This window comes from Carassius gibelio, chromosome B8 (genome assembly GCF_023724105.1).
Source record: "Carassius gibelio isolate Cgi1373 ecotype wild population from Czech Republic chromosome B8, carGib1.2-hapl.c, whole genome shotgun sequence".
In the NCBI taxonomy this organism is placed as follows: domain Eukaryota; kingdom Metazoa; phylum Chordata; class Actinopteri; order Cypriniformes; family Cyprinidae; genus Carassius; species Carassius gibelio.
The window spans coordinates 24,631,803-24,703,891 of NC_068403.1; the positions used below are offsets into that span (position 1 = coordinate 24,631,803).

The 72,089-nt window shown below is 39.7% G+C and overlaps 2 protein-coding genes and 2 long non-coding RNA genes across 4 annotated transcripts in view; 2 read left to right on the forward strand and 2 right to left on the reverse strand.

The window, feature by feature from the left end:
- Window positions 1-20,029: 20,029 nt before the first annotated feature.
- On the reverse strand, window positions 20,030-24,811 carry LOC127962847 (uncharacterized). The gene is made up of 4 exons (XR_008154676.1): window positions 24,665-24,811; window positions 22,683-22,786; window positions 22,539-22,607; window positions 20,030-20,731 (listed from the first exon to the last, which is right to left on the reverse strand). It is a non-coding gene; the product is annotated as an uncharacterized LOC127962847 (long non-coding RNA).
- LOC127962848 (uncharacterized) lies at window positions 23,832-25,393 on the forward strand. Its single transcript, XR_008154677.1, has 2 exons — window positions 23,832-24,210; window positions 24,632-25,393. It is a non-coding gene; the product is annotated as an uncharacterized LOC127962848 (long non-coding RNA).
- Window positions 25,394-56,291: 30,898 nt separating this feature from the next.
- LOC127962849 (indoleamine 2,3-dioxygenase 2-like) lies at window positions 56,292-62,121 on the reverse strand. The gene is made up of 10 exons (XM_052562442.1): window positions 62,032-62,121; window positions 60,800-60,895; window positions 59,862-59,981; window positions 59,644-59,762; window positions 59,379-59,393; window positions 58,992-59,091; window positions 58,511-58,628; window positions 58,374-58,425; window positions 58,125-58,273; window positions 56,292-57,451 (listed from the first exon to the last, which is right to left on the reverse strand). The coding sequence occupies exons 1-10, from the start codon at window positions 62,119-62,121 to the stop codon at window positions 56,997-56,999; spliced, it is 1,314 nt and encodes a 437-aa protein (XP_052418402.1). The 3' UTR covers window positions 56,292-56,996.
- Window positions 62,122-67,035: 4,914 nt separating this feature from the next.
- Window positions 67,036-72,089, forward strand: part of LOC127962851 (rho-related BTB domain-containing protein 2-like) — a 35,851-nt gene continuing 30,797 nt past the window's right edge. The window contains exon 1 of the mRNA XM_052562443.1: window positions 67,036-67,360. Coding sequence (XP_052418403.1) covers window positions 67,338-67,360 — 23 coding nt within the window. The 5' untranslated portion in view covers window positions 67,036-67,337. The remainder of the gene's footprint in view (window positions 67,361-72,089) is intronic.

Sequence of the window (72,089 nt, forward strand, 5' to 3'; positions counted from 1 at the left end):
AACAGAAGAGACAGCACACAGGCAATGTTTGCTTTTAAAGGCTTTTTAAAGTTTATGTTGTTGTTGTTGTTTTGGTTTAGAATTATTATTATTTTTTTCAAGTTTATGCTTAAATCAAGGAAAAGAATTAGTCAGTGAAATAAGAAAGAAAAATAAATAAATTATATATATGTTTGCTTCAAGATGTTTGCTGGAAACAAGTCTATTAGTGTCTTTCATTTTGTGAACATTAACCCCCTGATTTCACAGACAAGGCCTAAGCCTATGTAAGTCTGAACTGTTTCAACTGAAAGAAACCTTAAAATATAGTAGTGCCTTTGTTTTGTCTCAAGATGTACTCTTAACCTAAATTGACTTAAGCACTATTCGGACGCGACTAGTTTTCTAAACTACGTTTGAGTTTCGATTCTTACCACCTGACGTCTGTGATTTTCATATACCAATTCGGACGAGACTAGTATCTCCGTGTTTATTACAGAGGTGGGAGGGTCTGATTTGTGCATCTGGGCGTCAAAGAGATCACGCGCTCTGTATGCGTGCATTGCATTCATTCAGAATGATTGCCTTAGTATTATTACACAATAAATACTAAATGGCTAGTATAGCAAAACCATGTTAATGTGTGGTTCCTTTAGTTTAACTTGTTTTCCTTTTTTTTATTTATTTTTTATTAAATGTAATTAAAACATTATGTAACTGAGTACATAAATGAACGTGAGTAATCTTACCTGATGCTGATATTACAATAGCCGGTATTAACAGTTTACGCGATCTTGCTCTTGATTTTTGTCAGGGACAGAGGACTACGGAGACAGAACTGCAATACAAATGACAAGTTTATTGAAGTTATGTTTAAAGTAGAGTGAAGGTGAGATGAATGGTAGTAGATCGCTGATATAAGTCCAGTTCACACAATGGATGGTTTGCCAATGGTAGGTTCCTCGAGGAAGATGAAAGTCAAGCGGTTCTGTGTAGACAGAAAGAGATATGGGTCAGGAGAAGTCGCAAGCATTAGAGCATGTTAGTAGAGATGAGACCGGACGGTGACTGAGTGAGAGTGTCTGGTATTTATGGTGCTGTCTTGATTGGGAGTGCCAGGTGTGGTGAATCAGAATTCAGGTGAATGTGATCTTGGGAAATGAGGAGTGTGTGTGGTAGGACCTGGCGGATCCGTGACAGTACCCCCCCACCCCCCCAACGGTCCGCTCCTGAGGACAGTGGGTTCCACTGACGTCGAGGAGGGCGACCTCTGGGCCTCGGAGCAGGTTTATTTGGATGAGTGTGGTGAAACTCTGGTAGGAGTTCGGGATCCAAGATGTCATCTCGAGGTACCCAGGCTCGTTCTTCAGATCCAAATCCCTCCCAATCTATTCTAGTCGCCCACCCCGACGTCTGGAGTCCAGGATTTCTTTGACCGTGTAGATGTTGTTGTCCTCGTCCAGAGGGGCGGCTTCTTCACCAGGTCCTGTGGGGGGAACATAAGAGACAGGTGAGTAATAAGGTTTTAACTGGGATGTGTGAAAAACTGGGTGAATCCTGTATTGAGGTGGGAGATGTAATTGAAAGGCTACCGGATTGACCTCCTTGATGATTTTAAATGGTCCAATGTATTTGGGACTCAGCTTTTTACAAGGTAAACGGAGACGGATGTATCGTGTGGAAAGCCAAACCTTGTCCCCAACCTTGAATTTGGGAGTTGGGGTTCGCCTGACATCAGCCTGTTGTTGGTGGCGTCGGATGGCTGCTTGGAGCTGATGGTGTGCTGAGTCCCAGACCCTCTCGCTCTCTTGGAACCAGTGCTAGATGGAAGGGACTTCACATGGTTCTTCGGTCCATGGAAACATGGGGGGTTGGTAACCGAGTACGCACTGGAAAGGGGTGAGACCTGTGGTTTGTTGTTGTAAGGAATTCCGTGCGTATTCGGCCCATGGTAGAAACTGGCTCCAAGAGTTCTGGTGGTTGTGGCAGAAGGTTCGGAGGAAGCGACTAACCTCTTGGATTTTGCGTTCTGTTTGTCCGTTTGTTTGAGGATGATACCCAGATGATAGACTCACGGTCACATCACCAGAAGCGATGTTTTAGCAGCGAGAGGGTTTGCTGTGTGCCGGGATGACCAGTGCCTAGAGAGGTGTGGGCCTTGATGATGAGAGGTGTGCGGTGTTGTAAGGGTACATACGTCAATCCTGCTGGGCAACCCGGCGGAGTGGTGGCAGTGTCAGGGATGATGTCGTCTTCGTGCCACTCAATAGGACAAACAAAGATTTTCTCAGGAAGGATGGTTTCAGGAGGTGAGGTATCTTCTTCTGGTGAGAAAATTCTGGACAGTGCGTCAGCTTTACAGTTTTTTGACCCCGGACAGTATGAGATGGTAAAATTGAAACGTGTAAAGAAAAGGGCCCACCTGGCTTGTCGAGGGTTCAATCTTTTTGCTTCTCGAAGGTACTGGAGGTTTTTGTGATCCGTTAACACTGTAAAGGGATGGCGAGAACCCTTGAGCCAATGTCGCCATTCTTCTAAGGCCAGTTTGATGGCCAGTAGTTCACGGTCACCGATATTGTAATTTTTCTCAGCGGGTTGAACTTGTGAGAATAGTATGCACAAGGATGGAGACGAGCTGGGGTCCCCTGCCGCTGGGAAAGGATGGCTCCTACCCCTGTAGAAGATGCATCTACCTCCACAGTGAATAGTTTGTTGGGGTCTGGGTTAACAAGTATGGGAGCTTGACAGAAAGCGGATTTGAGTTGAGTGAATGCTTGTTCAGCCTCTTCGCTCCATTTCAGCTGTTTGGGAGCACCCTTTAAAGCAGATGTGAGTGGAGCCACAATCATGCTGTAATTCTGAATGAACCTTCTGTAGAAGTTGGCAAATCCTAGGAATTTTTGTAGCTCTTTGACTGTGGAGGGTTTCGGCCAGGTCTTGATTGCTGCCACCTTCCCCTCGTCCATACTCACTCCGTGGTTGGAGACATCGTATCCAAGGAACTTGATCTCAGATTTGTGGAATTCGCATTTTTCTGCTTTGACAAAGAGTGAGTGTTCTCTTAATCTTTCCAGTACTTCTCGAACCTATAACACATGGGTCTCAAAGTCTTTAGAGTAGATGAGGATATCATCGATGTACACTATCACAGAATCATTTAGCAAGTCTCTAAATATCGTGTGCATGAAATCCTGGAAGACTGAAGGAGCATTGACTAGACCATATGGCATTACAAGGTATTCCCAGTGACCAGTAGGAGTCACAAAAGCAGTTTTCCATTCATCCCCAGCCCTTATTCGGATCAAATTAAATGCATTACGTAAGTCTAGTTTTGTGAAGATACTTGCTCCACGGAGCTGTTCTAGTGCTGAAGGGACGAGAGGAAGGGGATACCGGAACTTGCGGGTGATGTTGTTAAGCTTGCGATAGTCTACACAGGGGCAGAGACCTCCATCCTTCTTCATCACAAAGAAGAATGGAGAAGAAGCAGGGGATGTCGATGGACGTATGTACCCTTGTTCCAAGGCTTCGGCGATGTATTTATTCATGGCTTCTTGTTCTGGGAGAGTGAGGGAATAGATTTTACCTTTAGGCACTGGTTCACCGGAAGGAGGTCAATCGCGCAGTCCCAAGGCCGGTGAGGTGGTAAACGCGAAGCTCTCTTGGGACAGAAGACATCCTTGTAGTCTGTGTACTCCTGAGGGATTTGTACAGAGATAGTTTCTTTAGGACTTTCAATGGTTGTGCTGTGAAGTTTAACACTTACTGGACGTGCATGGGGTTGAGGTCTTTCAGGGAAGCAATGTGGAAAGCAGTTATCACCCCAACGTTTCACCTCTCCAGTGTCCCAAGAGAGCTCCGGGTGATGTTCCATTAACCATGGTCTTCCCAGAATTACGTCGGTGGTGGAATTCTCCAGGACCAGTAGTTTGATGGTTTCCCGATGCAGGACACCCACTGTCAGAGTGAACTCACGAGTTTTATGTTTGATGTATGACCGGTTGAGTGGTGTTCCAGTGATGGATTGTGCTCTTAGTTTCGGTGTGATGGGTTCCTTCTTGATGTTAAACTGTTTGCAGAGTTTTGCGGAGATGAAGTTACCCGCCGAACCAGAGTCAAGGAAGGCCGTTACTATAAACGACATATGGTGAAGAGACAGTTTAACTTTAGTAGACGGGTGTATAAATGTGCTTTTCTGGTTGAATAGTACTCACCGGGGTCGTGATGAACGGACAGGACTGTGGCGAGTGGGGCGGGGCCGAGAGGCGTGGGAACGAGGAGTGAGGCCAGGTGTAGTGATTGGAGATGAGCTACACCTGCGCCCCACCGCCAGTATCGAGTCCCACGTAGGAGATGGAAGGATATAAAACTGGAGTGACGACCGTGAAGGACGAGAGAGGACCAGGCCTGGGACATTATTTTATGTGTTTGCTTTTTGATTGTGCGTTGGTTCCCGCCTCCTTCTTCCCGATGATTACGAAGTTAATATCGTTACAGTGGTGCCGAAACCCGGGAGAAGGAGGGACGCACTGCTGCTCGGCCCTTCACCAGCTGGGTGATCTCCTCGCGGTGCCTGGCGGTGGCACTGGACGGCCCTCGGCGGACGGCACGACACTCCTCCGCCGCCCGGTGGATGGCGACGGCTCCTCCGGTTTTGGGCAGCCGGCAGGAGTCCCCCGTTCCCTGCCCCTCCGGATTCCTTCGCGGTGGCAGCAGGCTCCGGCCCCCTGGCGAACGGCGCCGACTCCTCCGCTCCCTCACAGACGGCAGCCGCCCCTCCTTATCGTGGGCGGCCGGCAGCGAGCTCGCCCGTCCCCGGCAACTCGCTCCAGCCCACCGCCTCGAGCGTCCATGGCGGCACATACCTCGCCAGCTCGAGGGCACCGCGGATTCACCACAGCGGCGAGGGATCTTCAGCAGCGCGTCCCTCCTTCTCCCGGGTTTCGGCACCAATGTAACGATATTAACTTCGTAATCATCGGGAAGAAGGAGGCGGGAACCAGCGCACAATCAAATAAAGACTTTAATATTCAAAAATAAACAAAACGGCGCGTCAGCCCCTCACGGAGACTGACGCGCACAAATAAAAAGCAAACACATAAAATAATGTCCCAGGCCTGGTCCTCTCTCGTCCTTCACGGTCGTCACTCCAGTTTTATATCCTTCCATCTCCTACGTGGGACTCGATACTGGCGGTGGGGCGCAGGTGTAGCTCATCTCCAATCACTACACCTGGCCTCACTCCTCGTTCCCACGCCTCTCGGCCCCGCCCCACTCGCCACAAGGACATTCAGCAATATGATGTTCATTGCTAGCACAATATAGGCATAGAGTCCCTGTGTGATGCGACGTTGACGCTCTGACAGTGGAATGCGGGTGGAATCCAACTGCATGGGTTCTGGTCCTGGAGACGATGGTTCTGGTGGGCGAGTGAGTGCAGTTTGAGATGTTCGGCAAGACACCATCCTATTTTCAGTGCGAATGGCTCTCTGGATGAATCGTTCTAATCCGATGGTATCATCAAACACTGATAACTGGAGACGAAATTCTGCATTCAAACCATTTCGGTAGGTTGTAATGAGCGCCCGTTCATCCCATTCACTAGCAGCCGCTAGCTTGCGGAATCAAGGTGAGTACTCTGCAGCCAAAGTTTTCCCCTGTTGAATATTATACAGCTCATCACAGACTGAATTATCACTTTCGGAATATCCAAATACCTCTTGAAAATGTTCATGAAAAGCGCGATAGGAGAGGAGAACTGGTCCATTCTGTTCCCGGATTGAAACAGCCCACTGTAGCGCCTTTCCGGTAAGTAAAGAAAGCATAAATGCTATTTTGCTGCGGTCTGTAGGGAAACGACTAGGTTGCATCTCAAAAATAAATTCACATTGCAAAAGGAATCCTTTGCACTCATTCGCCTCACCAGAATACGGTTTAGGATTGGCCATTGGGACTGCGGTAGCGGTAGCCTGGTTGGTAGTTGATGTGGACGGTGTTTGTAGCAGTTCTGCCCGTAGCGTGTCCACAAGTTGCTGAAATGTGTCTTGTTGAGACATCTTCGGTGTCGGTCCGGTCTTCTATCAGGGACAGAGGACTACGGAGACAGAACTGCAATACAAATGACAAGTTTATTGAAGTTATGTTTAAAGTAGAGTGAAGGTGAGATGAATGGTAGTAGATCGCTGATATATGTCCAGTGCACACAATGGATGGTTTGCCAATGGTAGGTTCCTCGAGGAAGATGAAAGTCAAACCGGTTCTGTGTAGACAGAAAGAGATATGGGTCAGGAGAAGTCGCAAGCATGTTTCTTCTCTAGCGAAGAACGGTTTATGCAATGTATAATCAAGTTGCTCGCTTGTTACGGGATGTTCCTTTTTCTCGGCAATGCAATTCAGTTCACCAGGCGACCTCCCAGTTTTAGCTGCATTCTCAAGACTTCATAGGCAACTCGAGATGCCTTTGTTCTGCACAATGAGATTGCAGTCCTACTTGCGAAGGACACAATCGAGCCTGTCCCTCCACCCAAGATGAAGTCAGGGTTTTAAAGTCCTTACTTTCATAGTGCCCAAGAAAGCCAGTGGCCTTCAGCCAATCCTGGATCTACGTGTCTTGAATCAGGCTATTTGCAAGCTCCCATTCAAGATATTGACACAGAAGCACATCATCAGATGCATTCAGCCCCAGGATTGGTTTGCAGCTGTCGACCTGAAGGATGCTTACTGTTACATTCCTATGGTTCACGTTCGAGGGTTTTGGGCATGGGAGTACAGGGTCCTCCCCTTCGGGCTATCCCTGTTCCCCCGTGTCTTTATGAAGGTTGGGGAGGGTGCCCTTGCCCCATTATGGGAAGTGGGCAAATGGATCCTCAACTGCCTCGATGGCTGGCTCATGGGCCATTCATGAGAGCAATTGTGCGATCACAGGGACCTTGTGCTCCGGCAGCTCAGAAATTTGGGGCTTCAGATCAACTGGGAATAAAGCTAAATCTCACCCTTGCAGAAGATCTCTTTTCTCAGTATGGACTCGGTGAGTATGACAGCGCGTCTCACCAACTATCGTGCCCAGACAGTGCTGAATTGCCTGAGTTCCTTCAGAGGCAGGAATGTGGTAACTATGAAACACTTTCAGAGGCTCCTGGGGCATATTGTATATGCAGCCACAGTCACGCTGCTCAAATTGCTTCATATGAGACCACTTCTGCACTGGTTACACTCCCAAGTCCCGAGATGGGCATGGCATCGCGGTACACTAAGTGTAACACCATGATCAGTGTTAGCTTGCCTGGGTTCCTGGTCAGCCCCTTTATTGGGCTAGGTGTCCATATTGCTTGATTCCCCGTGGGTTATCCCATATGTGTATTATTCCATGGTAAGGTTTCCCTCTCTGTGAACCCAAGTCTTCCCTTGGACAGACAACACAGTCAGTCTCTGCTGGCAGCCCTTCCTCACTACTCCTAGGTAGGATATGCCTCAGAGACCCATTCCATATGTAGTACTGCCCCAGGCCTGGGTCAGTCCATGTCTGTATCCCCACATGATACCCCCATATGGGTAGGATGTGCTCTCCATAGCTCCCTTCTCTGGAAGACTCGCTTAACCTTCATTGCTGCCAAGCTGTAAACAACAAACAGGAAAGGCGTGAAGCACATTTCATGAAAGTCTAAACCCCTTTTCTTAAGAAAAATATTCAGTCATAGGAAAAGCGGCTTGGCTATCTCCAGCAGCAATGTTCTCCCCTTTGGTCCCTGTGGGCACCAAGGTTGGCAAATTTGTGCTGGGGCGTTGCAAAGGTTGCGACCTTTGCATAGCATTTGTCTGACACGTGTCTGCTTGTCAACATTTGCAGTGCTGCAGGGTTGTGGTGGCGATTCAGGTTGTGGAGCTTTCCATGGACTATGGGATTAGAATCCCGCCAAATGTATTGAAGTCACAGATCGAAAAATAATAAGCATGAATAAAATATTTAAAAACACGTGTAAAATAATAATTCACAAAACTGAAAAAACTAATGCAATTTTTTAAATAACAAACAGGGCAGTCATGGATTACACAAAACTGAAACATGAATTCAAAATTTTCCAAATTGCAAACAAAATCAGGTTTCCTGCTCATATGTTATTTTTTTGTGTGCTTGTGGTTTTGTCCCCTTTGCTCTTGTTTCCACGTTCTACGCTTGCGTTTCTAAAAGTTGCAGTTTGAGTTTCATGTAAATCAGGGGAGGCTTCAGCGTCACCATTGGCCGCAAGTTCTAGTTGACAGCTGCGCCTCTAGCCAATCAGTTCTCAATAAGTCTAGCCAGGGAGTTGACGTCACTCCAATGCGACTCGTGGCTGCTGTGGCAGGTGTGTGAAGATGGATAACCAGCGTCAGCAGACAAATCTCGGATGATCTCAGGTGATTAGCCATAAATATTTTGTTAGTGGGTGACAGAAACATTCCCTTTGTGTATTATGATATTTTCTGCAAGCACTATGTAGTCCAAGTAGGCCAATATCCTGTTAACACGTGTCTTGTTAGTTTGGTTTATTTACCAATACTCTATATTTTAGGCAGGGTTGCCAACTCTCATGCATCTGGCGTGACACTCATGCTTGGACTTCAGCGTGAGATTGAAGTCAGATTCGTGAGAGTTGGCAACCCTGCAGTGATCATTCTGTGCAGCTGCTTCAAGTCGAACGTTAATGATGCTCCTTGTGAAAGCGTGCAGGTGATGGAGATTTGCCGCTGATTACACAACCGGCTTTACTGACAAGATGCACATTAAATATCACACGAAGGGAATGTTTCTGTCACCCACTAACAAAATATTTAAGACCAATTACCTGAGATCGTCCGGGATTTGCCTGCTGACGCTGGTTATCCATCTTCACACTAGAGACTGACATTGATTGTAAACAAAATCACTATCACGGGATTGGGACAGGACGGGAAAAAATGTTGGTGGGACCTGGAATCGTAATAACACTTTGATCCGCAACTTTCTACACAAATATAGCCTACCTTTTAAATAAATAAAGTATAAACTATAGGCTTATATTTTAATTTTTAACTCAATTGTACTCGCCCTGTGTCTTTATGCTGTCCTCCTGTTTGCTTTAATGTGGCTGATAAAGGAGAGATCGGTAATGGCTGGTCTATGTGGTAATACAATTGCCTACATCGGGCAGTACATCCAAAAGCCCACTTATCATTCATAGTCCTCAAATATAGCTTTTCATCGAAAAGATGTATGTAGTAATAACTTTATATGGCCGCTCAATCTAATGTTGACCTACAGAAATGTGCGCTATTGAAGTGTGTGTGGACACTGAACAGCAGGACAGATGGAGGCACCAGTGCTCTCACTTGCTCTTAAAATGTGAACTTGAGCAAGAAACTCCATGTATGAAAAATAAATCTATAGAGAGTGCCACTCTCAGAGAGCAATGTCTATGCTCAAATGAAAAATAATAAAATAGAAAACGTGTGTGAAATGCACAATGTGCATTGTTTAAGACTGCTTTCAGTTCAATAAAATAAAAAATTATTTAACTAAAGTGGGCATGCTGTGATCTGTGTTGTATTTTTTCACTGTAACTGACATATTCCGGCAGAAAAAAAATAAATAAATACAACATGGGAGAGATCCTGTGTCATTCCGGGAAATGGGACGGGATTTCCCCCCAGTTTTTTTCGTGGGATTGGGACGGGAAGGGACCTTTTTTTGCGGGAGGGGGACGGGAGAGATTTGAAAATCCACTCCTGTGTCACCATCACCCTCTACTTTACACACACACACCTTCCACAGCAGCCACGAGTCGCATTGGAGTGACGTCAACTCCCCCTTGAACTGATTGGCTAGAGGCGCAGCTGTCAATCTAGAACTTGTGGCCAATGGTGACGCTGAAGCCTCCCCTGATTTACATGAAACTCAAACTGCAACTTTTAGAAACGCAAGCGCAGAACGTGGAAACAAAAGCAAAGGGGAAAAAACCACAAGCACACAAAAAAATAAAAAAATAACATTTGGAAGATGTTGAATTCATGTTTCAGTTTTGTGCAATATAATTTTAGATGCGTTTACATTTTTGATTAAGCTTATTATTTTTCGATCCATGACTGTGCTTTTTGTTATTTAAAAAAAATTGCATTTGTTTTCCGGTTTTGTGCGTTATTATTTTACACGTGTTTTTAAATATTTTATTTATGCTTATTATTTTTCGATCTGTGACTGCAATACATTTGGCGGGAAAATGATCCCATAATGGACCGCCATGTCGTCACAACATAACTCGTAGTAACCAACGGATAGGGAACATCTCGGTTATGTACATAACCCTCATTCCCTGAAGGAAGGAGTGGCGATGCCATGTCCCCATGCCTCAACCTTGAACCATTGCTGAGTGCCAGGGACATGTTCTCGGCTCCTCAGCATCAAACTTGAATGAGAAGATGCACCTGTCACCTATTTATTGTCGGCTCAGCTATGCAAAATCCACTAGCCAAAATTCATTAGTGTTTTCTCTGAAAGTCAAAGCGGATTGGGGCTTTCAAGTAAACCCCCTATGTTGTCATAGCATATCGACTCCATTCCCTCCATCAGGGAACGAGGGTTATGTATGTAAGGTTAAACTAAACAGCCTTAGTTGAATTGACAAAGAAGTTTATGCAGTAGACAAATCAAATTAACATTAATATTTTTTTACTCAAAATCATTATTTTACTTCATTAATTATTGTTTGGAGTATAAGTTATGTTAAATAACTATTTTGAGTTACAACTACAAAAATATATATTAGCAAATAGCATTAACAAACATTTTTAATCAATGATAAATGTTATATTTATGTAATGCCATGTAATTAGGCATTCATTTAGAGGGTTAATGTATTATTGTATTCTGTTTTAAATAAATTGGAAAAAACTACGTTTAGCAACTTTTGACAAATGACTCAGAGGATAAAAAGGCACACAATTTTTAATCTACAGTAAAATACTCAAAAATAACTAAAGATACCTCAATTAAATAATAATAATAATAATAATAATAATAATAATAATAATAATAATAATAATGGTTAATTATTTTTACACCTTGTTAGTAGCTTGTACCTGCGATTGTTGATCAGTTAGTACACTAAAGAAAAATATGTGGAAAAATGCAGAAGTTGATAGTAATTTTACAGCACATATTCATTTTTGATTATCAGTTGTAACTCTGTAACCTGAAAGCACAAAATCAAATGTATACATTGCAGGTTAAAAAACCTTTCAAAAATCAATACAGAAAATATATTTTTGTAAACCTAGTAGATTGTGCACTATTTTCACAGATTTGTCTTAGAGTGAAGCATACTAACTAACTAATACACAGCTTCAAACTATAAATGCTCAGAATGTGTAGTTTTAATAGTTTTCTAGCTTATACTAATAATAATAATAATAATAATAATAAAAACTTAAATTGTTCACAAATGTGTGTTTAATTATTAAACATTCAATATTAACAACTTCCCCTAAAAATTAGTTGGCAACACTGCTCTCTACTTAAAAATCATAGTTAGACGATGACTATGTTGGTCAGTGGTTTCATTTTACATAAACTTAACACACTAAGTGTTATGAGTCTGGTTCTTCTCTCTGGTCTTTCTTTCCTTTTTCCTCTCTCCGCTGATCACTTCCTCATTTCTTCCCTTTCCCTTTTCAGCTGTGCCTCATTAGTTATTGTCTCACTGATCCGTTTCACCTGCCCCCCCCCCCCCCCCCCCAACCCGCTTGCTACTTAATGTCCTCTGCTTTCTTGCCAGTTGCCGGATTATTTCGTCTGAGTGTGATGCTGGTGGCTGTCTACAAACCCTGTTGTATTCCTCTTGTCGTGTCACAGTCCTGTCTCTGTCTGGTTCAGGTCAGCTACACCACATCATTGCCTATTAACCTCTCTCCTACTGTGTCCAGCCCTTCTTCTGTCGTATATCTCCCTGAGCAGAGCTCTGTGCATGCCAGCCACACGGTACGTGGGGATGAGCAGTCAAGCTTCCGCTAACCGGTTTCCCTGACTACCTGTTGCATACCCGCTACTCACAAGAGTCACGAGAGAGCCACTGACCCGTTGAAAAGGGGACCCTCTTCTGAGACCGCCCTGTAACCTTTCCTTTGCCCTTTTGCTATCAGCCTGTGTTAAAGTTAAGAGACTGTTTATTTTGCATAACCTGCAACTTCCTGAGTTCCCATTTTGAAGACACTCGTGTCTCCGCTCTCTCAATAAACTCTTTTTCTTTGCATTTTTGGATCCGATCTCATCCTTATCACAGAATAATCCGGCCAAAATATGGATCCAGCAAAGGAGAGAACCATACACATGGCTGTGGAACTGCAGGGTGCAATGTTAGGAAGACATGATGAGGAACTTACCGCTACTCGACGAGCGGTCAAGACGCTGGCTGCTCAGCTATCTGATTTGTCCACCCAGGTTCAGCTGCTCCGGAGAGATCAACCGCGCCCTCCAGGGAGGCCTGACACACCGGAGCCGCGGGTGAATAATCCCCCGTACTATAGTGGAGAGCCCACTCAATGTCGCCCGTTCCTTACTCAGTGTGAGGTAGTTTTTTCCCTCCAGCCAATCACCTATGCCCATGATCGAGCCCGGGTTGCATATGTCATTTCTCTTCTGTCTGGGCGTGCCCGCAATTGGGGAGCAGCTGCGTGGGAAGCAAGGGCTGAATATACCATGCGCTTCGAGACTTTCAAGGAGGAGATGTTACGGGTATTCGACCGTTCGGTCCATGGTGAGGAGGCTTCCCGTCTGCTTTCCTCACTCCGCCAGGGAGGGCGATCCGTGGTGGATTACTCGATAGAGTTCCGTACTCTCTCGACCACCTGCGGCTGGAACGAGACCGCCCTTGCGGCACGCTTTCTGGAGGGACTTAGCGCTCATGTCAAGGATGAAGTCATAGCCCGCGAGCTGCCAACGAGTCTCGGCCCACTCATTGATCTCGCTATCCGTGTGGAGAAGAGATTTGAACTACGTCGCCGCGTCAGAGGCGCTGACTCCACCTCCTCAGCTACGGCGGCAGCGTCGTCTCCTTCCACCTCCAGCCCCGTGCCAGAGCCTATGCAGCTGGGCGGTCTGCGTCTATCTGCCAAGGAGAGAGAACGGCGCCTAGTCCATCGACTCTGCCTGTACTGCGGAGCGGCCAACCACTTTGTTTTGTACTGCCCGGTAAAAGCCAACGCTTGCCAGTAGGAGAGGGGGTTACTGGCGAGCGCAACCTCCTTGACCTCCTCATCTATGTCCTGCACAACCATTTCTATCACCTTAAGCTGGGCTGGTACCACCGTTGCATGCAAGGCTTTAATAGACTCAGGGGCAGAGGAGAATTTCCTTGACGAAGCCTGGGCCCATAGACAAGGTATTCCTTTGAGGAGCCGTAAACAGACCACACCCCTTTTTGCCTTAGATGGCAGTCCCCTGCCCAGTATCGGTCTTCAGTCCATCACGTTAGCTTTAACTGTTTCAGGTAACCATCAAGAGACTCTTTCCTTCTTAGTTTTTCACTCCCCTTACTCCCCGATAGTTCTAGGTCACCCCTGGCTAGTCAGACACAATCCCCACTTCGATTGGTCTAGTAATAGTATTCTGTCATGGAGCCTGTCTTGTCATGTCAATTGTCTGTTATCCGCTAACCCTTCTGTCTCCCCTGTCTCTGTTTCTCAGGAGGAGCCAGCCGATTTGACTGGGGTTCCGGAGGAGTATCATGATCTGAGGGCGGTCTTTAGTCAGTCCCGGGCCGCTTCTCTCCCTCCACACCGTCCCTATGATTGCAGTATAGATCTGTTGCCCGGTACTTCGCCCCCTCTTGGCAGTTTGTATTCTTTATCTGGTCCTGAGCGCATAGCACTTGAAAGTTGTCTGTCAGATTCTTTAGCCGCTGGTACCATTGTCGCCTCTTCTTCGCCTGCCGGTGCGGGGTTTTTCTTTGTGAAGAAGAAGGGCGGCTCACTACGACCCTGCATCGATTACCGGGGGCTTAACAAGATAACCGTTAAGAATCGTTATCCACTGCCGCTTATGGCATCCGCTTTCGAGCTTTTACAGGGAGCGAGGGTCTTCACTAAGTTAGATTTACGTAACGCATATCATCTTATCCGCATTAAGGAGGGGGACGAATGGAAGACCGCTTTCAATACCCCACTTGTGCACCTTGAATATCGGGTTCTCCCGTTCGGCCTTGTAAACGCACCTGCAGTCTTTCAGGCGTTAGTCAACGACGTACTGAGAGATATGCTTAACGTTTTCGTCTTCGTTTATTTAGACGATATTCTTATTTTCTCACCGTCTCTCCAGGTTCATGTCCAACATGTTCGCCGTGTTCTCCAGCGCCTCCTGGAGAACCGTCTTTTCGTTAAAGCCGAGAAATGCACGTTTCATGCTCACTCCGTTACCTTTCTTGGTTCCGTAATCTCGGCAGAGGGAATAAGCATGGATCCCGTTAAGGTACAAGCCGTTACCGAGTGGCCCATTCCTGAGTCTCGAGTCGCGTTGCAGCGTTTTCTGGGGTTCGCTAATTTCTATAGACGCTTTATACGCAATTTCAGCCAAATAGCCACGCCTCTCACAGCTCTCACTTCGGTCAAGTCAAGTTTTAGGTGGACAGAGGCAGCTCAGCAGGCTTTTGATCGTTTAAAACATCTATTTACATCCGCGCCTATTCTCATGACTCCTGGTGTATCCAAACAGTTCATTGTCGAGGTTGATGTGTCGGAGACGGGCGTTGGGCCGTCCTCTACCATGCGTTCAGACTCAGATAATAGAATTCATCCGTGCGCGTATTTTTCTCGCCGCCTCTCCCCTGCGGAATGTAATTATGATGTGGGGGATCGTGAACTCCTTGCCATCCGTTTGGCTCTTGGCCAGTGGAGACAATGGTTAGAGGGCTCTACCGTTCCGTTTATAGTCTGGACCGATCATAGAAATTTAGAATACATACGTTCTGCCAAAAGACTTAATGCGCGTCAGGCACGTTGGTCATTGTTCTTCGCGCGTTTCGATTTTACTATCTCTTATCGACCTGGCTCTAAAAACGTAAAACCTGACTCCTTGTCTCGTTTGTTTGACCCCTCAGACGCCATCCCCACACCCCGGGAGATAATCCCTCCGGGGCGAGTAATTGGTACCGCAGTCTGGGGAATTGAGAGGCTCATAAAGCGCGCTCTGTCCCAATCGACCGCTCCGCGTAACGTGCCTAAAGACCTCCTATTTGTCCCGGTTTCTGTTCGCTCGGCAGTCATTCAGTGGGCCCACTCTAACAAGCTGACTGCCCATCCCGGCGTTAGGGGCACGTTAGCTACAGTCCGTCAGCGTTTTTGGTGGCCCACTTTGGAGCCCGATGTACGTCGCTTCGTAGCCTCTTGCGCTGTTTGCGCTCAGACTAAGACTGGTCACTCTCCACTGGCCGGTCTCCTTAGACCACTTCCCATTCCATCGCGTCCTTGGTCCCACATTGGTCTTGATTTTATTACCGGCCTCCCCCCCGGCTGGTAATACTGTAATTCTCACTGTAGTAGACCGTTTCTCCAAGTCCGCTCACTTTATACCACTTCCTAAGCTCCCCTCTGCAAAGGAGACCGCCCAAGTACTAGTATCTCACGTTTTCAAGAATCACAGGCTTCCCTCTGATGTAGTTTCCGATAGGGGTCCGCAATTCACGTCTCAGTTCTGGAAGGAATTCTGTCGTCTGATTGGTGCGTCGGTCAGCCTCTCATCTGGTTTCCACCCCCAAACTAACGGGCAAGCGAAACGCACCAACCAGATAATCGGTCGACTTTTACGCAGCCTGGCGTTTCAGAATCCCTCTTCGTGGGCCGAACAGTTACCTTGGGCTGAACATGCTCACAATTCGCTCCCGTCCTCCGCTACCGGTCTGTCGCCGTTTCACTGTTGTCTGGGATACCAACCCCCCCATTCTCCTCGCAAGAGACCGAGTCCAATGTTCCTTCCGTTCAAGCTTTTATTAGACGCTGTAAACGCACTTGGAGACGGGTGAAAGCATCTCTGGGTCGTTCAAGGATCCGCGTTCTAAGAAATGCTAATAAACGGCGTGTCAAGAGTCCTAGGTACGTGTGTGGTCAAAGAGTGTGGCTTTCCACTACCAACTTGCCTCTTCAGGCACCGTCTCGTAAATTAGCTCCCCGCTTTATCGGACCATTTCAGATTACCAAGGTCATCAATCCTGTCACGGTAAAGTTGAGGCTACCACCTAAGCTTCGGCGGATTCACCCGGTTTTTCACGTCTCCTGCATAAAGTCAGTTGTACGCGTTCCTTCTCGCATTTCCGTTCCTCCTATTCAGGCCGTAGACACGTCGGTCTACACTGTACGCAAGATTCTTGATATGCGTCGTCGCGGTCGTGGCCATCAATTTCTTGTGGATTGGGAGGGTTACGGCCCTTGGGAGAGAAGCTGGGTTCCATCCCGGGACGTCCTGGATCGCTCTCTCATTGATGATTTCCTTCGGAGCCGCCAGGGGGTGCTCGCTGAGGGGGGGGGGGGCACTGTTATGAGTCTGGATCTTCTCTCTGGTCTTTCTTTCCTTTTTCCTCTCTCCGCTGATCACTTCCTCATTTCTTCCCTTTCCCTTTTCAGCTGTGCCTCATTAGTTATTGTCCCATTGATCCGTTTCACCTGCTCCCCCCCCCCAACCCGCTTGCTACTTAATGTCCTCTGCTTTCTTGCCAGTTGCCGGATTATTTCGTCTGAGTGTGATGCTGGTGGCTGTCTACAAACCCTGTTGTATTCCTCTTGTCGTGTCACAGTCCTGTCTCTGTCTGGTTCAGGTCAGCTACACCACATCATTGCCTATTAACCTCTCTCCTACTGTGTCCAGCCCTTCTTCTGTCGTCGATCTCCCTGAGCAGAGCTCTGTGCATGCCAGCCACACGGTACGTGGGGATGAGCAGTCAAGCTTCCGCTAACCGGTTTCCCTGACTACCTGTTGCATACCCGCTACTCACAAGAGTCACGAGAGAGCCACTGACCCGATGAAAAGGGGACCCTCTTCTGAGACCGCCCTGTAACCTTTCCTTTGCCCTTTTGCTATCAGCCTGTGTTAAAGTTAAGAGACTGTTTATTTTGCATAACCTGCAACTTCCTGAGTTCCCATTTTGAAGACACTCGTGTCTCCGCTCTCTCAATAAACTCTTTTTCTTTGCATTTTTGGATCCGATCTCATCCTTATCACACTAAGCTATCTCTGCTTAACATAATCATTGCATTCAATATTTCGACTGAATACTTCAAACAGCTAATTATATTTATGGTGATGTTTTTTTATAAAAACAAGAAAGAATAATTAATGAAAACTAAAAACGTTTATTTAAAACAAAATTTGTGTTTAAAGTGACACCAGTTATCTTATATATATATAATATACACATTTGTTAAAAATTACTTAAATGTCCTAATTAAACTAAGGCCTTGTCCTGGCTTAGTCTAAGCCCTGTCTCTGAAACCAGGCCTATGTATATTTACTCTACATAATAAAAAAAATCCACGTATTTCAATAAAAAGAAAATAAATAAATAAATAAAAAAAACTTAAGATTAGTTGCTGCTTTAAGCATAATTAACTTAATTGTCTAAGTCATTTAAACACATTATATTAAACTGACTCAAAAATCTTAATCTCATATAAAATAAAGGAAAATAATGTTTTCAGTAAACACACATAACATGAACATGAATTTATTTTCCCCGGGAACCATCGTTCTTTATGTGTTTTATGGCCTTATTCAAGTGATTTAACATTTTTAGTTTTGTACTAACTACGCATAACATTTTTTTCTCAAAAATACAATCATGTACATGCATGCATTTCACATAGAATTATAGCCCAGTTTGTGCTGATTACAGTGTGATTAGACTTTATCCATTTAGATATTTATAAGAAACTGAAAAGAGCACAAATGTCAAGGCATGACAAAATTTCTCCAGGCCCCAAAAATACCCTTAGACTACAGAGGGTTAAGTGGGTCTTGGCCAGAATAAGCTGCAATGTAGACCGTTAGTCATAATTTAGTCCAGAACACAGTCTCATTCCCAAAGAATAAATATAAAAAATGACTATATTAGCATCCACACCAAAGGACAATAACATTATGTTTATTATAAATGCACTTTAATGCTGATTCTTTCTTGAAATTTAAAGACAGGATCCTAATTGGCTTAAGAGAAATTGCAACAATATCGTTCATCTGTGCTGTTATCATTATAGATATGGACTTCTTCTCACAGAATTAAATTTTTCTCATGCCATCCCCTCCCTTCCATACCTCAACGAACCCGCTGAACCCTTTAAAGGTGAAGTGTCCTGACATTTGCTCAAGCAATGTTATTAAGCAGTGAAGCAGTTTTCAAATATTTATATTAAGTATTAAACCAAGAAATAATAATTAAAAAAAATTACAGTAAGGCTGAAAAATGGCATGTGGTGTGGTGATGAAATGAATAACTCCTGATATAATAATAACGTTATTAAATAGTTAGACCACATGAGTCATTAAACCTTCAAATCATGAAACCAACATGAACACAAAGAGCACGTCTCTAAGAACTTATAAATGTAGACATATTATCGTGGACACTGTGCTAGGTACCCTATAGTAGTCACGAACAGAATTTTCCTCTGGCATTTGTCATGTAACATAATAAAACTCATTTTCAGCCTTGAATATTGTGTTGCAACAAACCAACACTAATGCAGCAGAAGAGCCCTCAGACTACAGTACTAAGAAAAGTTCGACGATCAGTGGAAATACACAGATGGACCATTTGTTCCCTTTTAAAACATCCCACAAAATCTATTGGCACAGAAACGACGACTCCACAAAGCGATGGCATGTACACATCATTCTCTCTGCTGGAGTACTTGCACATGTGGATATGCATCACTGCTCAGGATGCTAAAAGAGAACAACACTGGGATATTTTTAGCTCAGCCAACTGTAAAGTCAATAAAGTACAGTCAATAGTTTGTTGATAATGATGCAAGTTATGTTTTTTCACTAATTGTGTGAGGCTAACGTCTTTCAAGCGAGCTCAGAATAAAAAAGAACAGTCAGTCCCTAGTTTGGGTGACGTCCAGATTGCTTGTAGTATTACAAAGAGCATCTGCGGATTGTTTAAATGTAGCCTTTATGGAAGATCAGCAGGAGTCTGTCCTAGTGAGCCATTACAAACGCAACACTTTATCAAACTGATGCTTTCCTGGAGTTGGTAGTTATGACTAACACTTTTCTGCAACATTAAGGCACATGTCCGGCTGAGGCCAGCCGCTGGGAATATGAGAGCCACCCACACTTTCTGCTCTAAGGCCCTGAGACTGTATGATGGCTGGCAAGAGTTTGGAGCTTTTCATATCCCCACTGCTGTGAGACACTAATGACAAAGTTGTAATTCTTAGTGACTCTGTAAAGGTGCCAAAATAATTTTAAGGCCGATTATTTACCCCGAGAGCAAAAGCAAATTATGTTTTCTTGGCAGACGCTTTCTTGCCAATTTAATTGTTTTATACTAAATTGTCAAGGCTCAATTAATGCAGAGCTCCACAATGAAATTCTCATTACAAAATGTGCCAAGGCCCTTTGAATAAAAGTATCATTAATTGAGCTATCACAGAGCTGGAACGCTTATAAACCGCAATTGTTTTGGCTGGAAGGCCTCCAGTGATGGAGTTTGATGGGAAGCAAAGATTTTTGGCATAAGTATTCTCATAATGGTGTAATTCAATGAACAATTTACTTTCATTTATCTAGCAGAGATTACAGTGCACTATGCCAGACAGCGCTGCAGATCTATTGATTTCAGTGGGGCAGGATTATTATCGTTTAACGTGTTCTTAGTTCGTCTTTTTAGTTTATTTTAAATGAGTTTTAATTCTATCATTGTTAGTTTTAGTTTGCCAGTTTCAGTGGATTTAGTCATCAGTTTAGTTTTAATCATTTAGGGCTACAAAAGTTAAGCTCAATGTATATAGTGTGTTTTACGTGTATGCTAGTGTTTTTGTACATCAGTGCATCTTTTGGTCATTTGATTTTTTTAATATTGTAAGTAGAAAAATTGGAAAACGACTCCAAAGAAGAACTCAGCTTAATTAAAAAAGAATAAGAAACTGAGAACCGAGGAGACGAGGAATATACAAACAGTATTCAATCCATGAGACACAGGGTACATCAACACTGGAGAGAATAGGAAACACATCCACGAAACGAGTAGACAGCTATAGAACGCAAAAGCAAAGACTTATGTAAAATAATAATAATTAGTAAACACAGGTGACAGGAATCATAGTCAAACTAAACGAGAAAAGGAACATATAAGGAAGGAACAAAAGAACCAAATAAGGTAACAAAGAACAAAAGAAAGCACATGAGAAGCAAAACACAGAAAAAACACGGACCAGAGTCTGACATAACTCTTCACTCCCGGAAGGTGCATCCAGTGCCGTACTACATCCAATGGTGAGGGGGGGTGGGGGGTGATGTGCCTGGACGGCTACCGTTCCAGGACTCATGGTGGATCCGACAGCTCTGGGCGCCATGGAGGAGCAGCCTCCAACAACCACCCCCATACCCCTAATAATACTTGGGGACGCTTACGGGTTCAAAGGCACTCTGTAGACCATGACAGGGGACTGCAGCCCTCACTGGGCTTAACTGGGGATCTGGAGTCCTCCGCGGGATATACGTGTGAACAGGAATACTCGGGAACAGGAGCCCTCACTGCAGAAAAGAAATGGATGAGACAGAACAACAACAAACTATTGGACACGCAACAGCAAAATGTTGAATTCATTAGAGTTGTGCGAGGGGTTCAGAAATACAACTCAAATTTTAATGAGTAAAAAAAATATATTTATTGCTCATAACTTCTGGAGAGAAATAGCACAGACACTGATCAAGGATGAAACATTCTAGTGTGCATGTGTTGAGCGTGTATGTTCATGCATGCTTTCATGATGATCCGTGTCTCTATCACTAGAAAAAGCATAATGGTCAGCTTGGATATGTTTCTTGATAACCAGTCACATCACAGCATTGTGCGACAATTGAGAATACAATAGAAATTAATGAGAAGTGCCATACACCTGGTGCAATTATTTTAGTATTTTTTAACTCTATAACTCAAAAAATAGAATAGGCTTACTGGTAAACATTTTGAAGATTAACAGATAGGTTGTTGAGTCATTTAATGACTAGATGTTTTCCCTCAAAAGCATTTTATTCAATGTAGTGAAGTCTCTCCTCCATTGAAATCCATAAAAAAAAAGGAACAGCCTCTGGTCTCCTGCATGGTTAAACATTTTGCTAACCTTGGAGACTTTCCTTAATTGACCCTGTTAAAAGGTTGTGCATATGCTAAATGTTTGTGCTGAAACTGAAGCATATTTTTGGGGACAGATCATTCATAAAACTTTGACTTTCTCTGAAAAGCCTCACAATGGTAACAAAAAAGAGAAAAAATTATAAAGTAAAAAAAATAAGAAAAAGTATTATTTCTATAGAAATATGTTTACAAAAAAACAAATAAATAAATAAATAAAATCTTATACTTCTTTTGAATTTCTAGAGCATTCAAATTCATTTGTAATTTAGTAAATAAGCTTACAAAGCTTTGGTGAATCAATGGTTTATGTTTTGCTCTTTAAAATTGCAATTTGATTGAATTACTTAGTGTCATATTTGTTAACAGAGATGAACTGACATGTGAACACCTGTCCTAGAGTGTACAGTAAGTTCATGTTTGTGTTTATGAGTGTTTGAGTGTATGTTTTAACACCAGAGTCATCAGCACTAATCATCCACAGCTTTGTCAGGAAGTTGCTGGACTTCCGCTTCTTTTGACCTCATTTCCTATCCGGGTTGTAGCTATAGCATTGTTTTCCACCCTGTCCTCTGGATGCTTATTCTCTGTTCACACGCATATTTATTCATACTTCAATGAACTGTTGATGCAAAAATGAAAGTTCTGTCATCATTTACTCACCCTTATGTCATTCAAAACCAGAGTGACTTAGGTGGAACAAAAAAGGAGTATTTTAAGCTTTAAAAGAAAACAAGTTAAGTTTTAGTCACATAACATCGGTTAATGTTACATTAATGTTACATCGGTTTCGCAATAATTTTTCACTGACATTTATAAAATATTGCAAATGTTTTGAGTAAATCTGTAAAGGAAATGCAGCTAGTGTGAGTCTAAGAATTGTGAGATAATTAAAGTTCTGAGAAAAAAAGTCAGAACAATGCTGACTTTATAATGAGACACAAGATATAAGCTTGTTAGAATTGTGAGATAAAAAGTTTCAATTACCCGAATTCTGACTTTTCTTATTCTGAAATACAGGACTGTATCCCTTTAAGCATGAGCTAAATATCGGTGCATTTATTGTAGGTCCTTTAACCCCAGCATACTCTTTTACCCTCTCCTCTAATGGGTCTTTTCTGTTTTTGGTCCTCTAATGTTTACACTTCCCTAAATGTGTTCCTGTGTGCTGAAAACAACTCTCTCCTCACTTACTCATATGCTCACCCATTTAGAAGATTCAGAGTTCCTCTGGTTTTCTGGTTGGCTGCTGCCAGTCCTTCCTCTCAACTCATGCTGGAAGTGTAATCAGTAAATTTAGCCTCCTGTTTACGGAGTGCTGAAAACTGAGCCATTATTCAAGGATCTCACCTTGTGTGCGGCAGAGAGAGAGAGAGAGAGAGAGAAGTGTTGACATACAGTGTTCCCTGGTTAGTTTCAAAGAGATTAGCTGTATTGGGATTCCCTTGGCCTGTCTGTGAAGAAAGGAGAAATGTTTGTGTGTTTACTTGTGTTTTTGAACAAGTGTTTTCTTGGAAGAGTTGCTGTACTTGGACACTTACAGAGACGGCTCACATAAAAATTAAAAATCTGTCAACATTTACTCACCCAACATTATGTCATTCCTTTTATGTTTGCTGATCTAAAAAGCGCAATGCAAGATAGAAAATAAATTGCAAAAAAACTTAATTTGTTGATACCTATGCAACACATTCTTTTATAAGAATCTTAAGGACCCCCCCCCCCCCCCATCTAATTTCTGATCACTAGATCAGGACGGTTCTTTTAGATTCAGGAATTCCTGGAGATGATGCTGAGCTAAGAGCCTTAAAAACCTCCCTAAGCTTGTGCCAGGCCTTCAGGAAGCCTGATAGCTTCATGTTTTTATTTCTCTTCTCTTTACTTGTTTAAGCTTTAACCCTTCCCTATGTCCACTGCATGCATGTGTGTGTGTGTGTGTGTGTGTGTGTGTGTGTGTGTGTGTGTGTGTGTGTTTATGTGTGTGTTAGTCTAGTTTAAGTGTTTATGTAGTCAATAAAGTCTTATTTGTATCACATTTGAGGTTGTTCATTGTTTGCTCATAACTGAAGTCCCTAATCATGCAGATTTTTGCTACATGCTCTGAGTAGGATTGTACAGTAAGAAAGTTATTTTCCTCAACCAGGAAGTTAACATTCTTAGAATTGACAGACAGTTAACACAGAGAGCTCAAGTAAAAACTTACAGCTGATCTAAATATTTATTATTACTCATAACTAGTTATGACTGATTAAACATATTTTCCCTTTGAGCTGATTCGCTATAAGGTTTAATTTAAATTATTATTATTATTTTTTTTTTTTTTTGTTATTCCACATCATATTAAGAATCATGGTTTGAGTGGGTAACAGGATCATTGTTTATGCTCTACAAACACTGATGGCGGTCACAGCTCACCATCTGCACTTAGTGTGTAACGATCTGCTGTTTGTGAAGTTTTGCGATTCATGAGGAAATTCAAACTGCGAGATGTCACGCATGTCCCACCCCGACAAGATGTGGGTAGGCAGTGTGTCTGAATTCCTCTCAAAACAATTTTTCCATTTTGCCTTTTGCAAATGTGCTTTGAAGCCATTACCATCACCACAAAACATACAGAAATTCCCACACACTTATAGGCTGACTCCTGGATGGGAACAGGAAAGGACAGAGTCTCTCTTTATCTTGGCACAACATGGCTTCCGAGAGAAGGGTAAGGAGTAATTTGTGAATGGGACTGCATCCAGTAGTTGTCCGTTGCTCCTTTCATCCATTCCCACAACACGGAGGCACAATCATTCACAAGGTGGATGTGGTTAGAGAGCAACATGGATGCTGAACTTCCCGCAGGTCACATGGCCAGGATACAAGACATGCAGAGGTGTGCTGTAGTAACCCTCTACTTAACTGGAGCAGTTTTGCACAGTCACACATATCTCTCAAGAAACAGTTGTTGTGAATGGTTATTTATTTCTAGGGAAATTTTTGTGTTTTGTGTTTGTGTTCCAGAAAAAAATGGATTCGTTAAATGTGTGTTTATCATTCTGCAAATACCGTTATGATTTAACAAACCACTCACCAGGTCACTTAACCGGTGTCGTAAATGTGTTGTTTTATTTATGCTGCTTGTTGCATTGTTCATGCACTTGTTTTCCTGTCTAATTTCCCCAGACTTGGAATGCACTCAAGAATTCCTGTACGCCTAAGAGCTAAATTTGATTCATCTGAGTGCTAAAAATAGCAAAACAACACAAGTAATGATCCAAGATTGTTCATTGTATTGTTGTGCTGTTTATTTCCAGATGATAGTGAATTGACGAATCAGATATACTCACACACATGAGGATGATGATGAATGCGACGTGAGGAATGAGGAGACGCAGTAGATTTTACAGGAAACACTTTTACAGTTTACAGTCTTTAATCCAAGGAATCACAGGGGAATGCACACAATCCAACAAGTATGACATTCAAGGAGCAACAAAGAGTAGCTGACTAGACTGGGGCTTTCAAACTCAGGATAACGAGGGAACTAAGGCGACACACCTGGAATCAAATCAACAATCAAACTTATCAGACTGGGGAGAAACTGGGACACGGACACAACAAAACAGTCCAGGGGCATGACACATTGTCGACATCCAAGTATAATGAACCATTTTGACTGAAAGTTGTATGCCTGGGCTATTTTTAGTTTGGATGGCCCAGTGTTTGGGCAGATCTGTCTCTGTAGAGCTGTTTCAGATGTACCTGATTTGCAATGTTGCCATTATTGCTTGTAATAAAGGCCAGATTCTGGTACAACTGTTGGGTGAAGCAGAGCACAGTGAGTCATGAACTGATGTTTCCACTGAACATGTCTCTTAGTATACATGAGTGTGTGCCTGTAGTTGTAGCACATGTTTGTATTTGTAAACGTATGTAAGCCATCATGAGATGCTTTGCATTAAGTTTTTTTTTGGCTAGAGAAAGCAGATCTCTTATATGGGCATTTCTATGCAGGAATGTTGCTCTGTTTCTATTACTATCATGTTCCTTCAATCCCTCTGTGTTGTCATATATGTTATCATACTTTGATCAGAAAACACTGCAAAAATGTATTTAAATGTTTTCCTCCAGCAAACATGGTTTTTCCTACCAGCGCTATGCTGATGCCATCCAGCTCTACCATTCATTTCAACCAGATGATCCAACGGTACCTGCTCAGATCTCAGCCTGCCTGATGGACAATTCAGCATGGATGAAAGACCATCACCTGCAACTCAACCTGGCTAAGACAGAGCTTCTCATATTTCCAGCCACTCCATCAGTACAGCACCAGTTTACCAACCAACTGGGATCATCAATGATAATCTTGTCAGATTCAGCCATGAATCTTGAGATGATCCTTGGTGATCAGCTGACCTTTAAAGATCATACTGCAAAAACAGCATACTGTATGCAGGTACACTACACACAAGATCAGACCCTTCCTAACAGAACACCTCCAACCTCCACTCTCTTTTAAGGTTCTAGCATGTGGTCAGTAAATGAGCGCTGACTCAAGGTTCCCCTGCAGAGAGTCACAAAATCTCTCTCCAGGATGTTCTCTTTCATCATACCCTGCTGGTGGAATGAACTACAAGACTCCATCCAGACAGCCAAATACCTCACTATCTTCAAGAAACAACTGCAAACTCATATTTTCTATGAGCATTTAACTGCCTCATAAAAAAATAAAATAAAATCACTTCCTTCACTTTTTCGGTTCTCTTACTAAAATTATCCCCTCTTGCCTTAGCTTATTCCTACATTGAATAAAGATTGAAATCTTGTATAATAGGCACTACTCATGTTTATTGCCATCTTAAGGTAAATCACTTTGTCTGTCAATTGAATAAATGTAAATGTAAATCAGTGTGAAGAAAACTTGTCAGTCATTACTGTGTCAAAAAACAAAACCAAAACAAAGGACCTTTGTATCACATATTGAACCTGATATGAAAATAAATAAATCAATAGCACATTACCACTACCGTTTTCTCTCAATAGTTTTGACACATTTTTCCAAACTCAGGTCACTGTTCTCAAAACAGTTTACAGTAATCTGAACCATTTATAATTGTCCTAAACAGATTATAGGCCTCATGTATAAAGTGTTTGTACACATAGATTTGCTCTTGGATTGTGCGTACGTCTAAATCCATGCCAACACTCATATTTGTAAACTGTCTTTGACATAGAAAACTGTAAAAGAATGGTTCACCCAAAAATTTTATCATTAATTATTTACCCTCAAGTCAATTCAAACCCGTAAATACTCCGTTCATCTTCAGAACACAAATTAACATATTTTTGATGCATTCTGACAGCTCTCTGACCCTCCCATAGACAGCAAGGTTAATATTAGGAAGCTACAAAAATACTTTTTACGAAAAAAACAAAACAAGACTTCATTCAACAATTTGTCTACTCCGCATCACCTCTAGCCTGACTATGTCAGACTTCGTACTTCCGCTCAATTTCAGTTTGGAAGTATGCTAAGCGCCAAATTTAGGACTGTAGGCGTTTCTCAATGTCAAGGATACTTCCTTGGTAGGACTGATCCTTCCAAGTCACTTCCTTCAGAGGCTTCGAGACTCCTCTTTAGCATACAGAGAACACGTAAATGGAACAGGCTAGCAAGTGCACGTAATTGCGTCATTATGTCAGTGAAAAGGTCCGTTTGAATAACGCTGTGAATGGTATCATTAAATTACTTTGGACAACTTAACTAGTTATTTATAAAAGAAATGCCGATGACACAACCAACTGTTAAATGACAGGTCCGGTTCAGTTTACCATTTGTATTTGTATAATTTACAATATCAATACGGTAGTAATTTGTACTGGCATTTAAACATCAAACTTTACTTTAATTTATTACAGTTATAACAAATGTTTGGTAACGAAAATAAAAACCGTTAACGCTCTGACTACGTTAACGTTTGACATTTTTGAATTTTGAACTAACGTTATATAGCAATGCTGCGCGCATAGGATTGTGGGTGATTTGAGAGCACGAAGAGCGCGAAGGATACACATATGCATCCTTTCCTGTGTCTGGGATATTCTTCGAACGAAGGACTCAGTCCTTGGTTGAAATTCCGAGGATCCTAGACATTGGAACAGTCCTTCGACGGATGTCGATGACGTAGCATCATCGAAATACTGGCTTCCGAGGATACTTCCTTGACATTGAGAAACACCTTGTAGTTTAGGTTAGGAAAATCGAAAACGACAGCAGACATGGAGAAACGGGATGCTATTCGCAGAGTGTTTCACATTTTGAGGTGATGTTGTGGCCCTATTTGTGACAGGTTTTGGGAAAAGTTTAATTTATCAACTGTTCGTCAGCAAAAAACTGGGGAGGCCAAAGTCCGGCAAGGCGATAATTGGTTGCTCTCATGCAGGATCAGGTTAAAGAGGCAGCGAAACTCGCTCGATGGTTTTCTTTTTGCACCATACCTGTGTTTACAGCGGAAGTGTGAGGTGGCTGAGCCGGCGCATAACACTCATCATAACCAAAAGTTATGTGATTGGCTTATGGGTAACCAATGATTTTAAACTTCAGACAAGCGCTCCCCCACGAGAAAGATAATGCTTGTCAATTATGCCCTTCCAGACTCTGTCTAAGAAGCAAAGTGTAGTAGCAGTGTTTGGTATTACCAGGCTACATCACCTCCGCGATACTCTCCAAAATGGCGCTAGGGTGACGTTTTTTTTTTTAATAAAACATTTTTATTTTTTTATTTTTTCACTTTTTGGGCACAAGAAGTATTCTCGTAGCTTCGTAATAGTACAGTTAAACCCCTGATGTCACATGGATTATTTTACCGATACTCTAGCTACATTTCTGGACCTTGATTGTGTAAGGACCATTGCTGTCTATGGATGGTCAGAGAGCTCTCAGAATGCTTCAAAAAATACCTTAAATTGTGTTCAGAAGATGAACAGAGTTCTTATGGGTTTCACATGACGGTGAGTAATTAATGACAGAATTGTCAGTTTTGGTAGAACTATCCTTTTAAAGACACATCAGGTTCTAAGCAGTTGTATACACACTTTTTCTTGCAGTACTGCAGTTTTTTATTTATTTATTTTATGCTCTGTAAGCTGTTCTTTTAGCCCGCTGTTGTAAATTAAACAATTTGGATGATGACTGGTGATCTTTTACATGTTTAACATTAATTAGGATTAATTCAGTTGCATGAAAGTTCAAGATCCTTTGCGATTCATAGATTTCACTAATGCTTCTAATTATTCACAAAACACTGGAAATGCAGTTTTCCTAATTATTTATGCATTTATCACAATTGCTTTTGAGTGATAAAAGGGAAGTATACAAAGATCAAGAAAGATTGTGAAATATATATATATATATATATATATATATATATATATATATATATATATATATATATATATATATATATATATATATATATATATATATATATATATATATACAGTCATGCCCACAAATATTGGCACCCTTGGCAAATATGATCAAATAAGCCTGTGAAAATTTATCTGCATTGTTAATCCTTTTGATGTTTTATTTTAAAAATGTATCCTTTCATTGGATAATAAGAATTTAAAATGGGGGGAAATATCATTATGAAATAAATGTTTTTCTCTAATACACATTGGCCATAATTAAGGACACCCTTTTATTGAATTATTTTTTAAACCTCCATTTGCCAGTTTAACAGCTCAAAACTGTCTCCTATAATACCTGATGAGGTTAGAGAACACCTGACAAGAGATCAGAGACCATTCCTTCATCCAAAATCACTCCAGACTCTTCAGATTCCCAGCTTCTCCTCTTCAGTTCACTCCCCTCATTTTCTGTAGGGTTCAGGTCAGAGGACTGGAATGACCATAGAAGAAGCTTGGTTTTGAGCTCAGTGACCCATTTCTGTGTTGTTTTTGAGGTTTGTGTTTGGATTATTGTACGGTTGAATGATCCAAACATGGCCCATTATAAGATTTCTAACAGAGTCAGTCACTTTTTGATTGTGTGGGGTACAGATAAAGGTAAGTCTATAAGGTAGTGGAGTGAGTATAGAGAAGGGGTGTAATGAGAGAGAAGATGAAGAGTGCAACAGGTATAAAGAGATGAGAAGATGTAAGAAAAGAGAAGAAGGCAATGGACCTCTGACAACTGTTTGGTCACCAAAACAGCATTGGAATAACTTGAGGGTAAATGATGACAAAATTTAAAAATTTTGGTGAACTAACACTATACACAGCAGATGTGAGTTTCAGAAGCCTCCAAACCAAAATTAAAAATGCTAAAACATCTAGCTATATAGGCATAAGTGGAGACATATACTTTTTGTAGTTGTTAAAGCAGAAGAAACAAACTGTAATTAAGAGGGCAATATTAACAAGCACATTTTTTTTTTTTTACAGTGCTGCCCTAAACATGCCTATTCTTAATATAGATCCCAAATTATTGTTGTCTTCATAAAAAATGCTGCTCATTTTGTGCACTGCTCAGAAATTGTTTGCAATAGTTCTTGTCAGTACAGCTTGATCAAAGACAAGGACAAGTGAACGAGAGACTTTTTTTTGTCTTTCTTCATTCACTTGTAATAACACTACAGTATCTTCTCACTCTCTCATTCATGATGAGCGGAAGAGAGTGACAGTGTCCAGATGCAAGATGAATCTGAAACTGAACAGAAACACATTGAGAGTGTTTGTTGTGAAGCCTTGATCTTTGTTGTGCTCTGGTTCCATGTTACATTTTTTGCAAATAAAAAATTCAAGAAAACAAACAAAATAAAATGGATCATCTGAAGTCCTTGAGTATTTAATAGGCAAGTGCAGACTAGATTTGCCCAGAAATAAGTTTTGTTCAAAAGTGATTAAAGGTGTTTTCCTATTACACCCTAATATGGGGAGACCACTATTATTTATTTTTTGGTTGATTCCATAAAAATACCAGTGACATGACTTTGATACAAGACTGCATGTTTTCGTTTTTTCAGATAGAAGATGCACATAAAAAGAAAGTAAGAAAGAAAGAAAGAAAGAAACGTAAAAATGGTAACATCTGAATTAACTGGTTTCATTCAAGTCAAAATTTAACATCAACCTTTAACATGAACCAACATATACACATTAATTTATACAATCAAAACAAAAAGTAACAACTGCATGCACATTTTTGTTAAGGACTTGAGGAATTATTTTGCAGTTTGGTGCCACTGTTTCTGAATAAATTAATTTCACACTTTACACTGATGAATGCCGCCAAGTACAGGGATATCCTGGACGAAAACCTTCTCCAGAGTGCTTAGGACCTCAGACTGGGCCGAAGGTTCACCTTCCAACAAGACAATGACCTTAAGCACACAGCTAAAATAATGAAGGAGTGGCTTCACAGCAACTCTGTGACTGTTCTTGAATGGCCCAGCCAGAGCCCTGACTTAAACCCAATTGAGCCTCTCTGGAGAGACTTGAAAATTGCTGTTCACCAACGTTATACCTGTACATACATAAAGCTCATTGTAATATACCTGCCATACACTGTCAATGTGTATATTTTCATTCCTTACATACCTATTTGTATTTTTTTTTTTATTCAGTTTTGTTTTTTGTTCTGTCAATGTCATTATGTTGCACTGTGGAGCTTCTGTCAAGAAAACAAATTCATCGTATGTGTGAACATACCTTGCAATAAAGCAATAAAGCTCATTCTGATTACCATCCAACCTGACAGAACTGGAGAGGATCTGCAAGGAGGAATGGCAGAGGATCCCCAAATCCAGGTGTGAAAAACTTGTTGCATCCTTCCCAAAAAGACTCATGGCTGTATTAGATCAAAAGGGTGCTTCTACTAAATACTGAGCAAAGGGTCTGAATACTTAGGACCGTGTGAAATTTCAGTTTTTCTTTTTTAATAAATGTGCAAAAATGTACAGATTCGTGACTCGTGCTAACAGTCCCACCACTTCTACCCCATGTGTTTCTCTGAACAGTTCCGATGCACCCAGAACGCGATCTTCCCATATGTCCTTCACTCTGGCGTTGGGACACCACGGACCCTGGGTGCATCCACAGCGGAGGATGCGAGCCAGGCCCCGGGCAATGACTTCTCCCCCTCTGGTCTTCGAGATTTCCACCTGGAACCCCTTAACTCCCCTCTGCGAGCCCCAGAGCGGTTGTGCTTTATGCCGGGGTTAACGACACCACACTGAGGCAGACAGAGACACTGAAGAGGGACTAGAGGAGCCTGATCGAGACAATGGGCAGCACGATGTCTGTGGCGACGATCATCGTTTCAGGACCATTCCCCACGTATGGACGAGGACTCAAAAGGTTCAGTAGACTTTTTACTTGAATGGTTGAATGGTTATTGTAATGGTGTAAAGAACAGAAACTGCTCTTTGTTAATAATTGGAATTTTTTTCTTGGACCGTCCTAGGCTTTTTCACGCTGATATCCTGCACCCCAGCAGAGTCGGAGTGGAACTCCTCTCGGACAACATCTCCAGGACACTTCGCTCCATATGACTAGTAAGCCAATTCTCAGATAACTACTATGATGTCTTTTGTTCTACCCGCTTAAATGATAGAAGTACTTGTGCTGTCCAGTCTATTAAGACTGTGTCTGTTCTCTGAATAGTGGGGTCAAAATATAAATTTAATGTAGGATCTTATCGTGATTAAAGCAGAAAAATGTAAAATAAATTAACAAAAAACATTTATTAAGTTTGGGCTCATGAACACTAGATCACTCACACCAAAAACAGTTATTGTAAATGAAATGATCACAGATAATAGTTTTGATATACTCGGATTGACTGAAACCTGGCTAAAAGCAAATAACTATATTGGTTTAAATGAGTCTACTCCACAAAACTACTTATATAGCATGTTATAAGCATTAGCCCCGTTAAACTCGTCGTAGCGGTGGTGTTGCAACAATATATAGTGATATTCTCAATGTTACCCAGAAAACAGGATACAAGTTTAACTCAATCAAAATACTTCTGCTTAATGTTACACTGTCAGATATGCAAAAGACTGCAATGCAAGAGACTGATGAATGGGATCTCGTCCAATCACCTTCGAGTGGTTACAAAATGAGCCAATGAAACACAGAGCACCTTGGTCAGAATTTGCATTGCGAGCTCCGCCCCGCAGAGCGGGTATATAAGGAGCAGCGTGAGCATCTTGCATTCAAGTCTTCGCTGAGGAGCCGAGCCCAGAGACATGGCCATTCAGTGGAACAGCGATGTGGCAAGGGGACGTAACGTCTCCGTTCCCTCCTACAGGTGAGGGCGTGTAGCTCACAAAGAACACACTGGGACGCATATTCCAGCTGTACGTATGCTAGCAGGCTGCCTGTTAATAGGATGACTTACAAAGGCAGGTACCAATCAAAATGTGGAGATACACATGAACTCTGAGGTTACCAGCCTGCAGGGTGGAAGTTTCAATGACAGAGCTGGCAAGGTGCTTGCCAAGGGAAAGACGCATGCTGCGAAGAGACTTATTGTCGAAATACACACATGGGATTGCCCAGAAAGGGGAATCACAACACATGGAGGCACTTAGTCCTACACAGGGCTGACCGAAAGGGCATGCACGCAAGTGCTGGACATCAACAGTGCTGGAGGAACCCAGGGTTCTGAACTGAGGAACTCACCTAAAGGGAATAGCGCATGCATCTAGTCCGTGGAGTGGACAGATCATGCTTCCCCAGAGACTTACCTTCAACAGGGTCATGGTGAGCCTAAATGATGGCCACATAGACCTTTAGGGTGGAAGGAAACAGCCTTCATTGCAACCTTTCCTTAAGAAAGGAAAGCACTGACCCGATCAGGCATTTCCAGGAGTCCTCACGACGTGAGGAACACCAAATGATGAAGAGGTTCCAGTTCAAAGCATAGGCATGTCTGGTGGAAACGGCTCTGGCTGAAGTGATGGTAGTTACCACCTGAGGTGGCAAGGTACCTAAACCTTCCGTGACCCATCCAGAACCCACCCATGTAGGATACAAAGATCGGAATGTAGGTGCCAGAGGGTGCCCCGTCTCTGCGAATGAAGGTCTTTCCTCAGAAGAATTGGCCAGGGAGCAGCTGTCGTGAGGAGTACAAGTTTGGGGGAACCAGGTCCGGCTGGGCCAAAAAGTTGCAACCATGAGGACCTGCTCCTCGTCCTCCCTGATCTTGCACAATGTCTGTACCAGAATCAGTATCTTTCTGACGTAATGTAGGACTTGCGTTAACTGACCTAATAAACCCTTTTGGAGTCAAGCAAAATGTCACTGGGCTCACTCATTATTTTAATCATACACCAGATTTAATTATGTCGCATGGAACCGACCTTAGTGATATCGATATTGTACCTCAAAGTGATGATATTACTGACCATTTCCTTGTATCGTGCATGCTGCGTATCAATGATATTAACTATATTGCTCAGCATTACTGTCTGGGCAGAACTATTGTTCCAGCCACCAATGACAGATTCGCTAATAACCTGCTTGATTTATCTCAACTGCTATGTGTACCCAAAAATATACATGAACCAGATAAAATGACTTGCAACATGGGCACTATTTTCTCTAATACATTAGAAGCTGTTGCCCCCATCAAATTGAAAAAGGTTAGAGAAAAACATACTGTGCCATGATATAACAGTAATACTCACTCTCTCAAGAAAGAAACTCATAGTCTTGAGCGCAAATGGATAAAAACTAACTTGGAAGTTTTTAGAATTGCATGGAAAAACAGTATGTCCATCTATAGACAAGCTCTAAAAACTGCCAGGGCCGAGCATATCCACAAACTCAATGAAAATAACCAAAACAATCCAAGGTTTTCATTTAGCACAGTGGCTAGATTAACAAATAACCAGCAGCCACCTGATTTAAATATTCCATCAACGTTTAATAGTAATGAATTTCTTCACTGATAAAATAGATAACATCAGATATACAATAACAAATGTAGATTCTACAGCGTCTAATACTTCATTTCATCCATCGCACCCAAAGATAAACTGCAGTGCTTTACAGCTATAGAAAAGGAAGAGCTAAATAAAATTATCACTGCAGCTAAACCAACAGCATGTTTATTAGATCCTGTACCCACTAAATTACTGAAAGACTTGTTATCTGTAGCCGAAGAACCACTTCTCCATATATTAACTCGTCTTTATCTTTAGGTCCCGTCCCAAAACCATTCAACCTGGTGGTTATTAAAGCTGCAGTAGGTAACTTTTGTAAATATATATTTTTTACATATTTGTTAAACCTGTCATTATGTCCTGACAGTAGAATATGAGACAGATAATCTGTGAAAAAAATCAAGCTCCTCCCAGTGGTCCTATTGCCATTTGCAGTTACGGACCGCTCCCGGTAAGAAATCAACCAATCAGAGCTGTGGTCCGTAACTTTGTTTGTGTTCAAAATGTAGAAAAACGTACATAATAAGCGAGTACACCATGAATCCATTTTCCAAACCGTGTTTTTAGCTTGTCCTGAATCACTAGGGTGCACCTATAATAAATAAGTGTTTATATTCAGACTATTTTAGATTGCTTCGGGGGTACCGCGGCGGAGTATCCCAGTACCTTTGTGATTCTTCATAGACATAAACAGAGAGAAGTACTTCCGCAAGACGCAAGCAGTTCTGTTTATTAACCGCTAGAGCGTCAAAAGTTACCTACCGCAGCTTTAAGCCTCTTATTAAGAAACCACAACTAGATCCTAGTGAACTGGCAAATTATAGGCCCATTTCAAATCTTCCATTTATGTCTAAAATTGTAGAAAAAGTTGTGTCTGCTCAAATATGCTCCTTCCTTAAAAAAAAAGATCTGTATGAAGAATTTCAGTCAGGTTTCAGGGACCACCATAGCACAGAAACTGCACTTGTTAAAATGACAAATGACGTGCTTCTTGCATCAGATCACGGCTGCATCTCATTGCTAGTTTTACTTGATCTTAGTGCTGCGTTCGACACCATAGATCATGACATACTCATAGATCAATTACAAAACTATACAGGTATTCAAGGCCAGGTTTTAAGGTGGTTTAGATTCTACCTGTCCGATCGCTACTATTTTGTTTATTTAAATGGGGAGTCATCTTATTAATCACCAGTAAAATATGGAGTGTCACAAGGATCTGTCCTAGGTCCTCTGCTATTTTCAATCTACATGTTACCAATTGGTAATATTATCAGAAAATACAGGATAAGTTTCCACTGTTATGCTGTTGATACTCAATTATATATCCTTAACTACAGCAGATGAAACTTCTTAATTATCTAAGCTAACAGAGTGTGTAAAAATTGTAAAAGATTGGATTACCAATAATATTCTCCTATTAAATTCGGACAGAGATATTACTTATTGGACCAAAAAAACAGTACACAGAATCTCGTAGATTACAGTTTGCAACTAGATGGATGTTCTGTTACTTTCTCTACAGTCAAAGATCTGGGTGTTATATTAGACAGCAACTTGTCTTTTGACAAACATATTTCCCATGTTACAAAAACAGCATTCTTCCATCTTAGAAACATAAATATTGTCATAATAACAGTTGTCTGTAGTTTTGGTTGATTGTAATACATTACATACATTTCTATCAAAGTTATGACATTATCAAGACAAATTTGTTCTGACACAGTTTAACTCTAAGTTCTTGTCATATTTTAGAACCATTTTACGAGTGATAGCAAATAAACTGTAATAATAGGAAAAATGTTGAAGGTGTCTGAATAAATTTTGGTTTGATTGTATATTTCATTTTTACATTTAAGACTATGCAGTGCTATATTACATTTAATTATTCAGTTTCTTTACCTTGAGGCCTACAAACTTGAAAAAAAAAAACTAAACATAGTGTAAATAGCACCAATAAATAAAAACGAATTAAACAATTACAAACCAAAAATTGGTACAACCTTCACTGGGGCCCCGCTGACCCCAGCTACGGCCCTGGGTGCAGAAGCAGCATGGACTCATACTCATTGTGCTTTGACACAGGACGCGTTTTCAGTCCGCTATTTGGTACGTAAACGATCGATCACCTTGATAGCACTGACGGACTGCAACCGTGTGAACACTGGAAACCCGTTCTCAAAGACTTAACGTTACTTTTAGTCATTATTTCATTTGGGTAGCAGACATATTCTGGCTGGATAGAAAAAAACTGACAGTCTTCAGTTTTAAAATTTAATAGCTTACTTATTTTGCTATCACGGTGATCTCACAAAGCAGAAGAACAATGATTAACAGTCTTTAATAATCCACATGGTGTAATTCATCACAAAAAAGCTGCAAACACATATACACATCAACGAGACCAGGCAAGGAAACACAGAACAGAATGCAACTAATATGGAGAATGTAAATGAGGATAACGACTAGACACACCTGAACATAATGACACAATCAAACATGATGCACAATTATTATTATTATTTTTTATTTATTTAGAACAGACCTGTAAGCCATGTTGGGTCAGAGACCCACCAGCTGAGTGAGAACCACTGCTATAAAGGAATTTCTGAAAATGTTTGGCATGAAGCAGCTTTTTTGATTCCCACCCTCTTTATTATAGTCTCTTCATTAACATGCTGATAAATCTGGTGAAAGAATTTTCCATTGGCCTTAATTAGAGAGAAGAGAGACCGAAGGACAGGATGAGAGAGAATTCTTGAATTTTTTTGAACAGGGGGGAATGTAGACGACGTTGATGAGAGCATAATTTATTAAGTAACAAAAATTATAAGAGCTCCACACAGGTCGCAGCACACCATGTTGTTACAAGATTCTGTTCAGGGCAATTAGGTTTTATAGACCAGACTGCCAGAGCTGCAATGCATCGAGGCCTAGGCCCAAACTCCTCTAATGACGCAGCAACATGGTTTTCTTCAGCGTGTGAAATGCAGGGAGACTGATGGGAAAGTGACGGGGGTTTTGGTTGATCACCAACACTGAGCTTACGCTACAGGAGTTGTACAGAAAGGGGGCATGCGGATTTGATGGCACAAGCCATCGCTCTCTCTTAAATAGTGCAAAGAGGAGTGGGCAGAAGCCATAAATTGTTGGCGTAATTCTCAGACTGCTGGAATTCATTGTGTTAGGATTGGCCAGACACCATGTCTTGATGCTGCTGGATGGGATACTATTATTGCAGAGATTTATTTTAGGCAGATGGCAGTATAAAAAGTGTTTAATGTGAATATGTGTGGAGGCGTGTAGAATAGGAAATTACAGGAAATGTTCGTACAGCAGCAGAGGAATGTGGAGGTCAATGTGACATTCAAAATGCGTGTAATTTTCTGCCTTTTCCAATAATAAATGCAGTTTAACAAGCATAGTTCATCCCAACAAATTTAATTCAGTGATTATTTATTTCATATGTTGTTCCAAATCTGTTTTTTTTCTCTCTCTCTCTCTTACAGGCACAGCAATTCATAGTCAACCAACATGACCTCATTGTGGGTACTCATTAATATAAATTTTTGTACATTTGTATAATTTCTGAAATGTATAGTATTGAATTATTGACATTATCTCACATGCAGAAGTGTTTAAACAGTACAGTATGTATGCACAACTGTAGACATGTATAAATGTTTACGTATCACATACAGGTGCATCTCAAAAAATGTGAATATCATCTATCAGGAGATTTTGGAGCACCTTCTGCTTCCATCTGCTGACAAGCTTTATGGAGATGCTGATTTCATTTTCCAGCAGGACTTTGGCACCTGCCCACAGTGCCAAAACCACTTCCAAGTGGTTTGATGACCATGATTTACTGTGCTTGATTGGCCAGACAAATAAGCTGACCTGAACCTCACAGAGAATATATGGGGTGTTGTGAAGAGGAAGATAAGTAACATCTGACAAACAATACAGAGGAGCTGAAGACTGCTATTAAAGCAACCTGGGCTTCAATAATGCCTCAGCAGTGTCACAGGTTGATCACCTCCATGCAACGGCACATTGAATTCCTCCAATTTTCACTGAGACTGCAAAATGGTGGGCCACTCTAAGGTGACTGAAAACCTGCGACAGGGGGTTGTCCAAATGAATCTAAAGGGATGACTCTTTCAGCCATTGCAAGAGAATCTGTTCATTCCAAACCTGTGATTTCTTGAATATTGCAACTTTACAATGACACTAATTAATTCTGGTCATCCATGTAAGACAAGTTCATGACAGGATACTATTGAGATTCTCAATGGGAAATCGTTTCAACACTGCAGCTGGAGTTGCTCACCAGTTCAGGGGTTAACAAGGTATGGATCTGTCTCAGCATGTTTAATAGAATTTGGACTGAAAGCCCACTCTTCAAGTTCAAGTTCAAGTTGAGCCTTATTGTCATTCCGCTACTTGTGTGGACATAGAGTGGAACGAAATGTTTGCCTCACAGGAACACGGTGCTACATAAATACAGACATACAACAATGAAGTAAAACAATATAAACCTATTCACAACTAACACTGCTGACAGATTTTGAATAAAAAATAATATATAAAAATGTTTACCTATACATAAACAAACAAACAAAAAATAATAATACAAACTATACGAATGCTTCACATAATACTATACATGTGCAAAGAGAAACATTGGAAGTCAAGCAGCTGGCTGGGGAACAGTACAAGATGATTTGTAGTGCATGAGCATGTAAAAATACATATAACTAAGTATTTTGTGGGATTGTGTACACACAGCAGTGTGTGAAAAGTGTCTAGTGTGCAGAAAAAAAGTTTCTAGTTTCAGACAGTTTTTTTTTTTCTGTGATGTGGTAAGGTTGGGGGTTGTTTGGGGGGTGGAGGAGTTGAGATGGTCCATGTTTCAGGAGATAGGTGGTTTGTGTGGGGTTTCAGAGGAGGGCGGGGGATTTGAGTTCAGGGCTCTCTCAGCCTGGGGAAAGAGCTGTTGAGCAGTCTGGTGGAGTGGGCTCTGATGCTCCAGTACCATCTTCCTGATGGTAGGAGCTGGAAGAGACTGTTGGAGGGATGTGTGAGAGTCCTTCACAATACTGTTGGTTTTGCTGGAGCATCGTGTAAGGAAAATATCCAGGATGGGGGGGAGAGGGGCACCGAGGATCTTTGTAGTTGTGTTCACTGTCCACTGGAGGGTCTTGCATTCTGCTGCACTACAGTTCCCATTCTAGACAGTGATGCAGCTGGTCAGCACGCTTTCAGTGGTGCCCCTTTAGAATGTATTGAGGATGGGTGGAGGTAGACTTGCTCTTTTCAGCCGGCGGAGAAAGTGTAGGCGCTGTTGTGCCTTCTTGGAGAGTGAGAGTCCATCGATTAACATCTTGCGAAACAAAAAACTTCATGTTTGGAAGAAACAAATTCATAATTAATATGTTTTTAACTTTAAATAATTGCTTTTGGTTAAAATATGAGCCTATTTTATCTGTTGGTACTATTTTGCATGTGTTAAAAGTGATTCCATTTTATGTTCTGGATCTGCAGGATTGGATCTGCAGTTCAGTTAAGATACAGATTTCATAACATTTGTTTTGTCATTTTTATGTCATTCATTTTGTTCATTTATTATGCGCTGATCTGTGGGAAATTCTTTCATTTGTTGAGACCAGATTTTTGGCCGGTGTTAGCAAATGTGTATTTGATCAACAGCTGTGCGACACAAATCAATTATAATGCTGCCTGCTGTTATTTTCCAACAAACAAACAAACAAAAACATTCACCATGTTCTCGGCTGCACAGAATGCATTTCACTAAAGTGACTTTTTGAGTAATAATTTCATTTCTTAAATAACAGGCATTTCTTTTCTGAGTGGCCAAGATTTTGAGTCCAGACTGTCAGAGAATTTCTGATTATATTGTATACGAAGTGAGAGAAATTTTATGAAAATTGATGAAGACTTTCATACTAGAAACATTTAGATTCACAGCTCTTTATTTTATTGTATTTGTATATTTAAACTGTTTTAGACAAAATAAACTAATAATGTTTACAAGCTATAATTTTTTGTTTTGTTTTGGTTCATGGGAATTGAACCGATGACCTTGCCATTACTAGAGCAACAGGAAGTATTGTGCTAAAACCTCAATACTTGTGGTTTTTTTAGTCCCTGATTTTTCAGTCTTGCTGTCCAAAACTCATGCTCCTATTGAATGGCACAATATTTGACAGCATTAATTTGGTTGTCTTTGGCTCTAAAAGAGTGCATGCTTTGGCAGGACAGTCTGAAACATTACTAGCCTGGGTAAATAAATCTTTTTTGACCCTGAAGATAATTGTCATACATGTCGTACACTACACACACAAACCCAAGAGGCTGAGCTTGTTGGCAATAGCAAAAAGCTACAGCATATAAGAAAAAGATTGCAATTTTAGATTTGTATCTTTCGTACTAAAAAAAGTCTTAATATTAATGTTTATACAGATCTGCTTACACAGCTGTTTTAACCTTGAAAGATGTAATTCAGGATGCACCTTTCTGTCAAAAAAAAAAAAAAAAAAAAAACGGTCCCAACCCCATGCCAAACCCAAACCATCAATTATAGCTAAAATCAAAGGGATGTGATGGGTTGATAAGAATGCTGCTGTAGCATCAAACCAAGCTCTAAACTGACCCAGCGATCCATAGTCCTACAATATTGTTCCAGAAGCATCGTGGACATTGTCCTACTTGCCAAAATCACATTCACCCTTCTCACACATGAAAGGGAGACAATAAGACTTAAAAACTCGCATTACTTAAATTACATTGTGGCTTTCCATTTTAGCACTCAGTATTCCTCGTCTCACTTCCTCACTCCTGCTGTAATGCCTCCCACCTGTATCCTGCCTGTAATGCTCAGAACAAGCCCTGACCTCCCACAGGAGCAGCTGTACTGCAGTGAATTCACGGACATAAGCCTGTGATCAGTATAGATTAATGAGCTTTAGCCTAGAGGAGTGCCGTGGAACATACAGTATAAACATAACCCAAAAAGAGACAAAGTGTTCTAGCTTGTGCTTCCATCAGAGCTCGACTCGCACGTACACACAGTTCCTTTCCTGTCCACTTCTATCTATCTGTCATATGTCAACAACCTATCTATCTATCTATCTATCTATCTATCTATCTATCTATCTATCTATCTATCTATCTATCTATCTATCTATCTATCTATCTATCTGTCTATCTGTCTATCTATCTATCTGTAGTAGTCAAAGGGATTTCAAATCAATGGATTTATTAAATATAAAATAGAAAACATTTGATTCGGTTTAATAAAGCTACATATATCCAAAAAAAAAAAAAAAAAGAAAGCAAACACCAATAGTCAAGATGGCAAGACTCCTTTCCACACAACATCTGGAAAGTTATGTTCTGAGGAACATAAAAGGATGCCTTTTGTTTTAATATAACAGCACTACCTCTTGTGGGGGGTGGGGGGGGGGGGGGTAACATTAACATACCGTCAAGTCCATAGCCAGTTATGAGGCCACCGATGTCCAGATCTCGGTAAATGTTCAAAAATAAAAATAGTTCTCTGTATGTCTAATTTTCTGTTAATCTCTTCATATAAATATCCCCACGACATGCATAATTCAGTGTGGACAGTTTGCAAGAATGTTTAGTATCCGTGGAATGGCGATCGCTGCAAGACTCTGGCTGAGTGAATGAGTCCTGAGAGAGCTGTTGCCAGATCCAGCTATTATAAACTTATTTAGACTTAAATTCCACTGAATTTAACACTTTTGAAAATGTATAAAGTAGAATGTGGCCGTTTTGGATCAGTGATATAATTCTCTTTTCTTATTTGCAAAAGATTTTTTAAATCAATATCTGGCAACATTGCACCAGCACTTAGGCTATGTTTACATGGCAACCATGAGGTCAAAAATGGAAACGTTTTTCCCTTGCATTTTTAAAACGTTTCACGAATACACAACAACATTTTGTAATGATTTGCATTACAGATACAGATATCCGCAAAAATGTCCCAAAACGCTGTATTACATATGCCAAGCCAGTTGTTGGCACTGCCACCCTGTTTGTAAACAGTACCTGTAGGGAAGTGGCAATTATATGTTGTATATGATGCATCTCCACTGTTGATTGTAATATTGGTGAAGTAAATCCACACTTTGCTGAAGAAGTGTTAGCAAACTCTTGAGCAGCAACAACAGTACCATGTACTCCGCCATTGTTGTGTATGTTTGTTCACGCTTGCCTTTAAAATCAACACGTACTGTGCATGTCTACATACCTACAACATACAGTACTATGCACGTGCATGACGTCACCATTTTCAAAGATTCCTGTTTTGGTTGTTTATATGGAAATGACAACAGTGCCAACACAATATCAGAGATCACCTCTGACAGCATTAATCAGAATGCTGGATCTGAAAGGTGCCAACTTGCAAACCCCGCCTTCTCAGGGAATTAATAAAAGATTCCCTCAATACAAAGAGTTGAGCTAAGTGGTGTGGTCGACCTTTGTGCTAAGATGTTGTTACCAAGTTATCTGCTAAATTGTGTGGTCAACCTTGTGCTAAGATGTTGTTGCTAAGTTAGCTGCTAAGTGGTGTGGTCAACCTTTTGCTCAGATGCTATTGCTAAGTTAGCTGGTAAGATGTGTGGTTGAACTGATGCTAACACCTTGCACAAAGACATTGTTGCAAAATTTAATTCTAAGGAGAAACAAGGAAGTTCTGCAAGATTCGAGTTTGGGAAATCTGGAAGCTGCCACGACTTCAACGACTTCAAGCTTAGAGCCCCCCAAATCTTCTGCAACAACTACAGAATCTTCTCTTCAGCGATCCTCTGCTTGCAAGCTCCAAACTGCCAGCATCTTCTGCAACGACTTCCGAAAGTCAATGTCAATAATCCTCCTTCTGTACAGACTTCAGAACCTTGACCTTAAGGTTTCGGTTTGAATGTTCTAGAACAAAGAACCTTCTTAGTGCTCAGGAGTTCATTGTCCACCAGCACTCCATGTTCAAGTCTGTGAAACGGATCCAACTCCTTTCCTTCCAATGTAATGACAAGTGGGAGATGTCGCTGCTCTGTGGTGTATTGTCATTAGATTCTATATAACTGATGTCAGTTAATAGCAAATAATCCCTCAATTTATTTGTTGAACCTAGAATAAGGTGAACCTAGAATACCTTTACTTCCAGGAAACTTCAGTTTATCTTTCCGTAAGATAATGTCAATAGAAACATCAAACTCAGTCACTTCCATTTATCAATCTTAGCACTCTATCCATTAATTGTATCTATTTAGTAGTTTAGTAACTCTTGTCTATCCCTTTGTTAATAAAACCCCCTTTCATTACACTTGTGTCTTCCTTGTGTTGATAATAAAGTAAAAAGGCTCTACCAGTTAACAATATCTCCCAAATCCTTCAGATTGGTCAGAGAACAACTTCACATAATTTAATTTTAATTCTTATTTATTCAACAAGCTTCCATGAATCGTCTTTATTGTCAAGGTGCAATTCCTTGGCTTGTGCCCTGTAAAGTAAAATGACCAAAATTAAATACTAATAATAATATTTAAGCCCAAAGCCATTACTTGTGGTGCTACTTTAATCTAAAATCACTGCATTTAGTGGTGCACTGTGTTAGGCTATCTAACATCTGATATCACAAAAAATGTAAGATTGTAGGATTTCGTCATGTGAAAGTTGATGTGTGCAAAAGTCTTATCTGTAGTACATCAATGTCCAAACACTGTCCATAGCGGAAGTTGGCTGATGGCAAATTAATAATCCAAACTCTTGTAATGAAAACACATCACAGCTCTCAAACACCAGACTCTACCTAACCAGGACAAGTCCAAATTGGTCCAGACTTTGGTCTTTTGTCGAAAATAACTTTAAATCCATTTTCAAACTGGACCATGATGTAGTGACCTCACCAATAAAGAGTCCTTCTAAAATGCATACAAATACACTGTCTAAAGCTCTTAGCACCACTCCAAACATAGGCCATACAGTTTTGGCATGTAACATCTCTATATTGCATCATCTATATGCAAAAAAACATCAGAATTGTACACAGGACTGGAAGCTCCTGTCGTCAGGTCAAATTCCTTGTATGTGTAAACACTTGATAAAGCTCTTTTGATTCTGATTATAAACTGGAAAAGATGTGTTTTCCAAAAACCATATGACCTGCTCTTTAAGGAAACCCAAAGGAAGAAAACTGTCAACAAATTATTATTACAGTTTTTCTCAGTCGCTTTGGTACGTTTCTCGAATCATCCTTGACATTTGCAAAACAGTAAGTGCATTTCTCAAAACAACTCGTACAAATAGCAAAACAATGAATTACCTGCGAAAAACTTGCTCAAAATCCTTAGTTCATCTCTCAAAAATTTATATCTGTGTCAATGAACATGTCAGTGCCAAGTCCTTGTGTCATAGTTTACGGTCAAAGACAGTATGAGACAGTCAAATCGCTTAGTCATGTTGTCAATGTAACAGTGTACTCTGAAGGAAAGTTCTGATGTAAACTACTGTATTGAACAGTATGCCATATGCTTATGTATGCCATATTTCCATTTCAAAAGTACAAATTTACACATTATTGTATGTGGGATATTGATTGAAAGAGACTGGAGAGAAATTCCCAGTTACACTTTTACAGAACTAGTGGTCTGACTAAAAAATAAAAATAAATAAAAAAACAACAAAAAAACAAAACCTTTACAATGCCATTGTGATATAGAAAAAGGGCACAAAGATGAACATAATTGTCTTTTTTTAAGAATTTGTAACTTGTGTTGTCCTCTGTCTATACAGTATAAGCTGTAGACCCATGAGATGAACCTTTGAGCTATTTCAGAGAAATGGTTTATCATTGGTGGATCTACATTCTCTTCATTAGTCAAGATTCACTTGCATAATTCATGCCAAATTTAAAAAAAAAAAAAAAAGTCTAATAATAATGTGTAAAAAAAAAAAAAAGTGCTTTCTTTTTTGAGCTAAAACATGAGCTAAAACAGGCTCATGTGTGTTACACCTCAAATATGGCTCGTGAGATCCACTTTCCTGCTGAGTTTAGCTCCAACTTTGATCAAACTCACCCAGATTTGATTCACTAATGATCCTGAAGACACGATTAGGTGTCTTTGATTAAGGTTAGAACTAAATCTGTCCTTCCATCCATCTGTCTGTCTGTCTATCTATCTTTCTATCTGTCCTACCATCCATCTGTCCGTCTGTCTGTCAAAATAAGTTATTAACTTTTTCGGGATATCTGACTTAATGCACCAGTCAAGAAAGGTTGCTAGCTGAGTGACATTATTGCAATTGCGTGTGTTCCAGTTAGTTGGACTACAATTACTGCTTACATTCTAAAATCACTCAGGTTGGTCATTATTTCAAAGATGACCTTTCATAATTATCCATGGAGCTCATTGTGTTTAGAAAACTTATGCTGTTGTGACAATGCTGCCCATCCAGTGTTAGAATAAAGTAAACTGATGGCTGAGCGCAGTTAGTTTTCTTAGTGAAGGAAAAATATTGAGATTTCAGATATGAAAGAAATAAATTATACAAGTCCTGCCTGTGGATCTTTTTTTAGCTAAATCATTATTATGTTTGCATTTAAATCTTGGAAAGTAGAAACGCTACACAATATTGTTTATTTTTGCTAATGCTTAGGCCAACAAGCTCAGTGTCTTGGGTTTGTGTATGTAGTGTACAAAATGTACTACAATGATCTTCAGGTTCAAAATAAACAAAAACAAAATTAGGCCACGTATTGTAGATCTCCGCTTGATATCATTGCAAGTTGCGTCACTAAAATCTAAATTGCAAAAATAATGATTGCTCTGAAAAAGTTTTCCCGAAAACTCCCACTGTATGCAGTTTGGTCAAACAAACAGATGTTACTTGTGTTGGGCTGGCCGGGATGCTCAAACAAACAGAGTAATGTTTTGAGAGCACTTTACAATCACACTGTTTCGCTTTTCGGGAAAATCAGCCCACGAATGTTTACAGAGAACTGCTTACAAGCTGGGAAAGCAGTAAAATATTATAATATTGAAAAAAAGTACACAATTGTATATAATTACAGTGTGAAGTATGGCGTAAAATTCCATATTAAATCTCATTTATCAGGCATCATAACTATTTTTACATCTGTGTTTTTACCTCTCTTTTACTTCTCCCCTATTGCTTTGATATTTGAAGCAGAAGTATAATCAGCAGCATCATGGTATCATCCGTCGTGCCTGAAACCATGACATCACCAAGCTTTCCTCCTCCCTTATTGACACGGATCATGTCAAAGGCTGGAAATCAGTTTCTGTTTATCTGTTACGCAATCATTTTGACATTCATCACTAGAAGTTTCAGTTTCACCTCTTTTGTTTTGCTTTAATAAACCATCTCTCTGATAGCTGAGTGTCATGACACAATACAGACCTACATGATTAGAAAACTCCTCATTTCCTCTTCAACAGTGTTTTACTGACTTTTGTTGGTCCCTTTGACCACAAAAGAAGAATATTGTAATTGAATTCATTATTTTGACATTGTAAATCAACATAAATACTATACTGTCTATCACTTATAGACTTACTAGTGGTGCCCATTAGCCTTTTCTGCAATTAATAAAACTGTAAAATATTTGTGTCTGTTAAAGTATGCTTTAATTGTCCCAAATAAGAGTTGCTAGGGATGTGGAAGAAATGAGCAGTGGCTTTTTGACTACAATCTGGTGGCTTTGCAAGTATCCAGGCCAACACAGATGAACCTTTGGGTTTATCTTCGATTACCTACTGTGTAATCTGACTTATCAACCTGGAATATTCAGTGCAATGTTGTGTGTGTGTGTGTGTGTGTGTGTGTGTGTGTGTTTGGCACCTGGACGGTAAGCATCTGATAAGGGGAAGAGTGGGCCCTGACCTTCCAGGTGGTACTGCATATGTATTAGCGGAAAAAGGAAAATGATGATGAAGATGAGGACATGGCAAGAGGAATAAACGAGAATGAGTGAGATTCAGTGAATGTAGATTTACATTGGTAGATTTACTAAATAGCATGCCACCACAATCTTCTTTCTGCAGCATGCACAGTATAGGTCTATGCTGTGTACATTATGCATTTTCTTTTTAAATGCACACAATGGACCCTTGTCAATTAACGTGGGGGATAGAAGCGTAGTGTTTAGAAGCATTTACAAAACAAAAACAGTTTAGTAGACAAAACTTCAGTATCACTTTTGTGAGCTGTGACCATTACATGTGATCCAGGACTTTTATACAGTGCATGGCATTGTAAAGACTGTAAGACTCTCACAGCCTTGTTTTCGTTTACATAAAATTCAATATGTCATTCACCCTAATTAAGGTCCTATTTGAAAAAAAAAATGCTTTTTTTTTGAGAAATGTCAATTCATTCAAAAATACATAAAGACAACACAATAATACAACAGTCAGGGTTAATCTAGCATAATGTAATGTTGAAATATGTAATTATATTTGAGAATAATAAAAAAAAAATATGATAATAGGGAAGAAAATCATGTTTTACATTGAACCATAAATGTAAATATATATATATATATATATATATATATATATATGTATATATATATATATATATATATATATATATATATATATATACGTATATATATATATTCAAATTTATGATTTAATGATTAAGATGTGTAAATATATCAAAATATAAGTTGTTGTTTTTATTTCTGAAGTTTAAAAGTTGTGAAAAGTTTAAAGTTGGCCACTATTTGCTGGACGCAGAAAACTAGAATAGTTTTTTGTTTGGTTTCCTTTTGCTTTTCTTTTTTAATTTGGTTAACTTTATGTTTAGTCGTAATGATTTTATTTCAGTTCAATTAATATGATGTATAATTTTGATGGTATATATTATACTACTAAACATTTTGAGGTCATAAAAAACAGACACACAGGCCTTTTAAACTAGGCCTTCATTTATAATCAAACTAAAACTGCACCGTTTAGTAACAAATATCATAAATTCAGATTCCAAAAATATGTTATGAATAAAAACTATTGTATATTTATACATCAAATATATGTGTCTGTTGTGAAACAACTGATATAACATGTTGTGTTGACATCAAATTTGCAATGTAACAGAATATTGATGAAAACGAACTCAGTATGATTTAATTGTTTAAAGAAACAGTGTTCCTTTAATTTGAGACCGTACATGTATCGATAGAGACCACAACTATAAAACATCACAAAGCACAAAGGAATAGACTCAAAATCAGCTATCACACGGCCTCAGATGACTTGGAATATGAGTAATGTGTTGCTTTTGCAATGTTTTTGACCTGCGGTTAATCGTGTGCTACCCAGAGGTCAAAGCACCCAGCATTACCCTCCAAACAAAAGTCTCAGGAGCTCTGAGCGCCACACCTAACGGAGCAGGCTTAGCTACACACGCCGACTGGAAAAAGAGGAACGTAATAAAACAGGAGGGATTCTGACCTGGGAATCTGGGAGAGGCCAACCAACCACCCAGGAGACTTGCTCGGTTCGTGCCGCACAAGCGTACATGCGTCTTTACATTGTGTTCAACATCCCCCCTTGACTACTATTACTCACAACATACAATGAGTACATCCTTAGTGATGCTGCTGTGTTTGTGGGTGTGTTGTCAGGGAGTGCGGAGATCTTGGGCAATACGGAAAGCCCTTTATTTGCCTTGGCTGAAGAGGAAGCTAGTAATTAGACAGAAACGACACAGGAGTATTGCGTCGACCCACAGTTCCACCTCAGTGTCACTGTCCCTCCGTCTCATTGTTCTAGCGTTTCGGTTTGACCTTTCACCACTCAGCCTGTAAAACTCATATCCTTGTCGAGCAATTGCACGTTTGTATGAATGCACGTACTGTATGTGTTTGGATGTTGTGTTGTCACTGTTCACAATGGGACTGTGATGTGTCATCAAAACACTTCCACAATGATAGCAGTTAATGTGGAATAGTTTGGTCATCCAGTGACGATCATCGCTCTCCAGGCTAGTTTATTGTGTTAGGTATTCCAGCTCATGAGTCAGTATTTGCATATTCTGTCATAATATGAGATAGATGGGAAGTGAGTGTGTGTGTGAGAGAGAGAAAGAGAGAGAGAGAGAGAGAGAGAGAGAGAGAAAGAAAGAGAGGCAGATTGAAAAGAAATGAATAGCTTCAGTAAAAATACAGGTAACTGTATAGTAGGCTACTTGGATCAATGACTAATAAAAGCGTACATTATGAAGAAAAGTATGAATATATATATATATATATATATATATATATATATATATATATATATATATATATATATATATATATATATATACAATTCTACTTGAAAAAGCATGTGTCTATTTAGACTGGTTTCATGTGCTTTTTAACAATAGTTTATATTCAATGACGATGCCATGGGTCTGCAATATTTTCCATAAACCTTGAATACATGTGACTGAACATCAGGAAAAAAAAAACACAGCTAAATAATAATATAAATAATAATAATAACTACAAATTGTGAACTTAAACTTAATTTAAAGTAAATCTAAAGACATTACAAAAAATTAGACTTGAAATAAAATACATAATGTAAAATACGTGCATAAATAAAATGAATCTAGTTGCCAAGACAACAATGACTTTTATTTAGTTTAACTTAATGTTCAAAATTAATTACATTTAAAAACTACTTTTGAAGATTATTGGAGTATGTTTTGCAAGAAAATATCATTTCAGTATTTATACTTCCAACTTTCATGTTTAATTAAATGCATACTTGCCTGTTTCTGAGTAAAAACTGAGTGAATCCTTTTTGTTTGTTTGTTTTTTCAGTGTATTTATATGAAATGATCGAACTTGATACTAACTTGTCAATTAAGCAGTTACAAAAACATGTCTGTGAAAATTGGAGATGTTTCTGATAAAAAAGCTTATGCAGCATTTGTTTGTATGCCACTTTGGGTCCATATGTATTATCTAATGAAATTGCATGCATATATCCCAGTACTTTCTGGTGTTGTACTCTATGTGCGTGTGTGCAAATACTGTATGACCTAGTCATCCCTGCAATATCTGTATCTCCATGTTTTCCATAAGAGGGGGTTTAAGGAAGAGTGAATCAGTGTGAGAGAACGGCCGAGGTAAATGAGCAGGAAGAGAGAGAACATGTGGGTGGACGTAGGCATAGAAAATCTCAGATAAATGCAGTGCATCTCTCTATCTCTCTTTCCCTCTCCAACTACTGCATATACTGTAGTAGAGAAAGTGGTGTAAAACTCGGGCCGGGGCCCAGTAGATTAATGTTTGTGCTGTGCTGGGGGTAAGCGTGGGTTCAGCACAGGGCTATTCTGATCCTAGATAAGCGCTTCAGCAAAACTGCTCCCGCGGGCTAATTGCCTTTTCCTTTTCCTACACTGTATGGAAAGCCGGATGTGCCAGTTAAGTGTATAGCTAAAAGTAGTTTCCTTATGCTCTGTACTAAAGGATGTACGCAGCCTTGTTTATAGTTAGATTTTATGTAACCAGGCAGCATTTAAGTCATCATCAGAAAGCAAAAGAGAAGGTTTATGCTGCCATCTATACCTTGTTTAATTTAAGGCATTAATAAATGTATCTTGTACAGGGAAGGCTATCCCATAATGCAGTGCAATGAGTTGAGTGAATACATAGAGTACTGCAGTGATTATATTATTTTGTAGGCCCAAAACCAGAGAGCAAACGAGGACAATAGAAGCAATAAATCACGTTCACCCAATAATATGTGCTATGCAAATTATAGGTATCTATTTTTTTAAGTTTAAATAATAAATAAAAAGATACAATTTAAATAGAATACTAGTGTTAGAGGGTTAAGAGTCAATGGAAGAGATAAGTCTAGTCATTTCTTGAAGACGGCTAAGGACTCAGCTGCTCGGATGGAGTTGGCAGGTCATTCCACCAGCAGAGAACAGTTAAGGTGAAAGTCTGTGAAAGCAATTTTGTGCCTGTTTGGGATGACACTACAATGTGCCATTCACTTGCAGAACGCATGGTTCTGCAGGGTACACAGGTCTGAAGTAGTGAAGTTAGGTAAAGTGGTGCAGAACCAGTGGTTGTTTCTTTTTGTAGGCAAACATCAAAGCTTTACATTTTCTGCAAACAGCTATTGATAGCCAATGCAAACTGATGATCAGAGGTGTGACATGCACTCTTTTTGGCTCGTTAAAGATCAATCTTGCAGCTGCATTCTGTATTAGTTGTAGAAGTGTGTTAGTACTGAAAGACCTGCCAATAGAGTATTGCAATAGTACAGACTGGACAGAAAAAAAGCTTGAACGCACAGTTGCGTAGTGTGTTACGAAAGAAAGAGTCTGATCTTCCTAATGTTGTATAAAGCAAATCTGCAGGACCAGGCAGTTTTAGAAATGTGGTCTGTGAAAGTCAGCTGATCTTCAATCACAACTCAACACAACAAGGTTTCTGGCTGTTTTTGAAGGAGTTATGGTTGATGAACCTAGCTGGATGGTGCAACTGTGATAAGCACTGGGTTTGCTGAAACCACAAGCAGTTCTGTCTTGACAAGGTTGAGTTGAAGGTGATGGTCCTTCATCCAGCAAAATGTCTGTTAGACAAGCTGAGATGTGAGTTGCTATCGTGGGACCATCAGAATGGAATGAGAGGTAGAGTTGAGTGTCATCAGCATAGCAGTGGTATGAAAAGCCATGTTTCTGAATGATAGAACCTAGTGATGCCATGTAAACAAAGAAGAGAACTGGTCCAAGAACTGAGCCCTGAGGCACCCCAGTAGCTTTTTCTACAGATGTTGAGAACTTTATACTTCATCATAGTGAACAGTTACACTCATCCAGTCACTAGTTCCTTTCACAGCCTCACTCTGTTCATAATCATGCTTTTGCAAACTATTCTAACTCAATCTTTAAGAAAATGTTTTTAAATAAAAACTAAAACAACTATCGGATGTGATGTGAGCGAAGTGACGTTGAAGTCATGGCACTGTGGTTTAGTTACAGTAGCTCACAGTTTTATGATGGTGGATAATGCAAGATTATGTAAAATAATAAATAAATAAATAAATTAATTAAACAAATATGCAATAATTCAGAATAGACTAATTTACCCAGGATTAATATGTGCAATGAATATCACATTGTACCACCCATGTTGCCTGAATGGTATGAACATGTTGAACATTTAAAATCATTTAGTTTCTAAACCATCTGATTTAGATTTTCAAATTTGCACAATGTATAGAGAAAATAGACAGCGTTTTTAAAGCAACAGACTTGTGTTTAAAGAATATTAAGTAATGTTTTTAGTGTACTTAAGTGTGTTAAGAAATACAGTCATGAAAATCTCTCTCTTTATGTACACTTAAGTGTCCTTTTATTTTAGTAATATTATATTATTTGCAAGTACTGTTTTTTTATATAATATATACTTTTATGATTTGAAGAAAACAAGTCCACAATCAATACAATTAGACACACTCATTTTGTTTCCTAGGTTATTCAGAAACTTCAGATCCTTAGGTTGCTGTTGTGTGGACTTTAAACTAACCTAGTGGATTTATCAATTGTTTTGTATCTTTGTGACATTCATGTGATGTTTTTGGAAAGATTGAGAATCTCATAAAGGGCGTAACTTGCTCCGCCCTCCATGTCATTATTAATCTTTTAGGCAATGAGTTGTGGGAAATTCTTAGTCGCGCTTGATTGAAACCAACACCCTTAGTTTCGCGTTTATCAATATAACATTACATGTTAAGACATGACTTTTCAAATGATCTGTGAATTACTTAGATATGAACCATAAAAGATGAGCTTCATAAGTGTAGGTCGCATCAAGACCATATTTAAAATAAGGCCTGGGCATCGCTGGCCTAGACACGCTTTTACCACCCAATACCAGAAAACATTATCCCGTAAGAAAGCTGATTCTTGAATCAGTATATGAATGCCCAAAGGAGCTACACACCCAAAGTTGTGATTCAGAGTGAAACCTCTCTAGTTACACACTACAATGATGATAGTGAACTTTTTGTCTGCCTGATATTTCTGCTGTGTCATTGGATGAGCAGTAGATCCCCTGTGAAATACAATGTGCAACATCATGTACCAGCAACATTGGTAATATAGCACGCTGAATGTCAGCTCAGAAGAGCCACTTTAATTAACACTTGCCAAGATATGTATTCAAGTACAGTCTGACTACAAGCTTAATGCTATCTGCATTAATGCTATTCAATGGGACAGTATAATTAATATGTAATTATATATTTGTAAATACTATGATTATGAAAATGAAATATAATATTTTTATATATCCAATAAAATGATCTAATATATATATATATATATATATATATATATATATATATATATATATATATATATATATATATATATATATATATATATATAAATGACAGATTACATTTAGAAAACTTTAAGAACAGTCTCGCTGCATTGTCTTCTGTTTTGTGGGCGTATTCAAGCCGCGCACTTCAGTGAAACATTAGAATCTGAATAGGGTTTTCAGTGCGGGGGCGTGGTCTCATTAGAAGATAATGAAGAGAGACATGAAAAACAGACATCGCATTGTTTTCATATGGATTACTTTATCACAGAATATTTGTTTTCAGCGGCACAAAGTTGACATGTCAAGCTTTCTATAGATATATCTCTCATATTTCTTCGTTGAGTATTCACGGAGTTACAGCTCATTTTAATGACGCATGTCTAAATGAAGATCACAAAGGCTGCAGACAGCACACCTTGTTTGTTATCTTTATTTTATAAGTGCATAAAGTTTTGTTGTTATTATGTCTGTATACAAAAAAAGTAGACCCTTTACAGATTCGATTGATGTATTGCTCTTATCTGTACGATCACAACTGAAAGTGCAATTTAAGTTCTTTTCGGGGTTATCAGGAGAAAATGCCTCATAACGCGTATAAGCGTTAATCGACTCCAGAGGGTTTAAATAATTATATATTATATGAGAGCCCATATCTGTCACCATATCTCACAATTTAAGGTCTTCATCACACAAGAAGACTTTATCGCAATATGACTTATTATAATTATTATATATGTCAAAGCGATATCATATGTTTTCTCTGAGGCGGAAACAGACTTCTGTAAGTTACTCCTGAATGGGAGAATACTCTCATTTCACTGAATGATTACCAGCATTGTACTGTGTCTATACTTAATACACACTGTGCTTAATTAATGGTTTCACCATAGGCTAAAATAACTAAAAACCATGAAAATTAGCAACAAGATTTGTACTTAATCTTTGCACAAAATGGTATAATTACAGTAGGATTTTTTCCCCCATGCAAAAGTGCAAATGTAACAACTGCTTATTGAAATTCTCACAATTATTTACTAAAAATAAGCATCTGTGATGAATGCTTTCTAGCATAAGAGTGGTCTCATTGCAGCCAATTGTCATCCAGGAACTGAGGCTCATGGTTTGATTTAAACTACCCAGAGTGAGAAGGGGGACATATTTTGCATTCTAATTTAAATGAAATGGAAAGATTAGTGGTTGCATATAATGGAAACTAAAGTTGATGGTTCAAATTATGGTTTGGCTTGAAATCATGGCATTCTTTGCCACAAAATGTCCATAACACTCTTTTTCATTTAAGGGAAGCTATGTGCGTGGCTCAAGTACAAGGCTTTACTCTATGCTTAGATTGGATTTTAGCTTGAAATCAAAATAATTCATGGCATGAGTCGACCAAGGAATGTCACTTGCCCAGCTTTCCAAGATAAAGGTTAGAGAGTGAGGAGCAGAAACAGCTCTAATACATGTATTATGTGAGTAACAATGAGTAAACAAGATGCAGTACATACTAAACTCATTTTAGGACATATTACAATCATTATAATGGGAATTCAAATAGTGTTCTACAGAGATTAACATTTTTGAAGACATACAGTGGGGTGCAATAGTCTCAGATCGTTAAACCCCACTGTATATAATTAAATATTTGCTTTTTAGCCACTGAGACGACTAACACATTGTTGTTTTTCCTCTAGCACTGTAATGTTTGTTAGTTTTATGTACTGGTCAAGTTGCAACATAGGCTCATTCGAAAAACTTGCCTCAGCCTACATTTCTGCAAATATATATGCCTATACCTATTTATTCCTTTTAACACAAATCATGATTTCAGTGTGCGTTCACACTAAGGCAGGTTTGGTTTGATTAAAATGAACTCTTGTGCGATTGCTCTGTTAGTGCGGTTCATTTAAATTAGTGTGCCATATCAACCTTTTGGCACCAAGCATGCGTTTCGACAAATATGTTAATGCAATTCAGATTAAATACCAGTAAATAAACCAAAAACAAGATATGATGTGTCAAAACGCCTGTGTAACAGGAATTCCAGCAACTGTTTTCACTACTTTATATAATTTAAAAGCTCTTTGTGCGCAATGTTGGGAAAAGTTGCTTTTAAAAGAAGTGTATAACAATATTGCGTTACTTCCTAAAAAAAGTAACTGTGTTACTGAAAATATTGCATTATTTTACTTTTGCATTACTTTTTCTCATCTGGGCTGGCTTGCTTGTTTTAAATATATATATAAAAAAGGTTTAGTTTTTTTTTGCAAATATCCGCAAAGTGAAATGACTAAGCGTCATGCAGGCTAAAGGAAATGTAAATTCACGTCTGTAGAGGGCTCAGCTCAAACAAAAAATTCAGCTGTGCTGCTATTCTGGATTGCATAAATAATAGTACACAGAAACAAAAAATACACTTTGCAATTTAAAAAAAATAAACACAAATTTTATGTTTATCTTCTTAATCATGTTGTTGAATTGGATCATAAATATCTATAAAATGTAAATAAGGTTAATAAAATGGGATTCAATTCAAAGGACATTTTGTTATTTGACATCATTTAATTTGTGGAGTTTTACGACATATTCTGAATTTGCATTTCACTGTTTTTATTCATTTTGAGGAACAAGGAATCAGTTTTTATGCAAGTGCAACAACGCTTATGCACTTACTCCCGATTTCTCTCAACATTCGGACAGAAGAGCTGTCTGTAAATTAATGGGAAGTAACTGGTGTTAGTGTTACTCATTTAACTCAGATATTTTCTCTTATGTTAAAAAGCAATACTTCGAAAAAATTAAGTAATCTGATTACGTTACTCGTGTTACTTGCAATGTGTTACCCCAACACCCCCAACTTATCAACTGGTTATAAAATAAATTAAATATCAATTTGCACACATACAGCATCATTGTTTTGGATGTCCAGTAAGTTTGTAAAATATATGTTTGGTCAACAATTGGTCTGTGCAAGAAACAGAATTTTTTCACTACACTAATACCTGTAATTCATTCTAATCCATTTTCTTTGAAACTGATTCTTTCAGATGGTTAATTTCTACAAACTGGTTCAATTAACCAATTCACCAATTAGTTTACGTATAAAACACACAATAATTATGTGAAACATGGATGTTTTACATCTAAAGCATGCAAAGTGAATAAACTAGTCGTAAATACTCATTGGACATTTCACTCTGATAGTGTCACAAAACTACATCATTTTGCAGAAGTTTCACACCAGGCAAATTTTTCCAATTAACCTTGGTTGTCAAATCACCATTCCAAGATACTTTGGTGCAATTATCATTCTGTTGCGAGCTCAGATGCAGCCTTCTGTATTTCTGTTATCGCTGGGTCTGGCGAGACGTGGTTCCCATTAGTACACTGTGAGATGGAAGTGTCTTTGGTTTCGTCACGCACCGTCTTCAGAAAGGTCATAATCCCTGACCCTCCAGTACCTCTTTCCTCCAGCGCTGTGGGTGCACTTCTGATTGCGTCCAGCTCCTCGGCCAAACCCTGCTTATTGGCACAGAGCTGTTTGGCATGGGAGGCCGGGATAGTGATGTAGCGGGTGACAATGATGATGTGGTAATTTCGAAAGTCCACCAAGCGAGCCACACACTGCTCAAATGTGTGTGTTAGACGCTCATCTGCTTGCTGGAGCACAAAGCTGCGCAAAGACGGGCGTCTAGAGATGTTTTCAATGAACTGCTTATGAGCGGGCAGCATGTAGTCCCTCATTCTTCTCAGGAAGGCCCCTGTGTGGATAGTGTTGACAGAGCGAAATAATCATTTTCATTTAAATACGTGCATTGATGTAGCCTGGTAATACCAGACTCTGCTACTTCTGGAATGGCATAATAGAGAAGTGTTTTCTCTCTCGGGGGGCGCTAGGGGGCGCTTGTCTGAAGTTTAAAATCATTGGTTACCCGTAAGCCAATCAGATACGTTTAGTTATGACGTATGTTATGCGCCTGTAGAGCCGCATCGAAGCACAGACATCATGCATCGAACTCAAATCTATGATTGAACTTCCACTGTAAATCTGTTGTTAAACACTCTTCTTGTTCTGGCTTCAGTTTGAAAAAGAGTTGAATGTTCTCCATAACAGAGCGAATTGCATCCCGTGTCTCGTTTCCCATTTCCGCGGTCGTTTCGGTTTTCGATTTCTCTAACCTACAATTTAAAACTCGGTGCTTAGCATCTACGTCACGGCTCTCAGCCCGTTCTCTGCTCGTTGATTGGCCCGGCTGTTTTCAGACCGGTGGCAAACAGAAAGCTCTGACGCTGTATCAGACTGAGTACAGAAGCGAAATGAAATTGAGCAGAAGTAGGAAGTCTGACGTAGTCAGGCTAGCATTGATGCATCTTGATGCATCATGCAACCAGGAATGATTTAACCTTAAGAACAATTACCGATGGTTCTCTTACCACTGCTGTCTTCATGTTGGACTCCCAGCAGCTCATCAAAGCAGTGTAAGATACTACTTTGTGCAGCACTGCCTCCTGAAAACTCCAGTGGCTTCTCCTGAACTCCCTCGTACACGAGACCTTCTGGGATTAATGGGTTATCTTTCCATCTAACACCCACATGCAGAAGGAGTGTTACCTTTTTATATATTCAGAAGAATTTTAAAGGATATCCAAAAAGACAGCAGGGAAATGTACAGTATGGCGTACCCAGACAGATATATCCTCATGATGCCATAGAATATGGAGGGATCTACATATTCTGAAACAGTAACGATTAATTTGTCACATGTCTTGAATGAATGTATTAGAGCACACAATTTCGTCTGTCCTCCTGAAAGTATTACCATGCATTAGTTTAAGGGCCTGTTTCATGCTGTCTATGGCCTGACTGACAACATCCAGAGCTCTGGTGACCATAGCAACATCATTATACTGGACGCCGTTGATGACATCAAGGATAGACTGTGAAAAAAACCCAGCTAGTATTACATGATACTCTAATGTAATCAAGTGGTAATACCACACTGTAAAGTGGCTTTCGAAGTTGCAAATAAAATAAAGATTAATGGAGTTTAGTCATTCTACTTCAAAATGTCATGTTTAAATCTTTAAGTCTTTAATTCCGTTTCTTTGTGCATTTGTGAAAAGTGGTGAAGAGTGGGAACTGTTTCCAAGTAAATCCAACACATGTTTTTTCCCCGATGCATATTCACGTGCCATGATGAACCAAAGTGATTGATGAAATATTAGCATGGTGTATCATGGTGTGTTCTTGGCTATTACAGCTTAGCTCAGTGAACTGTGGCGTTTGTAAAGGTGTCAGACCTTCAGGCCAGGAACAGCTGCCAACTCCACCAGCAGTGTCACCAGAAAAAATCCTCTTACACTTTCCCCACCAGGCAATGTCAGCAACAAGTCCAAGTTCCTTCCAGGAAGCAAAAACAGTCACCACGAATGGGCAGGTCAACACTACAGAAGCACTAGCCACAAACTACATCAACATGTGAATTATTTATTTATTCATGTTATGTTGTTTATTGTGGTGTCTAAATTTTGACCAAAATATGTTTATAGTTGCTGCAATGAGGATCTGAATTGCCACTGATCATATTTACATATTCCCCTTTAGAACATAATGAGATGGCTCCCTCTGCTGGTTCTACAAATGGATAACATTAAACACGCATTCTGTTAATAATACAAAATACATACTCTATGGAAAAAGGTCTGGGAACAATCCATGTCCAGTGGTGCATGAAAAAGAAATATAATATTACTGGTTAGTTTGCTTAATAATATATGTAACATATATTATTATGGGAGAAAAGGTGAAACATATAATATCTAATATAAAGAAACAGCTGCCATTGAGATGAACCGGAATGCCAACTGATAGCAGGTTTTTGACACTAATTAAATAAAGCACGGCAAGATAACATTACTAAAAACACAGTTTTATATGGATCAGTGAGTTTACCCATCTGGATCTCTTTTCTTCCAGTTGGCGAGGACTGTGTCAGCGTGGATGAGGATCGGAGGGAGACCCAGTCTCTGAGACACCTCACAGAACGGCAGCGACAGACTCCGTGGAAGCACCTGGAGGATCATGAGACACAGAAATAATCAGACAGTTTGGTTCTGTGCTTCAGTTGTGTTCTGGAATGGTCTGGAATGAATATAAGATCACTGTTGTACTTTTATTGTTTCTCTCTCTCCCTCCTGCCATACGTAACCCATAGTCATTACGCTCAAAGCCAGATGGGCCAAACGCAGCTCACGATGCGTCCGCAGCAAATGAGTCTCCAACTGAGGCATCTGAGATAGAATACAGAGTTCAAATCAATCACAGAATAATCAGCATTAGATTAATAACCTTTCCAAACCCTGCATCCATTCTCACCATTAACATTTTCTGGTGTTTATGTCCTACTTGGTACCACAAGTAAAATAAAATTAATTAAAAATAAATAAATAGAAAATCAGTCTAAGTGCAAAATATCAAACTAGCTTCTTTTTTTTTTTTTTTTTTTTTTAAAGAAAGAAAGAATTATGTGTCACACAAGGCAGAAAAAAAGATGAAAGAATTTGCCTTTTTTTGTTTTATTTAAATAATAGGCTACTTTCTTTTAAAATAAAGCTCAAATGTGACATTTTGTAAGTACGCATCAGTCATACACAATTTAATTTGTTTTTGTGCTTCCATCAATTAGATTCAAAATAAATAAACTGTATCAATTACATTTCTTAAAAAAATGGATTCAAGTGTTCAGAAACAATTAGAAGTAGCCTAGCATTACATATAACAGTTAAATTATTGTAAATGTAATTAATTTGAATTTATAAGTATAAAAGATGTCATAAAAAAATCTTATTCAGTTATCTTATTTTTTAACTGGAACATAATTTGGCTCCAAAAAAGGTTAAACATGACATTCCCATAGAGACGTTGTAGTTCCTCTAATGAAAATGAAAGGAAAGAAAGGCTGAAAGGAAAATGAAAGTAAAAGTATACCGTTTAATGAAATTAACATAACAATCAAAATGTTGAAGAACGTTTACATTCTAAATGGACGAGCAAAATGTTAATGTATTACTCTGTTTTGGTAAAACGCTCTCATTATGAAAGCTCATACATCATGAATTCTGAGACGCAAAGAATGGGAGGAGATGAGTTCTGGCACATTTCTGGCAATGTCCATCCAGGGCTTGTAGTACACCGGCAGGTCTCTCTGAAACACAATGTAGTTGTATATAGTATTTGTCCATAATGCAATAATATGCTATGAAATATATATTTTTGATCATTTTTCATTACATTTACTGTTCCGTCATGACAGCTCTCAGAGAGTTTAGCATAGATTAAATTAAGACTTGTTGCTGCCAATACATCCACAGACAAGCTGCTGTGAGCATATAACATACATGAAATAATCCCTATATAATGAACATACATGAAATTACCCAGGAGCAAATCTGTACAGGTGGAGCTGGGGAAGGTGGAGGACTTCTGAAGTGCACTGCAACTGCTACAGCAAACACTAGCCAAGTATTTGAATGTACAGCAGCAAGCTCATTGGCTCCTGATGCTGTGCCAACTGAATAATTGTATTATATCATATTGAATTAGAACCTATCATCCTGCACCATATATAGTTTCATGACATAACTTTGTATGTATACAAATGTACATTTGATGAGGGAATCCCACACTCACTGAATATTCAGTTTATGTCAAATTATATATCCATAAAATTTACCATACATTTATTTATTTTTTCAGCCAAAGAGTTGAATACGATGGATATCTTGAAGTGGATCCTTGGGTTTCCACCAATAATTGAAAGAGATACATAATCCCAGTTACTAATTGTGAGTCCACCTTGGAAGCTAAAACATTATAGTTTTCTAAGATCACTGTCTGTCTGCTTCCTTGGCTTCTGAATGTGAACTAGTGAAATTATTAAATTACATCTTTGGAGAGCAAAGTTTTGTATAAATATATTTAATATTAAAACAATTAGGTCACTTAGAAAGCAAACAATGTTGAAGTCTAATGCTTTCTTATACAAACAATCAGGCTTACTGTATCTTAATATACTGACTATATGAATGCAAATCAATAGTTTGTTAAATCCTTCTCACTAGAACAATAATTTGGACACTTTCAGTGTGTTACCAAACTATAACAAATAATGACAGAACTGTAGCTTTACCTGAGAGCAGTCAGTTGCTTCTTTTGTCATAAATTGCCTTTATTCTTACATTTTGAATGAGTCGGTAAGCAAGGTATAAAAACATAAAAATGCATTTTAAAAAATACTAACTGCAGCTAACAAAATGTTGTACAGGAAGTGTAATGACCTACCAGAGGCTCAGGAAGAATAAACCCATATTCCTCAGAGATGTGAAACTGCTCCAGAGACAATGGTATTGTATTTTTAACTTTAGTGCCCATCATTTTTAGTACAGTGCTCTGTCGCCGGGCATATGCGACTGTATAGCTGAAAGTGAAATGAACCTTATCTGTCAAGCAACAAAACTTTCTCTCTCTCTTATTGTTTGTTTCTGTTCTACCGTTAGTAAATGACCTTTCCTCACTTCCCTATCAGAAATCATATGAGTATGCATGTGTGAAAACCACAGACACAACAACAGTTGGCATAACCTGCAATACAGAGGTAATTCTATAATAGCGTTGTATTATCTCAAGCTAAATAAGTATATTTTTAATATATGATGGTAAATAATTACATATTAAGAAAGGTAACAGCGCTGAAAGTTATACAGTTTAATTTGAGTTTACAACCCCTGTGCTCAAGGTACTAAAAATACAAATTGAAAAAGAATGAAAAATCAAGCAAAAATTCTACAGAAAAATAATGAAATGCTGATATTTCCACAAATAAGACTGTGGTTTAAAATCTCCTCTTATTTGGCATTTAGTTCTAGGAATCATCAAGGCCAGCTGGTCAGCTGACCTTAGAGACCGTTTTGGCTCATATTTCTCAAGCGGTTCCACCAAGTACAATGGAGCTCTACTATTCAATGATTTGTAGACAAAAAAATTTTTTTTATTAATTCTATAGGTGATCGGTAACCATTGTAAAGAACTCAGAACAGGAGTAATATGATTTAATGAAAGGTTTTCTTAATCTTCATGCTTACTGTCCTGATGGTATAGTTTATCATGTCTTGTCCATTTGATTTTCATGCCTTGTCTCTGCCTAGTTTTGCCAGAGGAATCCTTATTACCAGGGCCTGTATTCACAAAACATATTAAGGCTAAAAGTAGCTCATAACTTAAAAATAATGGGTGTGTCAGTTCTAAATTTAGGACTTCTAAACAGCTAAACGGCTAAAACAGCTCCTAAATCTGTGAAACATTAGGAGTACTGAAGAGGTCACTAAGACCAAGCCACAAGCTATTCCTATCCTACCTGATGAACAAAACGATATAAACCATTACAGAAATTCCCCATATCTTAGCCCCCATACTTTCCTGCCTGTTCAGTGCTTATTGACTCGGAAACATAGGGAAATTCCATGCTAAGAGGGCAAACAAGAATGGCTTCCCTATTCAAGTCCTCAGCATTCATTCCCTTAATGGTTGTGAGCTCGCCACCATTGTTGTATCACAGCATCCTGTCTGACTTATCGGGGACTTCATAGTCCTGGATCATAGTCCTGCCCCCTCTCCTGTCTGTCTCTGTTTTACACGAGGAGGCAGCGGATTTGTCCAGAGTCCCAGCAGTGTACCATAATCTGTGGTTGGTCCTGAGCCACCTCCAACTCCAGAACTGTGTCATTGATCTCATCCCGAGCACTTCTCTGAGAGGGCAAGGGCATCCGTTCCTTGTCTGCTCTCAAACAAATGGCTGTGGAGAAGTATTTGTCTCTAGTCTCTGGCAGTCAGCATCATCCATCACTCATTACCTCCAACTTGGGCAAGGTTCCACTTCATGAAAAAGAAGGATGGATCTGTGTGAATGTCAGGGGATGAATGACATAACCATTAAAGGGGACATAACATACAGTTTTTTTTTTTGCCAGTCTAATGTATTTTTGAGTACCTATAAAGTAGCATTGCGTCCTTCATACTTTAATTAGATTTACACAATACAGATACTGCACAGCTTTACATATTCTCTATATGCTTACGTCTTGCATCATCCGCCGGAACGTCTTCCGTTTACGAGGTTATGGAAGTGAGAGAAAAGTGTTTATAACATTTTAAATATGGATGCAAAAAGGCATCGATTTATTACAGGAGGCCTTTATTCATTACATTATTCATTTAGCTGACGATTTTATCCAAAGTGACTGTGGCAAGTGGGGCGGGGCCGAGAGGCGTGGGAACGAGGAGTGAGGCCAGGTGTAGTGATTGAAGATGAGCTGCACCTGCGCCCCACCGCCGATATCGAGTCCCACGTAGGAGATGGAAGGATATAAGACTGGAGCGACGACCGTGAAGGACGAGAGAGGACCAGGCCTGGGACATTATTTTATGTTTGCTTTTTATTTTGAGTGCACCAGTCGTCCGTGCGGGGCTGGTGTGCTGTTTTGTGTTTATTTTTTAATTATTAAAATGTTTTGATTGTGCGCCGGTTCCCGCCTCCTTCTTCCCGATGAGTATGGAGATAGTATCGTTACAGTGACTTACAATTGCTATATATGTCAGATGTCGTACACCTCAGGAGCAACTAGAGGTTAAGTGTCTTGCTCAGGGACACATTGGTGTTTCACAGTGGATTCGAACCCGGGTCCCTCACACCAAAGGCAAGTGTCTTATCCACTGCGCCATCAACAACCCCACTTTATTCACCCCCTGGAGCCATGCGACGCAGGTTTTATTATAGGGTTGATGCGCTTTCTTTGAATACTTTTGGACCCAAAGCCATTATAAAGCTTGGAGGACAATTTTTTTTTTATCAATCTGACTGGATTCGTCTGAAAGTAGAAAGTCATATACTGTGACGAGCATTCCCGGAGGAATCAGCATCGCCCTGGCAACCAACAGAAAGCACCTGCACGTCCTCGTCACCGGCTGATCGGTCACAGCTGCCCCCCATCAGCCTGCACACTCTTAAGCAAACGACGGTCTCGAACCGAATGCAACGCTGTTCTAATCCCTCTCTCATTTCTTCGCAGAAAGCAGCGAGTGACCGACAGCCCACCCACTTTGGAGCATGTCAGGACACCCACACGCACCTCTTGTCGTGTGATTCTTCACCCATCGTCTCCGCGAGTCTGGCTGGCAGGCTGCATCGTCCACCAGCGAGTACCGGCGGGAGACCCCGAAGCAGAGGTGAAGGTGGATGGAAGACGGTTCCGGGCCCTGTTGGACACAGGCAGTGCGGTCACCCTCATCCAGTTGCGGTTGTGCGCCCCTCGAAGCGGCCAGAGAAACTTCCTCCCGATTACTTGTATGCACGGAGACACTTGGCCCCACCAGGCATACGCGGCCACCTAACTGGATGACATCATGATCCACTTCGAGGCATGGGAAGAACATCTGGATCATCTGCGGAGGGTGCTCTCGGAGCTCCAGCGGGCTGGACTTAACGCCAACCCCCGAAAATGGCACTCACGTTCTTGCCTGTACACCGTGCCCCGGACTTTAGCTGCCCCATCCTGCTGCAGACGGATGCCTCCGACACAGGACTAGGAGCGGTCCTCTCCAAAATTCAAGAAGGTCAGGAGCTTCCAATCATTTACATCAGCAGGAAGCTATCTCCAGCCTAGAGTAAGTACGCCGCCGTGGAAAGGGAAGCCCTGGCCATCAGGTGGGCAGTCTTGGAGCTCTGATACTACCTCCTGGGCCGCAAGTTCACCCTGGTAACCGACCACACGCCCCTACAGTGGATGGCCCGCACCAAGGACACCAACGCCAGTGTGATTCATTGGTTACTAGTGCTCCAGGACTTCCACTTTGAAGTTCGCTATCGAGCCGGGGCCGCCAACGCGAATGCCGATGGCCTCTCCCGGATCTGGACAGTTTACGCAGGTCTATCAGGGGTCATTCCCCACCCTCCCCTAACTTCACCCCTACTCTCTACATGGGGGGGGGGGGGGGTGACGAGCGTTCCCGGAGGAATCAGCGTCGCCCTGCACGTCCTCGTCACCGGCTGATCTGTCACAGCTGCTCCCCATCAGCCTGCACACTCTTAAGCAGCACACGTTGCACTCAAACGACGGTCTCGAACCAAATGCAACGCTGGTCTAATCCCTCTCTCATTTCTTCGCAGAAAGCAGCGAGTGACCGACAGCCCACCCACTTTGGAGCATGTCATGACACCCACTTTTACCTTGATTGGCACCGAAGAACATGGAAAGCACACGGGAAGCACCAGCCACCAGAAAGCGGATCAGCACACTTCACCAGGCACCCTACACTTTTCAATAAATCCACCCTCCAGGGCATTTAATTCACGCACCTCTTGTCGAGTGATTCTTCACCCAGTGACAATAAACATAAAATGCCTTGAGTGTGTGTAAAACATGGGCTAGTTTTCATTTTTGGGTGAACAAAACCTTTAATCAGAAGTTAAATTAAGTTTTAAGGGTAAGATCCAAGACAAGCATTGTATAAAGTTATATTTTCTGAATTATACAATAAGACAAGTGAATTACTTGCAAAATATGTCTGTTTTTGCTCAGTTTAGCAAATTGTTCCAAATAAAACCACAGCAAACCCACTGAATGGATTATTGACAGACTCATGATATGTTGCCACATACTGGCAGTTTTAGTTTCATATTTGATTTTCTCCCATCATTTCAAATGTTTTATTTACAAAATGTGACACATCTGCATTGCAAAGCTGTATTTTGTTGATTCTGCTTTCAGCGATTTGTAAGAGCACTGCACTTGTTAAGTCATGACATGTATTCAACACTGTATATAAGTCCAACCATCTTATGTTTTTTTTTTTAATGAAACCATTTATTTAGCACTATTTATTTATAGTGCAAACAATTCACATTGACTTCAGCATACTAAAATTTAGATTTAACCTCAAATAACTCTTTAAATCAGGATTGTTTGTCATGTTATAAATATCAACAAACAGACAGCCCATGTTTTAACATGTTTTTAGAAGTCTGGTGGTGAGGTTTGTCAACGAAACAACCACCATAATTATATTTTGTTATGTAGTGTCATATATTTTGTGCCTAAATTCTCCATGTTTTCCATGTATCAAATCTAGATTATTTAATCAGGTGGTGTTTACTTTTAAGCCCAGATTAGGCCCTTAGACTTAAAAAGTCTTAAAAATCAGAGGAAACACAAATATTACCTCATTACCCGATTGAATCAAGTGAAGAGGGAGTCAGTGTGTGTGTGTGTGTGTGTGTTTGTGAATGGGACGTGCTGCTGTGTCTGTACGTGTGCAGTGAATGGGCAGAGCTGTGTTGCTGTGCCTGTGTTGTAGAGTTCGTACGGTAACTGAGGAGCATCAAGAGCAGTCAGTCTGTCCGGCCTATAAGTCAACGATTCATCCGATGGCGTTTGAGAAACGAAGAACAATTCCTCTCGTAAGCGGTTTGACTGGCGGCAGCGATACCAAGCCGCTATTTCTTGATCCGAAAATGAAGTTTAGCTCCAGCTTTCATCAGTCTCCAGCCACAGCCGATGCATTTCTTCTGTCGCTTCCCCATATCGGCCTAGCCGATGCAGCACTTCCCTGTGATGCGGTAAGAGCAGCCGCAGCATCTGTGTGTGTCTCTCTCTATTTACTTACTGCTTTATGAAGACCTTAAGTGTTATTTATTAAGACGACACTAAAAGTATAATTTCCCAAGAGGCATCCGCGCTTACATAATAGCATGCAGTAAGGCAGGGGCGGTGAATGAACACACTTTATTTCATTCAGAAAATGCGGCTGCACCACGGTTAAGATCCAATGGATGCTGCTGCATGTTTCCGTCCTGTGAGAGTTATCAGAAATACATCTCGTTTTACATGGCAGATAAGCTACTGCTGTAGTGTTTCCTGTAACTGCAAACGGGATAGACAGTATCATTCGAGTGTCCATGAATAAATAAATAATAATAATAATTTGTGTCAGTGGTTTTAGTTAATTTGTCCATTATACATATTCTGAATTCTGTAAAATACATTTTAAATGTTAAAAAATAGGCCACTTTATTTGAATCAATTTAAATATTTCATTTTATTTTTTATATAACCTATTGCATTATTAGTACATCTACCTATTTTATTTGTAATAATTTTTAAAGATATTTTAATAATATCTAATAATTATAGCCTAAATAATAAATTCTAAAATAAAAATGAGTAAATAAATAAATGGTTTAATTGACCACCCTTTGGAAGTTTGACCTTACTTTCTTTACTAGCAAATATCGTAAATCATTAGGTAACAGTCTTGTAGCTATATATCTCTTGAAAGGCATAACGCTTCAGATTGTGCTCTAGATTTGAGTGGGATGGATAATTTTCCTCAGTCATCGGACAGTTTAAGAAGAGGCTCCTAAATTTTATGCTTTTACCCATTTAAGATTAGAATAGTAGAACAACTATGGGATTAGAATCCCATAAACAACACTGCATTAATATCCAAAGCTTGTGGTACAGTAGTAGAGAAGTAAATTAAGTTTCCTTGGAAACCAAAGACTGTGCTGCTATACAAGCCACCTCCATTTTCAAGAAACAAGGTAATAAAATACAACAGTACATAACTTAATATTATTCGTATTCAATTTAATACTTCTTAATGTATGCTTTTTCTGAGCTACATAATCTTAAGATGAGAATGCTTATGCCTGCACTATTATGGAGGCTACAGTGATTGCGATGCTGGTCTATTTTTAGAATTGAAGGTAAAGTGTATAATGTATTTTTGATAATGCGCTCGTGATTTGATCATTTGTTCTGTCATGTGAGAGTGTATCAACTTTATCAGTTAAGACTAAGTGATGGAACCTTTTTATAATGCATCCATATTGATTAAATATGTCATACACCTAAGTTTATGACCATTAGCTATCTGACTATGTGTGGGACTTAAGCATCAAAACAAAGGTTACTGCATTATTTTTTTCTCCATACATTAGAATATGTTTAGTTGTATTCTTTCTGAGCATAAATAATGACTATCATGCATTTTAACCATGATTATTACAGCCTCTAATATAATTCAGCTAAATAATACTTCATATACCAAAAAATAATTAAATTAAATAAAATAAATCTTGTCAGGCATATTTAAAACCAGAATCATCCAATATCATTATACTCTCTGTAAAGATCACAGTGCAGCCTCCAAAATCTTATTAATTGGCCTTTTAAATCTTTAAAAGGCCAAATATCTGTGCAATCTGTGCAAATATCACTCAAACCAGGTTTTACACATTTGTCACCTAGAAGTTTTTAATCATTCAAATAAAATGTTGTCACTTTTCTTTAAATCACTTTTTCTTTTTTTAATAAGTTCAGGTCAGAGAAGCCTAAATGTGTTTTTAATTTTTACATAAATATATCTTTTATGATGAATGTTGATGGAACATTATTTCACATATTGGCATATATATAAACATGAAATGGTTTGGAAAAACGTGAAGATGACTAAATTACAATTTTTTGCTTTTTTGAAGGACTACATTTTCTGCTTAGAGCTGAGTTGTGTAATGAGTGATGCACTATACACGTCATGCAGTATTTATCCAACCATCTAGCGTATGAATTATATAGTGTTATTTTGTCATCCAGTGTCAGAGTCTGATAGCCCCGCCCCCTCCACAATTTCTATTGCACTTTTTCTTTTCTGAATTTTTGAACACTATTCTTACTATTTATGCTAAAAATGGCACAGAATAGTGCTTAAGTATATACACACCTTATGCACTACAAGTTTAATGGAACACATCTATTACAGGATGAATTCAGGGCGACAAAAAATAAAAAACAAAGGCAACATCTCATCCCAGCTGCACTTTATGATTAGCATCTGTTCCACTGTTTTTTGGATCACCCAGCTGGTAACCCCATCAGCTTTTTTTTTTTTTTTTTTTTACCTCTTGTGATGGTGATGCTGGTAACAGCTTTGAGCTTAACAAAAAATTGCATCACTCACCATGACAGGAATAATTCACTTAAAACCAATATGTCTGTCATCATTTACTCTCCCCAATGTCAATACAAGCTGTGTATTCTGTGGAAAACAATTTTTTTTTTAAATAATATCCTCTGAAAGTTAACAAGGCCTGTTTTTCCATGGAAGCTACACTGCCTTAAAGGGTTAGTTCACCGAGATAGCAAATTTATGTAATTAATAACTTACCCTCATGTTGTTTCAAACCCGTAAGACCTCCGTTAATCTTTGGAACACAGTATAAGACCAAACTCAATTTATGGGATGTTTTTGAATCATCTGTATGCCTGTTTGTGTTGGTGCAAGTGATTAATTCATTTGCATGGAAGTTAAAAATTTAGTACACAACTGAAATTAGATGCCATTGGCATTAATACAGAGACAGTAGGGCTGTAGTGTTGCCATTATAATTGCTTAACATTCTGAATCAGGTCTTTTTGAAACTCCACAATTACAGAGATCACTTTCAAAGGTGTGAATGGAGGAAGTTGATTTGTGAGAACAAATGTGAATTTTCCTATTATGACATGTTATGGGATTGGAATTTTGTTTGTTTCATTCTTAGAAATGTAATTTTGTTTTCCTGTTTTGATAAAGAAAAATTTCAGTTCCCTGTTGATACTTCACTGTTCAAAAGGCGCTATGGGAAAAAGCCTTTTTTCAATCAAGCAGTGAAATTTTATGGCCATTGGTTTTGAGAACATCATTCTCACCTCTCTGCACTCGCAGATTGCTTTCTTTTCAGAGAGCAACTCCGCTCTAGGTCCACCATCTGGTCTGGATATGTACTGGATGGATCCAGGTGGCTGCAGTGACCCTCTGATTTGGATACAGACTGAATCTGGTGGCTACGGTGACCCCGGAATAAGAGAGAAACAGCTAATATTAGCGTAGATGCCATTCTTCTAATGATGTAGCAAGTACATTGGGTGTTATTGGAAGTGTCCCTGGTTCCGGTTTACCTAATTAATGCAGCCTAAAATCCTTTAACGGATTTGGATATTAGAATCAAATTTAGTGTAATGTGTAAACCAGGTTAAAGAGATGGGTCTTTAATCTAGATTTAAACTGTAAGAGTGTGTCTGTCTCCCGAACAATATTAGGTAGGTTATTCCAGAGTTTAGGCTCCAATTAAGAAGAGGATCTGCCGCCTGCCGTTGATTTTGATATTCTAGGTATTATTAAATTGCCTGGGTTTTGAGAACGCAGGGAATGTGGGGGATTATAATGTAACAAGAGCTCATTCAAGTACTGAGGTGCTAAACCATTCGGGGCTTTATAAGTAATAAGCAAGATTTTAAAATCTATACAATGTTTAATAGGGAGCCAATGCAGTGTTGACAGGACCGGGCTAATATGTCATACTTCCTGGTTCTAGTAAGAACTCTAGCTGCTGCATTTTGGACTACCTGGAGTTTGTTTACCAACCGTGCAGAACAACCACCCAATAAAGCATTACAATAATCTAACCTTGAGGTCATAAATGCATGGATTAACATTTCTGCATTTGACATTGAGAGCATAGGCCATAATTTAAATATATTTTTGAGATGGAAAAATGCAGTTTTACAAATGCTAGAAACGTGGCTTTCTAAGGAAAGATTGCTATCAAATAGCACACCTAGGTTCCTAACTGATGACGAAAAATTGACAAAGCAGCCATCAAGTCTTAGACAGCATTCGAGGTTATTACATTACAGGTTATTACATGCAGAGTTTTTAATTAACAGCTCTGTTTTTTCAGAATTTAGCAGTAAGAAATTACAGACCCACTTTATATTAAGTGGGCATAACTACTATGTACTTACATTTTATAATTTAGTACAATGTACTTATTCTGTACATACATGTTTTTACATTGTACTTATATATATAAAAACACGACATGTAATTACATCTGTATTTAATTTCTGTAATTACATTTATAATTACACTGTTGACCCATACTTTACACCTTAACCCACCCTTAAACTTACCCATACCTCCAACCCTCTCCCTAACCTTACCCCATCCCACCTCAATAGCAGCAAAAGTGTTTTACGATACAATATGAACACAATAAGTACATTGTACTTAAGTTTTTATGTAAGTACATAGTAGTTAAGGCCACCTAATATAAAGTGGGACCGAAATTACTCGTCATCCAGTTTTTTATATTGACTATGCATTCCGTTAGTTTTTCAAATTGGTATGTTTCACCGGGCCACAAAGAAATACAGAGCTGAGTATCTTCAGCATAACAGTGAAGTCCCCCAAGGGTAACATGTAAAGTTATGGCCCTAGTACTGAGCCTTGAGGTACTCCATACT

Coding starts and splice junctions, on each gene's coding strand:
- LOC127962849 (XM_052562442.1), bottom strand. CDS start 62,121: ATGGGCACTAAAGTTAAAAATACAATACCATTGTCTCTGGAGCAGTTT. Junction 60,896..62,031: donor TTATTCTTCCTGAGCCTCTG/GTAGGTCATTAC, acceptor ATTGTGTTTCAG/AGAGACCTGCCGGTGTACTA. Junction 59,763..59,861: donor GAGAGAGAGAAACAATAAAA/GTACAACAGTGA, acceptor ATGATCCTCCAG/GTGCTTCCACGGAGTCTGTC.